This window comes from Camellia sinensis, chromosome 1 (assembly GCF_055761805.1).
Source record: "Camellia sinensis isolate YWXY chromosome 1, ASM5576180v1, whole genome shotgun sequence".
In the NCBI taxonomy this organism is placed as follows: Eukaryota; Viridiplantae; Streptophyta; class Magnoliopsida; order Ericales; family Theaceae; genus Camellia; species Camellia sinensis.
This window is the reverse complement of record NC_138961.1, coordinates 47,510,030-47,574,212: the sequence shown is the minus strand read 5'-3', so window position 1 is coordinate 47,574,212 and position 64,183 is coordinate 47,510,030. Positions and strand designations below refer to the sequence as shown.

The 64,183-nt window shown below is 36.6% G+C and overlaps 3 protein-coding genes, 1 long non-coding RNA gene and 2 other non-coding genes across 7 annotated transcripts; 5 read left to right on the top strand and 1 right to left on the bottom strand.

The window, feature by feature from the left end:
* The first annotated feature begins 9,071 nt into the window (after positions 1-9,071).
* On the top strand, positions 9,072-12,460 carry LOC145794092 (uncharacterized). The gene is made up of 2 exons (XR_014334052.1): positions 9,072-9,840; positions 11,963-12,460. It is a non-coding gene; the product is annotated as an uncharacterized LOC145794092 (long non-coding RNA).
* Positions 12,461-31,999: 19,539 nt separating this feature from the next.
* Positions 32,000-32,072, top strand: TRNAK-CUU (transfer RNA lysine (anticodon CUU)). The gene has a single exon. It is a non-coding gene; the product is annotated as a tRNA-Lys (tRNA).
* Positions 32,073-32,141: 69 nt separating this feature from the next.
* Positions 32,142-32,223, top strand: TRNAS-CGA (transfer RNA serine (anticodon CGA)). The gene has a single exon. It is a non-coding gene; the product is annotated as a tRNA-Ser (tRNA).
* Positions 32,224-40,071: 7,848 nt separating this feature from the next.
* On the top strand, positions 40,072-52,983 carry LOC114307986 (eukaryotic translation initiation factor 2 subunit alpha homolog). 2 transcript variants are annotated; one of them, XM_082876974.1, is made up of 8 exons: positions 40,073-40,554; positions 42,887-42,943; positions 43,033-43,119; positions 43,201-43,347; positions 43,490-43,594; positions 44,792-44,890; positions 45,034-45,202; positions 52,604-52,983. In XM_082876974.1, exons 1-7 carry the CDS (start codon positions 40,171-40,173, stop codon positions 45,187-45,189), a joined length of 1,035 nt encoding a protein of 344 aa, XP_082733100.1. In that variant the 5' UTR covers positions 40,073-40,170; the 3' UTR covers positions 45,190-45,202; positions 52,604-52,983. The 2 variants fall into 2 exon arrangements, with proteins under 2 accessions (XP_028109284.2, XP_082733100.1); XM_028253483.2 differs by lacking the exon at positions 52,604-52,983 and having other exon boundaries at positions 40,072-40,554; positions 45,034-45,439.
* On the bottom strand, positions 45,426-47,639 carry LOC114260004 (protein VAPYRIN-LIKE). The gene is made up of 2 exons (XM_028200036.2): positions 46,511-47,639; positions 45,426-46,032 (listed from the first exon to the last, which is right to left on the bottom strand). Exons 1-2 carry the CDS (start codon positions 47,486-47,488, stop codon positions 45,586-45,588), a joined length of 1,425 nt encoding a protein of 474 aa, XP_028055837.2. The 5' UTR covers positions 47,489-47,639; the 3' UTR covers positions 45,426-45,585.
* A 9,511-nt stretch (positions 52,984-62,494) lies between the features above and the next one.
* Positions 62,495-62,947, top strand: LOC114259994 (uncharacterized). Its single transcript, XM_028200028.2, has 2 exons — positions 62,495-62,821; positions 62,912-62,947. Exons 1-2 carry the CDS (start codon positions 62,495-62,497, stop codon positions 62,945-62,947), a joined length of 363 nt encoding a protein of 120 aa, XP_028055829.2.
* The last annotated feature ends 1,236 nt before the right edge of the window (positions 62,948-64,183 follow it).

The window sequence follows — 64,183 nt, the reverse complement described above, 5'->3', positions numbered from 1 at the left end:
AAATTATGAAACAACCAACATAATTTAGATATCAGAGAAAATCAATCAGGGCATATAAGTTAATGTGTTACAATTGTGGTCAGAGAAATTTGGATGGCAGAGAAAATTGATTACAATGGCAGAAATAGACCAGTGGTAACCAAAGAAGAAAACATAAATTGATAGTGCAAAGAAAATTGATCTTAATCAATCAATGCACAAGGAGGGAAACAAAGCAGTGGTTAGAGAAATTTTGGAATTTCACTAAGATTTCAGTAGCAATAGGAATCTAACCTGCCGAGGTGCAAGAGAGTGGACTGGTGTCTTCTGCAGCTATTTCGTCAAGGTTTGCAGGTTCCACTTGGCACATCTTAGGAAGTCAGTTGTGTTACTGTCTTCCGAGTCAATGATAGTTGCATGTTCACATAGCCAATACTGTGATGAAAATGAAAGTAAATAAAATTTTCTAAACGCACAAATTTGTAAGTATGATAACTGTAAATTTGAATGGATATTATACTTACCAGCAATGCAATGACACACCCCATAACTTTTTATGGAGTTTTGTGCAATGCCATGATAGAATCAATCAATGTTGATGTGATTGCTTCCGGCCAATCATACTGTTTCATTGATTCAAGAGGTTTCACATACTTTATAAAAACCCAACCTATTGAATTCCCACTTGTTGCAAAACATAGGGTGAGACACAAGTACAATGTAACAATGATTGCTACATCTTTGAAGTCAGTTGGTTGCTTGCCTTTCATTGCTTTGACCAAGGCATTTTTAAGAATGGGACCAGTGAGCCTTGTGTCCTTTTGGAATCTTCTCCTGAGGAATGCAGATTTTGGCTTTTTAGAGTATCTTAATGACATGGCTCCTTTACCTCCTTCCAAACCAAAAATCAAGGTCATGTCATTTGTTGTAAAGGTCAGGTTCTTCTTACCAACTATGAATGCTTTTGTTTTTTCATTGTAACATTGGATTATGGCAACTACATCATCATCGGATTTCCTAGATTTCTTTGGATCCATCCTTCCAGTGGTTAGAACTTGGATCAAATACCAAAATGGGGTCTTTTGAAGTTCTAAAAGTTGTTTTGAATTGAATTTAAGTGTTTGAAAAAAAGAGATGACAGATGAGAGGTTGGATCGGAATTGAATGCTGTAGTAAGCTCTCTTTCTATGGAGTTTAACAGGTTTTTTCCCCCTTGAGCTTGAGTCTTTTGAAGTTGGGGTTCTCATCTGGATGCTAGTTGCTTCATCAGCTTGGACTTGTGTGTTTTAGTGAGGAGTTTGTGGTGTTTTGCTGCTGGTTTTTGATTTTAGATGATAAGAAAACTGAGAGAGTTGTTCTTTCTTGCTTGATGTTTCTAGTGTTTTGTTGCTGGTTTTTTATCTTAGTCCATAAGAAGACTAAGAGAGTTTCTGTTTTTTGCTTGGTGTTTCCGGTGTTTCGCTGCTTTTACGTTTTGCCATTTCTAGACAATGATTAAAACATAAAGATGTCAACATTAAATCCCAGAGAAAATTGGACATGTCAGAGAAAATTACATATAAGGGAGAAAATTACAGAAAAGAGAAAATTGGAGATGCCAGAGAAAATCACAGAAAAGGGAAAATTACAGAAAATTGGACATTAAAAATTAAATGTCAGAGAAAATCAACACAGCATCATAAACATGGAAGAGAAATTTTCAATAATTGTTAAAATTACATATAGAAGTAAACATACCAGAGAAAATGAATGATAGAAAAAAGTAAACATGGCAAGCGAAAGAAAATTTCCATTCCACAATTAGCAAGATAAAATAAACAAAATAATGTAAACATACCACTGAGAATTACACCATATTGAAACCAAGAATTGAACAAAATAAACATACCAGAGAAAATTACACATTCTTGAGGAAATTTCCATTCCAGAGAAAATTTCAATTCATAATATTAAAATGCAAGAGAAATTTACATACACAACTAGAGAAAATTAACCATGATAGAGACACTCAAGAGAGGAAAGTGGTGTGATGTAGTCAGAGAAAATTATAAATACCAGAGAAACTTAGACAGGGGCAAGAGAGTAATAGACATTGCAGAGAAAAATACATATTCCAGAGAAATTTACAAAGCAGAGAAATTCATAGACAAAATCACAGAAACATGTTCAAGAATAAGATCAAAATTCAGAGAAATAACTTTTTCTCAAAATACACATGGCAGAGAAAATTCAAAGAAGAAACATTCATTCCAGTCCATAATATTAAAATTCCAGAGAAAATTAAAAATGATAGAGACACACAAGGGAGGAAAGTGATGTGATGTGGCCAGAGAAAATTATAAATACCAGAGAAACTTAGACAGAGGCAAGAGAGTAATAGACATTCCAGAGAAAGATAGACATTCCAATTAAAAATACATATTACAGAGAAATTTACAGAGCAGGGAAATTTATAGACAAAATTACAGAAACATGTTCAAGAATAAGATAAAAACACAGAAAATTATTTTTGTGAAAATAAACATGCCAGAGAAAATTGAAAGAAGAAACATACATCAAGCAAAAATCAGAGAAATTCAAATGCCAGAGAAATTTACCGATAAAATCACACAAACATGTTCAAGAATAAGTTCAAAACACACAGAAATAACTTTTTCCAAATTCAGGTAGCTTTTTATTACGAAATTGAAACCCTAATTTATGGAAGGTTATTATAAAATGATATTAACTGTGTTTTCAGAGAAAATCTAGTTGTATTGTAGAAAAACTGACTAGAGTTAGGATGAAACTTGAATGACGAGCTGACATGGCCCGAGATGAAGATGCGACGTGAAGAAGATGGACTGAGATGATGATGAGCAGTGAAAACAAACCTTTAACCTAGGTCAGAGAAATTTGTGAGGACGGAATGGGAATGATTTTTGGAGAAGATAACGAAGCTCTAATGTCGATGGTGCAGATGATGTTGAAACCCTAATTCTGCTGCTCTCCTGTTCGTGAAGATGCTGGATGTTTGGAATGGAACTTAGACGTTGGAATGAGTTTCGTTTCTGTGTTGATTTTGGCAAGGGTATTTTGGTCCACAAAATAATTAAAAACACGCGCCAAGTTGTTCAGGGACCTAGTGCATCACTATTTTTTTAGGTGTCCTTTATGCTCTAAATTGTTATTATTAGAGACCTTAAAAAAAATTCCTCAAAAGATATATTTTTTATTCTAAAGGTCATTTTATATATAAAATGATATTTTTATAATGCTATAATAAATAGTATTTTTCACAAAAATAAAAAAGTCATGGTCCCTATAATTATCTCCTAATTCCATCTCTATTCGTGAAGGAGTGTTAACACATAGGAACCTGGGCCCTCTACATGCTCTGAATATTAACAAGTACGTTTAATCTAACAGAAAAGGATAGTGTAAAAACCCCAACCCATGTTTTCAGCGAGAAATCCAAAGATTTTACCACTTAACTAACCTTTGTTGGTGAATTTCATGCTAATGAGAGCATCTGTGTTGAAATTGTGTGGATTAGTTTCTTATATAAAAATTAATAAAAGTAGAATTTTAATTTTTTGATTTATTAATTTAGTATGTGAGAGTGTTATAATAAAATATGTTAATATGTAGGAGAAAATTATTTGAAAAAAATTCAAGGGTTTTGCCTTTTGTAATAAAATAATTTTTTTACTTTTTATTTTATCAATTTAAACTTTAATTGTTTGATTTGTTTTCACTCTAAATTATTTGTCTCATTTTCTTAAGTAAAATCAATGAAAACATGATACGTTAGTTATTAAACTCAATAAAAAAAAGGAAAAATTAGTCTAAGGTCCTTCTCTCATTTTTAGTAATGGAAGAGATCCACAATATTATTTTATAATGTCTAAGGTCCTTCAACTCCCACATTCATATATCACAGAGAAATTTGACTCTATGAAATATTATAAAATCGTTACATATATTTTTTTTGTTCTAGGTTTCAATCAATCGCAACCATGGAAAGGGGTGGAGCCATGAGAGTAGCAGCGAAGGTAGTTGGAATCACCATCGTGAACGACGATCTTTGCGGCATCCCGTCGGTATCTCCGGTGGAACATCAAGTCAGCTCAGCCACTCACAGAGCCAATCGTCCTATCTCATCTATCATTACTTCTTCCGAAGAGGTGAATCGGAACATCTTGACAACTTTTCAGAACAATCCAATCGACGCTGCGCCGTAGAGGTTGTGTTGGGAGCTCGACGATTGGGAGTTGAAAGTTCTGTTGAGTGCTTCGAAAGTTAAAATCATAAATATGGCAAATATTTTTTGATTGTATAAATATATATATATATAGAGAGAGAGAGAGAGAGGGGTCGGACTTGGGAAAAAGGAAATTGATGATGTGTACCCTTCTCTCCAGTAGAATCCCACTCTTTTTATTGTGTTTGTGAATTGTGACAATGTGCATATATATGAGTCAACTGATTTCTTGTAAAAAAATGATTTACTGTTATCATTTCAGTAGAATTTAAGAATTTATCCATTGTCAATGACAAACTCATGTACGGAATGGAACATTTTGTCAGGCCTGAAACAAGCAAATAGAAATCTCCTCCAACTTGGTTTGGATTTTGGGAGAACCTCTTTTTTTGATCTCATAACTAGTAAGTTTCTCCCACTCTTCTTATCGAGACTACTTATATTCAATAATTGATATTTGATTCTACAGAATTCAGGTTGTAGAGCTGGTAATAATTGTTGATTTTGCTAAATTCGACTTCATAGAGAAAATTGGTGCAGGGACTTTTCAGAGAAATTTTTAAATTTCTCTGACCTTCCCTAGACTTTCCATTGCAAATTTCTCTGGTCTTCCCTTCTTTCCAAAGAAATTTTTTTCTCTGGCCTTCCGTATATTTCCCACTCTCTATTGGAATTAGGTAAGGATAGATATACCCTGGAAAATTTGTAGATAAGTACAACAAAAATTTATTAAATTCATTCAAAGAAAATGATAGGAATTTCCCAAACAATTGTAGAAATTCTGAATCAACATCAACAATATAGCATATTCAAACAAGATGAAGCACATTACAATTTCTCTGGAGAGAAGGGAAATTTCTCTGGAGAGAATGGAAGGCCAGAGAAATTTACAGTGGGAATTCTAGGGAATGTCAGAGAAATTGGAAAGTCCAGAGAAATTCTTCCCAGAATTTCTCTGGACCAATTTTCTCTTTGAAGTTGAATTTTCTCTAGAAGTCTAGGGAATGACTTCTTCTCTTTCTTGTCTATGCTAAGGTATGGCAAGATCTTACTGTCAACCACCTCATCTTGTTGGACTTGATCTACAAAGAGCACTAGGATTAGCAAATAGAATTTTGATAGCAACCCTTCATGAAAAGATATTTGTAAGAGAACATATAAAATGCACGATGATGCAGAGTTTCCTGAATTGTGTGAATTTTCTCTGAACCATCTGAATTTTCTCTGGATGTCTAAATTTTCTCTGGACTATCTGAATTTTCTCTAGATAAAGAAAATTTCTCTGGATGTCTGGAGAGAATTTCTCTGGAAAGTCTAGAGAAATTCTCTGGACCGAATTTTCTCTGGATTGATGTTGAGGGACCTTAGACATTATGAAAATATTGAGTGTCCTTTATGCTATAAATTCTTAATATCAGGGACCTTAAAAAAAATCCCCCCTTAGGGAAAATTAGTCTAAGGTCCGTCTCCCATTTTTAATAATGGAAGAGATCCACAATATTATTTTATGATGTCTAAGGTCCCTCAATCCCCAACACCCATATATCACAGAGAAATTTGATTCCCTTAAATCAAACTGCCTCCCCCTCTCTTCTTTTCTCTTTGCTCTTCTCTCTCTGACGAACGCTACCTCTATCATCGGAGTTCATAGTCGTCATTTGTACTGGACCGGACCGGATACAGTAATCAAGTATATAACAGATGGTATGCTTCTGAGAGAGATTTTGATTGATGAGAATTTATCTTAGTATTCAGTTACAATGCTTGATGAAGCTCATGAGAGGACAATCCACATTGATGTCCTTTTTGAATTGTTGAAGCAGCTTGTAAAGAGGAGACTTGACCTTCGATTGATTGTCACATCTGTCACATTAGATGCAGAGAAATTTTCAAGTTATTCCTTTAACTGCAATATCTTTACAATTCTTGGAAGAACTTATCCAATGGAGATACTTTACACCAAATAGCCAGAAAGTGACTACCTAGATATATCTCTAATCACTGTTATAGAGATCCACTTGACAGAACCTGAGCGTGATATCATTCTCTTCTTGGCTGGTCAAGAGGAGAGGAGATTGCTCTCTCTCTCTCTCTCTCTCTCACAACTCATACGTATATAAACATCCATATATATAGTATGAAGTTAAACTGTTTGACAAAATGCTTCTTAGAACTCCAAAACACATAACTGTGAGATTTGGTTTGACAAAACTCTTTTTAGAACTGTAAAACATATAGCTATGAGCTTTGAAGCTAACTTGTTTGATAAAATGTTTCTTAGAAAAATAATCATAGAGAAAAACAATTACAATTTTCTCTAGTTTGTTCAAAACAAAGAGAAAATTATGATTGTTTTTTTGTTTCTAGGTAGCCCAAATTTCTCTGGTTTGGTTTGATTTTGAATGACCAATAATAAAGAAGTTTAGATAACCAAGAAATATTTCCTGGTAGGTAACTAGAGAAATTCTTTGATTTTGAATGACCAATAATGGCTATGAGAAATTTGGAGAATCAGAAGCTACTTCTGCAACCATATATCCAAAGAAAAAATATTAGAGAGTGAGAGAGAGTGTAGGCTAAGATGAGACTTGAACTTACTTTGTCCAAAGAAATTAGAGTGGGAAATCCAGAGAAATTTGGCGAGAATTTCTCTGGACAGTGGGAAGTCCAGAGAAATTTGGAGAGAAGTCTAGAGAAATTTGGCGAGAATTTCTCTGGACAGTGGGAAGTCCAGATAAATTTGAAAAGAAGTCCCGAGAAATTTGGAAAGAAGTCTAGAAAAATTTGGAGAGAATTTCTCTGGACAGTGGGAAGTCCAGAGAAATCTGAAAAGAAGTCCAGAGAAATTTGGAGAGAATTTCTCTGGAGATTGAAATTTCTCTGGATCAATGTGTGAGGGACCTTAGACATTATGAAAATATTTGATATCCTTTATGTTATAAACTCTTAATACCAGGGACCTTAAAAAAAATCCCCCCTCTCCCATTTTTAGTAATAGAAGAGATCCACAATATTATTTTATAATGTCTAAGGTCCTTCAACTCCCACATTCATATATCACAGAGAAATTTGACTCTATGAAATATTATAAAATCGTTACATATATTTTTTTGTTCTAGGTTTCGATCAATCGCAACCATGGAAAGGGGTGGAGCCATGAGAGTAGGAGCGAAGGTAGTTGGAATCACTATCGTGAACAACGATCTTTGCAGCGTCCCGTCGATATCTCCGGCGGAACATCAAGTCAGCTCAGCCACTCACAGAGCCAGTCATCCTATCTCATCTATCATTGCTTCTTCCGAAGAGGTGAATCGAAACATCTTGAAAACTTTTCAAAACAATCCAATCGACGCTGCGTCGTAGAGGTTGTGTTAGGAGCTCAACGATTGGGAGTTGAAAGTTCTGTTGAGTGCTTCGAAAGTTAAAATCATAAATATGGCAAATATTTTTTGATTTTATAAATATATATATATATATATAGAGAGAGAGAGAGAGGTCGAACTTGGGAAGAAGGAAATTGATGATGTGTACCCTTCTCTCCAGTAGAATCCCACTCTTTTTATTGTGTTTGTGAATTGTGATAATATGTGTATATATGAGTCAACTGATTTCTTGTAAAAAAATGATTTACTGTTATCATTTCAGTAGAATTTCAGAATTTATCCATTGTCAATGACAAACTCATGTACGGAATGGAACATTTTGTTAGGCCTGAAATAAGCAAATAGAAATCTCCTCCAACTTGGTTTGGATTTTGGGAGAACCTCTTTTTTTGATCTCATAACTACTAAGTTTCTCTCACTCTTCTTATCGAGACTACTTATATTCAATAATTGATATTTGATTCTACAGAATTCGGGTTGTAGAGCTGGTAATAATTGTTGATTTTGCTAAATTCGACTTCATAGAGAAAATTGGTGCAGGGACTTTTCAGAGAAATTTTTAAATTTCTCTGACCTTCCCTAGACTTTCCATTGCAAATTTCTCTGGTCTTCCCTTCTTTCCAAAGAAATTTTTTTCTCTGGCCTTCCGTATATTTCCCACTCTCTATTGGAATTAGGTAAGGATAGATATACCCTGGAAAATTTGTAGATAAGTACAACAAAAATTTATTGAATTCATTCAAAGAAAATGATAGGAATTTCCCAAACAATTGTAGAAATTCTGAATCAACATCAACAATATAGCATATTCAAACAAGATGAAGCACATTACAATTTCTCTGGAGAGAAGGGAAATCTCTCTGGAGAGAATGGAAGGCCAGAGAAATTTACAATGAGAATTCTAGGAAATGTTAGAGAAATTGGAAAGTCCAGAGAAATTCTTCCCAGAATTTCTCTGGACCAATTTTCTCTTTGAAGTTAAATTTTCTCTGGAAGTCTAGGGAATGACTTCTTCTCTTTCTTGTCTATGCTAAGGTATGGCAAGATCTTACTGTCAACCACCTCATCTTGTTGGACTTGATCTACAAAGAGCACTAGGATTAGCAAACAGAATTTTGATAGAAACCCTTCATGAAAAGATATTTGTAAGAGAACATATAAAACACACGATGATGCAGAGTTTCCTGGATTGTGTGAATTTTCTCTGGATGTCTAAATTTTCTCTGGACTATCTGAATTTTCTCTGGATAAAGAGAATTTCTCTGGATGTTTGGAGAGAATTTCTCTGGAAAGTCCAGAGAAATTCTCTGGGCCGAATTTTCTCTGGATTGATGTTGAGAGACCTTAGACATTATGAAAATATTGAATGTCCTTTATGTTATAAATTCTTAATATCAAGGACCTTAAAAAAAATCCCACCCCTAGAATTTGAATTTTTTACTTTTTTATTTTATAACTCTTTTATTACCCTTATCCTTAACCTTTCTCTTTCTCCTAACACCCAAAATCACTCCATGGATGAGGAAACCTAGAGCTTTGTTTCGATCGCTTTTAGCGACGAGGCCCAAATTCGGCCATGAACTTCATCGCCCACATCGTCCGGCTACCACCTTCACGGCCGTTCCGCTGCCGCGACCCCCACACCACTACCGTTGTCGCAATATCTTTCTTAGTCCCTCCACACCAATTGATACAAATTGAAATTGGGTCTGAGAATTTGCAACCAGTTCATCTGGTTCTGCAACTTTCAGATTGTCTGCAAATTGGGTTTTCTTCATCAATTTGAGGTTTTCTCACTTGTTTCAATTTCAATTCTATCTTCTTTCTTTAGGCTTCAAAGCCTTAAATTCTCAATCTTCTTTAGCTTCTGTACTTAAATTTTGTGAGACTCTGCTTTGAACTAATTAATCTGTGGCTCTTTGTTGAAGAAGAAAGGAGGAAGGTTTCCTATTATCATTGCTAGATTAAATTATTTCATTCTTTATTTTGAATTTCATCCCAGAAATGTCTGTGTTTAAGCGAAGGCAGCTTGGCTTATGGATTCGATCTAAAAATAGTGAAATCTCCATCAACTTCAACTAGAACTTCGCATTCATCTTCTCCTTCTTCAATTCTCTATGAGTCATTATCTTTGCCAGTCCCCCCACACCACAGCCCTTGTGATATTAGTGTTTGCAAAAGCTTGATCCAATTGGCCGTTTCAGTTCATGAAGATTCAATTTTTGATTTATTTGAGTAAGTTTCGTTTTGTTATAGTTTGATCTTTCTTATTTTTCTTCTGATAATTGTATTTGTTGTTAGTTGGATAACTTGGATTAGGGAAGTGTATGAGCTAAGCTGAGTTGAGCTGAGCAGAGCAGAGATTCACTGTAAATTTTGTTGGGGCTGTGAAAACTAGAACTCACACAAACACAAGATAAATAGTTTGTTCAGTGATTCGATATATTATTCCTTGACTGAAGCAGTTTTTAAATACATAACAACTTAGCAAAACGTTAGGTAAATAAACAAATTACTAGCTGAGTTATCCCTAAACAGTATGAACAAATAACCTATCCCTACAGAATAAGACAACTAAGACTTATTCAATGTAAATCAAAACAGAACATAATCAAATCCTAACACCCTCTCTTAAACTGAATGTCCTAGGGACATCAGTTTACAGAGAAACTTCAGCAGCCTAATGTCAACGTGCATTCTGCCTTGAACATACTCCAATCAAACTTCGTAGTTTCAAAAACACAATAGGCTTGAGGGGTTTATTCAAAATGTCTACAATCTGATCCTCACTCTTATAGAACACCAACTCTACAACACCATCTTTGCAAAGATCACGCAAGAAGTGATACCTTACATCAATATACTTGCTTCTTCTATGTAAAACTGGATTTTTTGATAGTTTCATGGCAGAAACATTATCATAATAAATTGAAGTTGGACATTGCTGTTGATTGTATAGTACTTCAAGCAACCTTCGCAACCAAATCGCTTGACATGAACTCGACGCTGTGACAATAAACTTAGCTTCAATGATTGGTAATGTCACTATTGGCTATTTTTTAGATAGCCATGAAATAGCCCCAGAACCCATCATAAACACAAATCTGAATGTACTCTTTCTATCATCAAGATTTCCAGTATAATCACTATCTGAAAACCCAATCAAGCATGAGCATTTGCGTTTTTGATATAGAATTCCAAGATCAGCTGTACCTTTCAAATAGCGAAAAATCCTCTTTGCAACCAAGAGATGGCTGTCAGTTGGACTCTCCATGTACCTACTGATTAAACTCACAGCATACATGATATCTGGCCAAGTGGACGTGACATACATAAGACTTCCCATAATTTACTTGTAAAAAGTAGCATTCACCTTCTTGCCTTCTTCATTTTTGGTAAGCTTCAAACCAAGCTCAATTGGAGTGGAGACTGAATTACAAAATCTTTCATTTCAAACCTATCCAAAATCTCTAGGATATATTTATTTTGAGAAATAAAGATCCCAATAGATGATTGCAGAACTTCAATGCCAAGAAAAAAATGCATTAACCCCAAATCTGTCATGTCAAACTTATCCATCATAGATTTCTTAAAATCATTAAACATGGCGCTATCATTACCAGTATAAATAAGATCATCTGTAAGCACACAACTAGCATCTTCATACCATCTCCAAGCTTAGTATAAAGTGTAGGTTCATAAGGACATTTAAGAAAACTTTTTTTTAGCAAAGTAAGCATCTATACGATTATACCAAGCTCTTGGTGCTTGTTTTAGTCCGTATAATGCTTTCTTTACTTGATTTTCATGACTGTACCTCACATATCCAAGCGGTTGAACTCTTCTTCTAAGTCTCCATGCAAAAATGTTGATTTTACATCTAACTAATAAATGGACCATGAGTTTTGGGCAACCATGGATAACACCAGTCGAATGGTGTCGAGCTGTGCAACTGAAGCAAACACCTCGTTATAATCAACACCAAATTCTTGCTTGTATCCCTTTGCGACCAAGGGAGCTTTGTACTTGTCAACTCTGCCATCTTGCTTCAGCTTTGTTTTATAGACCCATTTGACACCAATTGATTTATGTCCTTTTGGAACGTTTAACAACTCCCAAGTGTCATTTTTCTCAATAGAATTTATCTCCTCATCCGTTGTTTTTTGCCACTTTGATTCTTTGATCGAATCTTGAAATGCCACGGGATCACAATCTGCAAACAGAGCCAAATAAGCAATTGCATCATCATCATCAGAGAGTTCATTTCCACTTACATAATCCATCATCCAAGCTGGTTGTTTTTATTGATGCTGATTTTCTGCACTTGATGAATGTAATGGTTATTCTGTATCTGCAGAATTGGAAGAATTAGCAATAAAGGAGCAAAGTGTTTGAAGCAGCTGACCAGTTTCCGTTTCAGCCTCTGTTTCTTCAAGAATTAATGGAAGTTGCTGTTGATCTATTATATCCCAATTCTATACATTTTTCTTATCAAATAAGACATCACGACTGATGATTATCTTCTTTGTAGTAGAATTATACAACTTGTAAGCCTTGGAGGGCTCACTAACTCCCAAAAAGATGCATTTCACTCCTTTGTTATCGAGCTTTTTTCGTTTCTCATCTAGAATATAGGCATAGGCAATATAATCGAAGATTCTAAAATGGTCAACTGTTGGACGGTGCCTAGTCCCTGCTTCTTCTGGTGTCATGTTGATAACAGCAAATGTGGAACTTTTATTCAACACATGGATGTTCCAATTGACTGCTTCTGCCGAAAAACTCTTGGGAATGTCTGTTGTTGTCAACATAGTGTGCACCATATTCAGAATAGTACAGTTTTTCCTCTCGGCCACCCCATTTTGTTGCAGTGTGCAAGTTGCTGTAAGTTATTTTTTGATCCTATGCATCTCACAGAAACTCACAAATTCTTGCGAGTTAAATTCACCGCCATGATCAATACGAAGAGTCTTAATAGTCCTACCAGAGGCCTTTTCAACTAAAGCCGTAAAGTTTTTGAATGCCACAAAGGCTTTTGACTTCTCTTACAAAAAATAAACCCATGTTTTCCTGCTATAGTCATCAATGAACATAATGAAGTACCTTTTCTCACTATTTGAGGTAGGAGTAATTGGCCCACAAATGTCTAAATGAACTAATTGAAGTAACTGCTCAGCTCTCTATGCCTTTCCTTTTGGAAATAAATCACGTTGTTGTTTGCCAACAACAAATTCTTCGTAGAGGCGAGAAGGACAATGAATTTGAAGAAGACCTATCACATATCCTTTTTGTTGTAGGATCTTTAAACCGCCGAAGTATAGGTGTCGGTACCGAAAATGCCACAGCTATGTGGAATCTTGCAATTTATTATAGAAGCACATTTGAACATTGGATTGAATCTGTAATGGGAACATTCTATTAATTGTCATATTGACTGCAACAATTAGTCACTTTCGTAGATGATGAATTTGACAACTGCCTACTTTAAAAATGATTGTATATCCATTCTCTTGCATTTAGCCCAAGCTAATCAGGTTACTCTTCAAGTCTGGAACATATAAAACACTAGACAATGTGTGTACAATATTATTTTCTAGCTATAGTTTAATATTTCCTTTTTCCATAACAGACATGCTAGTAATGTTTCCAAGCTTCATAGTTTTTTGAAAAGTTTTATCCAAATCAAAGAATAAAGACTTGTTACCACACATATGATTACTGCAGTCGGAATCCAAATACCATATGGTTGAGTAAGGTTCTTCTTTGTCAAGAGATGCCATCAAGAGTACTCCAACCTTCACCTCTGAAAAATTAGACTTCTATTCCTTTTTAGAATTTAAATTGGTAGTGCATTCAAAGCTATAATGTCCATATCCATGACAACGGTAGCACTCAATGTTAGACTTGTCAAACCTGGTATTGGGACTGAATGAAGACAGAGCATCCCATCCCCTGTCTCTTCCTTAGCCACGACCTTTGTTTGAATCCCTCTAGGTAGATGATTCTCCATGGGTGGCCATTTTCAAAGCATGCTCCTTAACAACTGGCTCGATCATTCTTTGCCTATGTACAAAGGGTGCGTTTGTTTGGGCGAACTGGATAAGGGGGGATTGTAATCCATCGGACTATCAGTCATGGGATACATTGTCCCGGGACTATTTGGTTGGATTAAATTTATAATTTATAATTTAATTTATAAGACCATAATTTATAATTTATTATTTTTAAATTAACAACACTAAAAAAAATAATTTAATTTAATATGTAAATTTAATTTTTTAACAACACTAAAAAAATTTAATTTATAAGGCCATAATTTATAATTTATTATTTTTAATTAAATTAAATTTATAATTAAAATTTTTTATTTAATATATAATTTTAAATTAACAGCACTAAAAAAAATTATAAATGTTCAAAAGGCTATTTAATCATTTTCTAATTGTTTGCTAAGTAATAGTATGGAGAGTAAAATGGACATTTCACAAAATAATCCCAAGGGATACCAATCCCATAGTTTCTATCCCACCTCCCTCCATGGGATAGGATAGTCCCATATTTGTGGAACTAATAGTCCGGAGCAAAAAAAAATGAAACAAACAATGGACTATTAGTCCGATGAGACTAAAGTCCAATCACACCCCCTAATCCTTCAAAACAAACACACCCAAAGTGTGTGTTTGTTTGGACGGACTGGATAAGTGGGGATTGTAATCCATCGGACTGTTAGTCCCGGGATACATTGTCCCCGGACTATTTGGTTGGACTGGATTTGTATCATATGTTTGTTTAGTCATGGGATTAGATGTCTGGATTGGACTATTTTTAATGAATCCAATGTTTGGTTAGACGGACTGGATAAGGATAAATGTTCAAAAGACTATTTTATCCTTTTAATTTATAATTTTTATTTAATATATAATTTTAAATTTGTAATCTATAATTTATAATTTAACAACACTAAAAAAATTTAATTTATAAGGCCATAATTTTTAATTTATTATTTTCAATTAAATTTTATTTATAATTTATAATTTATATTTTTTATTTAATATATAATTTTAAATTAACGACAATAAAAAAAAAATTTATTTAATATATAAATTAAATTTTCAACAACACTAAAAAAATTTAATTTATAAGGCCATAATTTATAATTTATTATTTTTAAATAAATTTAATTTATTATTTATAATTTTTATTTAATATATAATTTTAAATTAACAACACTAAAAAATAATTTTAGAGAAATATGTAAATTTAATTTTTTAACAATACTAAAAAAAATTAATTTATAAGGCCATAATTTATAATTTATTATTTTTAATTAAATTTAATTTATAATTTATAATTTATTTTTTTTATTTAATATATAATTTTAAATTAACACCACTAAAAAAATAATTTATAAATGTTCAAAAGACTATTTTACCCTTTCTAATTGTTTACTAAGTAATAGCATGGAGGGTAAAATGGACATTTCACCAAATAATCCCATGGGATACCAATCCCATAGTTTCTATCCCACACCCCCCATGGGATAGAATAGTCCCATATTTGTGGGACTAATAGTCCGAGGGACTATTAGTCCGAAGCAAAATTTTGCAAACAAACAATGGACTATTAGTCCGATGGGATTAATAGTCCAATCCCACACCCTTACTTCTCAAAACAAACATGCTCAAAGAGTTTACTTTGTAGCATATCGACAGAGAGTTCATCAACATCATTTGAATCTTTAATTGAGCACACCATATGCTCGAATTTTTGAGTCAAGGATCGAAGAATCTTCTCAACTATAGCGACATCTTCCAGTTTCTCGCCATGAATCCTCATCTTGTTTGCGATAGCCAGCGTCCTTCCAAAATGATCGGTTACGGACTCTCCTGCTTTCATGTGAAGAATTTCAAACTATCGACGAAGAGTTTGAAGTTTTGCATGTATCACCTTTGTCGTGCCTTGATACTTCTTCTTCATAGAATCCCAAACTTTCTTAGAATTATCCTTATGAATGATAGTTTCCAAGATTGCACGATCTATTGTAACAACCCAGATTTTTAATTATTATGTATAATTTATATTAATATTATTTAATCTCAGTTCGGAAAATATATAATTTATTATATATTATTATGCATAATTTTGTAAAATAATATAATTATTAAAAGTTTAGGGATCAAAATATAAATAATAATAATATAGATAATATAAATAATAATAACAATAATAATAATAATGGGTGTGGTACTAAAATAAATAAATAATTTTTCATTGGTATATGATAAAGTATAATTTAATTATGGGTTAATTAGCTTATATAATTATTTATAAAGAATTAGGGTCGAAATGTAATTATAGGAAATTAATTAGATAACTATGGCTCCGTTTGGGAAGAAAAAAGCCAGGCTTTTTTGGCTAAAATAGCCACAAAAAACAAAATAGGCTATTTTAGCCACAAAAAACAAAACATCAAATCCAACCCATAATCATTACAATCCTCTCTCACAAAAAAAGTCCAAAAAGTCAAAAAGTCCTTTCCAAACTAGGCTAAAATAGCCCAGGCTAAAAAAGTCAAAAAGTCAACCCACTTCCCAAACGGAGGCTATAGATTTAAAAGAATTTGAATCCAAATCTGAGGAGGATTTGCCGTGGACACGTGGAGCGAAATGTTTCGGCCTGCCTCCCTATAAATGATGGAGAGGAGAGCAAGATCAAAGAGGAAAGGAAAGGAAAGGAAAGAAGGAAAGAAGAAAAGAAAGAAAAGAAATGAAGAAAAAATAGTGAAAGTTGAGAGAGTTTTTGATAGTGATAAGAAAGAATGAGGTATTAAAATTAAGGTGAGTTATATTATACATTGAGTTACTATAATATATTTTATGCATATTTTGACTTACCATATTTATTTTATACAAGTTATGTTTTATAAACTATTATAAATTATATAAACATTTTAGTTACGTGGATTATTTTCTGAATCCTATTTGTTAAAAGGAAACCCATAGATATGTTTGTTTTATATTTAAAGAATATTTGACTATAACCTTATATACAAATATGTTTTGTATGTACCACTACGGGAGTCTCACGCCTTGGGGGACTTAAATAACCATTGGCCTCTGTTTGACCATTTTGTAGTTCTCTATTGTCATGGATCCATTGACCTCTATTCTGTGCGATGCTAAGTGCTACGCTATTGTAGGAGCCACCTCTAGAATTCGTACGAGTCACCTTTTGAATCCGTACCTCTGTTTTTTGCGGAGCTAAGTGCTACACTATTGTGGGAGCCACCTCTAGAATCCGTACGAGCCACCTCTTGAATCCGTACCTCTGTTCTGACTGTCACTTCTGTAACCTCTGTTCTGTACCGTGGTTATGGTTATATATTTACCTAATATCTGTATTTCAGTTTTTGCCACTTAAATGATTTGTTTACCAATGATTTATTTACCAAACTGAGTTATGTAAATGTTTTGGCCTAACTAACTATCCATGGTTATTTCGTGTCCCTTATACTCTTGGTATAATATTTCTCACTCTACCATGTGCTTATAGTTGTTTACTAATTTTCAGGAAATAATGCAATTCAGAAATAGCATTTGCAAAGTTTTAGGCGCGAGATTGCGGAGTAGACACACACAACACTTTTATGATAATTTTTATATGTAAATATCGGCATTTTTTGTCAATAAATTTTGTAATAAAAATAGAAGTTTCAATGATTATTTTGGTACCCTTACTTAAATATTTCTTCCGCTCGCGTTTATTGATTTGTTTAAGAATTGGCCGGAGGTAACCCCTGTTACTGGCCATCACGATACTTAACCCTTGGGTACGAGGAACGGGTCGTGACAAATGATATCAGAGCAATGGTTTATAAAAAAATATAAAAAATCATCATTGGAGCATAGGACACACGCACATTTAGAAAGTGGGATAGCGGTAGTTAGTACCTAAATATTAATTTTGTTAGTCGATTTAATTATATTATAATTTTATATGATTATATATATTAAATTTTTTTTTGTGTGTACATAATTTGTGAATGCTAATAGATATAATTTATATTTATTGTAGTAAAAAAAGGAAAAGAAACATAGGATATCGGGCTCAAGCACCCACCAAAATTATAATATAATTAAATACATATAATTTTCAGTTCAGTATTCAAAAAAAAAAATTATTTCGACTTTTTAAAAGTGGGTTCAAATTATAAAGATATTAATTTTGAAATTATTTCCCATCAATGAAAAGTTCATCTCAAAATTTTCAATTCTTGCATATAATTCTGTCATTGTGTTCTCATTTTTATTTATTTTATCGTAAACAAAACGAGTGAAAAGTTTTTAAAGTTGCTCCTATTTCTTATTTTGGCTCAAAACAATTTTTGACAACTAGACAGTGAATTATTTTCGGTAAAATTTTTTTTTGAGGTAATATTTTCTATCAGATTAATTATCTAATATATATTTATCAGAGTGCGCAGCGGATAGCTTACATATGACAAATTTCGAGGACGAAATTTTAAAAGGAGGGAAGATTGTAACAACCCAGATTTTTAATTATTCTGTAGAATTTATATTAATATTATTTAATCTTAGTTCGGAAAATATATAATTTATTATATATTATTATGCGTAATTTTGTAAAATAATATTGAGAGGGTGATTTATGATCTGGAGTTGGGCCGAGGTAACGGCCGAGCAGGTTGAGAGCCTAATGGTGCATGGGGCCGAGACGATTGACTATCCGCCATGAAATGGGCTGCCAGAACTTGGGCCGGGCAGAACTTGGGCTGAGTGTGTGTCGCCTCAGGCCGTAAAGAAGCTGCTCGGTTGGACCGAGCTGCTCGATCGGGTGATGGCCGAAGCAAGACAAGCTGTGTGACCGGCGCCCGAAAAGGCATGGACAGCCGAGGTAACTGTTTGACCGGCAGGAAGGCCGACCACAGGAGGTGCCTCGGGCTAGGCTTTGCCGAGATGTCGCCTAGCCCGGTCCTCCTTGGGCTTGGCCAGTGAAGTGCTTGGACATGAAGCACGGTACGGTAATGGACAGAGTAGCTCGGCTGCCGAGCTCCAGCTGTGAAGGCAGGCAGTTGAGATTAGGTGATGTTCAGCAAGGTTTATGCTGACAGATGGGATAGCGGAGCCACGTGTCAAGGGATGACTGAGAGTAGATATGGGGCACAGAGGGTATATAAGCAGGTCTGCGCCCCCCATACGCGACGGATGAACACTTTGTAAGGAAATTCTTACATTCAAACACTCCTCCCTCTCTCTCTCTCTCTCTCTCTATCCTAAGGTATGTGCTAACTTGATCGTCGGAGGGTTTTTCCGGCCACACACCGCCGGGTAGCTCACCGTTATTTGCTCGCAGGTGATCGGACAGAAACGGAGCTCGGAAGAAAGGAGTACGGGCTTGCCAGAATATTTGCTCCCCGTACAATTGGCGCCGTCTGTGGGAATCTTGACAGACAAAACCTTGTCTTCCAGGTTCATCTGATCGCCGTCCATGGCGAACAACGATGAGTTTCCGTTGTCTGCCATAGATGGAGCTACCCCGGAGTTCACCCGAAGGAGAGAAGGCCCTCTCGCCATCCATCCAATGGCGGACTTGGGGACGCCCACCGGAGGACAGTCAGGAGACGCGCGGGATAAGCGCGGAAGAAGTCATGGACATTCACGGAGTCCAGATGGTCATCGGCGGAGGAGAGACTCACACGCCAGGCGACTGGAGAACAAGTTGAGGGACCAAGATGCTGTCATCCGGCGAATGGCGGCGGAGATGGAGGACCTGAAGCGGCATGTCAAAGGGAAGGGTGTAGATGGAGTGGAAGACCACAGTGAGCGCACCCCATCCCGTCGTTCAGGCGGTCAGAGTCAGCGACGTACTCAGTCCATATCTATTACCAGAAGTTACCAAGTTGGTGACTCCGACGCGCATGTAGAAAAGTCTAGCGCGCAAGACAACACCTGCAAACCCTCACGTCCGGCGACGACGTCGAGGTATTCTTACTCCGCTCAGTCAGAGGATTTACGGGCGGTCTTAAAGGAGCGGGCTCGTCGGCGCGAGGCCCAGAGAATACTTGCTTTCCAGCGGCTTTCATACGGGGTTCACGCCAGCGAGGAGGTCGGAATGCCTCCACCCCGCCAAGTAGTGCCACTCTTTGAAGATATGGACTTGGCTAGGCTGAGTGCCACCCCTTTTTCCCTGGATATAGAAACAACACCTCTTCCGGCAGGCTTCCACCAGCCTAAGTTCACACTTTACGACGGAAAAACCGATCCATACATGCATGTGAGCCACTTCCGACAGGTTATGGCCGGACATAGGCGCAATGACGGACTTATGTGCTTAATCTTCCCGTCAAGTTTGGGCGAGCTGGGCTTAAAGTGGTTCGAGAGGTTGCCGGAAGGGAGCATACAAAGGTGGCATCAGTTGGCCGAGACGTTTGTTGCACGCTTCAAAACCAACACAAAGACACCAAAGGAAGTCGATCATTTGCTAAGTGTCAAGATGGAACCGAGCAACACACTGAAGGTATACAACTCAAAGTACTGGGAAACCTTCAACGAGATCTTGGACTGCCCGGTCAACCTTGCAATCACGCAATACAAGCGCGGTCTCCCGGTCGGACATAGACTGCGGGATTCGCTTACCATGCACCAGCCGACCTCCATGGGCCAGCTCATGCAGCGCATCAATGAGCATATCCGAGTAGAGGATGACGCGTCAGCATCTACCGTGAAGGCCACTCAGGTCGCAACAGATAAGAAGACGGCAGGCAAAGTACACGCAGTTGGGCAAGAGTCCAGCCACTCAAGTGACCGAGCAGAGGAATCGGACCGTGGTTCGAATCGTAAAAACCGGGGTAGAGGACGTCGGAATGACCGGGATGATTACCCCCGAGATGACGTAGCGGACGCAAACAGAAGGATGAGGGCGAGGACGGGCATAACCACGGTCTTCAAGATTCCAATCTATCGCATACTTAGTGAAATCCGAGACGAGGAGTATGTCCGGTTTCCTGCTAAGTTGGGCGATGGACAAAAGGGCTACAATCCACGGTATCGTTGCACATTCCACCGGGAGAGAGGCCACCGGACTGAGGATTGTTTGCCTTTGAGGCAACACTTAGAAGAGCTGGTTGCGGCCGGGCATCTCGACCTTTACATTGATGGCGGCGTGAAGCCGAATCAGGCTCCGGTCGATCCCAGGGGACAGGATGACCGAGACGCACCACCACAGGGAGTTATTAATGTCATCCACGGCATTGTGGAACCGGAGCGTGTTTGCGAACTCCGGGGTATGATAAAAAAGGCAGAGCATATGAGGGAAGTTTTGTCGGTACAGCCTGCCATCAAAAGGGGGAAGACTGAAGAAAAAGACATGATTAGTTTCACCTCAAGGGATCTGGAGCGTATCCAGACGCCGCACAACGATGCCCTAGTAGTAACATTACGTGTCAAGGACTTCGATGTTAAGCGGATCTTGATCGATCAGGGAAGCTCGGTCGAGATCATGTACTATGATGCGTTCAAGCAGCTTAAACTCCGGGAGACAGACCTTGCTCCGGCAACTTCGCCACTGGTTGGATTCAACTCGCAACCAGAGTGGCCTTTGGGAAAGATTATCCTACCGGTCAAAGCGGGATCCGTGGTCAAACAAGTTGAGTTTTGGGTGCTACAAGTGCCTTCTACGTACAACCTTATCCTTGGAAGGGGATGGCTACACGCCATGCAAGCTGTAGCATCGACTTACCACCAGGTGATGAGATTCCCCTCAGCTATGGGGGCAATCGAGGAGATTTGGGGCGATCAGGTCATGTCCAAGCAGTGCTTCGTGGCGGTCAACGGAAGCCGGGCTACCAAAGGATTCGTTCAAATGATTGAGGGACCGGAGGACCAGGGTGTCTTGGATGATGTGGGCACCAAGGCCGAAGATAAGGCTGTTGAAGAATTGGATGAGGTGCGGATTGATACAGAGCAGCCGGACAAGTTCTTCTTGCTCGGTTCAAGTCTCACGGCCATAGAGAGGACCGAGATGATTGAGTTTTTGATGGCGAATATCGAAGTCTTCGCATGGTCGCCTTACGACATGCCTGGCCTCGACCCAAGTTTTATCTGCCATCACCTCAATGTCTTCCCCGGAGCAAAGCCAGTCATCCAGCGAACAAGGAGATCGGCGCTGCATCACGCCGAGGTAGTTGCAGAGGAGGTAAAGAACCTGCTTGAGGCACGAGCAATTCAGGAAGTGCACTATCCTCGGTGGATTTCCAACACAGTAGTGGTGCCTAAGAAGAATGGAAAGTGGCGAGTTTGTGTCGACTATAAGACAGTCAACCGAGCTTGTCCCAAAGACAGCTTCCCTTTGCCGCGCATTGACCAGCTAGTGGACTTGACGGCTGGACACAATAGGCTCAGTTTCTTGGATGCGTACCGCGGCTATCACCAGATCGCCATGCATGGGCCTGACCGAGAGATCACCTCTTTCACGACTCCAAGGGGACTCTTCTGCTACCGAGTCATGCCTTTTGGTTTGAAGAATGCCGGGGCAACCTTTCAGAGGATGGTGACCAAAATGTTTGCTCCTTTGCTTGGCCGAACAATGGAGGCTTACATCGATGATATGGTGGTAAAGAGCCGACATGAGGCAAACCATTTGTCCGACTTAGCCGAGATGTTTGCCATTCTGAAGAAACACAAGCTGCGCTTGAATGCGTCAAAGTGCGCCTTTGGCGTGGGATCCGGAAATTTTTTGGGGTTCCTAGTCACGAACCGAGGCATCGAAGCAGACCCTACTCAGATCGGAGCCGTGCAGGAGTTGAAACAGCCCAGCTCGGCTAAGGACGTGCAGCATCTAGCCGGGATGGCTGCCGCGCTTAATCGGTTTATAAGTCGGTCATCAGATCGTTGCCGCCCTTTCTTTCAAGCATTGAAGTCAAAGTTCTCGTGGGACGCAGAGTGTGACCGAGCTTTGGCCGAGCTCAAAGAATATCTGTCTACTCCGCCACTATTGGTTACACCAATGCCAGGAGAGGGACTCTACCTTTACCTTGCCGTCTCCCAGCACGCGGTCAGTTCGGTGTTAGTCCGCGCTGAAGGAATCAAGCACTTCCTAATTTTTTATGTCAGCAAGACCTTGCTGCCGGCTGAGACGAGATATTTGCCGTTGGAAAAGTTTGCATTGGCATTGATGATGGTTTCAAGGAAGTTGGTGCATTATTTTCACGCCCATATCATCATCGTACTGACCGAGTTTCCCCTGAAGGCCTTGTTTGAACGGGCGGACTTTTCAGGCCGAATTCTTAAGTGGGCGGTCGAGTTGGGACAATTTGATGTGAAGTTCCAGCCGCGCACCGCTATCAAAGCCCAGACCTTGGCAGATTTCGTCGCCGAGTTCTCACCTGGCACTCATCCGGTTTGCCCGGTTGATATTACCGTGGCAGATGATGAGATGCACGCAAGACCGTCCGAGATACAACTAGTTGGTGGAAGTAGCGACGCGGAGTTTGCACGCACCAGTGAAGCACCCTCAGTTTGCACGGTTATACCACCCGGTGATGCGATGACGGAGTTGTGTATTACCAACCCATCCACTCTGTCCGGTCCCGCATCACCAAGGGGGAAAGAAATTGAACCACACCACTCAGAACCTGATGATTCGCCTACGGACTTGAGCATTACAGATCAACTCGCTAAGTCCGGTGCCGAATCATCAAGGGGGGTAGGAATGGATCCACACAGCTCAGAACCTGCGGCCGGCTTCACACCGTAACCTGATGATTCGCCTACGGACTTGAGCATTATAGAACAACTTGCTGAGTCCGGTGCCGAATCACCAAGGGGCACTGAATTGGAACCTGTCAACACAGAACTTGAAACCGCCCAGCCGATCAATTGTGATCCTGTTGCCCTTTACAACTCTCAGGACCCATCCGACTGCTAGAAGCTTTTTGTAGGGGAAATGTGGAAACTTTTTGTTGATGGAGCGTCCAACCGTCATGGTGCCGGCCTAGGTATCGTTCTTATCTCCCCGGACAGCCTAACCATTGAACATTCTATCACGCTTGGCTTCCCAGTGTCTAACAACGAGGCTGAGTACGAGGCACTTGTCGCCGGGCTCAAGAGCGCAATCCAAATTAAGGCCGCCGAGCTCCTGGTATACAGTGATTCCCAGCTTGTGGTTAACCAAGTCTCTGGGATTTACGAAGCAAAGGACGACAGGATGGCGAAGTACCAAGCTCTAGTCAGGGAACATATCAAGCAGTTTGAGGCCATCAGAGTCCAACAGATTGGCCGGGAAAAAAACAGCCGAGCTGATGAACTGGCCGGCCTCGCTTCCATGGTAGATCGTGCGTCTCCAAACCCCCTGTTAATTAACTTTCTTCCGCGGCCAAGCATTGAAGACGCCGGGCAGACGGATGTACTCTGCGCCGCGCTAGGTCCTTCCTGGATGGACTTCTTGATCTTGTTCCTAGGAGACCGGACTCTTCCAACTGACAAGAAAGAAGCACACAAAATCCGGGTGAAGTCAGCGCGGTTTTGGCTCTCTCCATCTGGCTCGTTGTATAAGAAGTCCTTCACTGGTCCTTATCTAAAGTGCGTGCACCCGAATAGTGTGGAGGCCTTCTTGTACGAAATTCACAAAGGCATTTGTGGCAGCCACATAGGGGGTAGGTCTTTGGCCTACCGAGCTATTTCGCAGGGATACTGGTGGCCGTGCATGCAGGCCGACGCACAAAAGTACGTCCACAAGTGCGAAAAATGCCAGAAATTCGCCCATCAGATCCATCAGCCTGCTAGGGAACTTCTTCCCCTTACCAGTCCTTGGCCCTTCGCCATGTGGGGGCTAGATATAGTGGGGCCACTGCCAACAGCACCGGGCAACCGGAAATTCTTTATTGCGGCCACAGATTACTTCACGAAATGGGTTGAAGCTGAGCCCTTGGCAACCATCAAAGAGAAAGACGTGAAGCGGTTTGTCTGGCAGAACGTGGTCACACGGTTTGGCTTCCCCAAGATTTTGATCTCTGACAACGGCACCCAGTTTGACGGTCGCCTATTCAGAGGATTTTGTGAAGATTTGAAGATAGAATTCTACAACTCCACCCCGGCTTACCCGCAGTCCAATGGTCAAGCCGAGGCATTGAACAAGACTATACTGGATGGGTTGAAGAAACGGCTGGAGAAGGCAAAGGGAAAATGGGCTGAGGAATTGCCCAGCGTCCTTTGGGCATACCGAACAACCCCGCGGCGATCTACCGGGGAAACTCCATTTGCTTTGGCTTACGGCATGGAGGCGGTCATACCTTTGGAAGTTGGAATGCCCACCCTTAGAAGCGAGAGTTTTGAGCCCGAGCTGAATGCCGAGGCTATTGCCTTGGAGCTGGACCTAGTGGAAGAGCGTCGGGAGAAGGCCCTCATCCATGTGGCCGCCTACCAACAAGAGCTCTCAAAGAAGTATAACAAGACGGTGCACCCCAGACCGTTCAAAGTTGGTGATTGGGTTTTGAGGAAGATTATGGGCAACACCCTGGTGCCAGGAGAAGGCAAACTAGGGGCAAATTGGGAAAGACCCTACAAGATCACCGGTCTGGCGGGCAAGGGGGCTTACCACTTGGAGGATTTAGAGGGAAGAGCAATACCCCGGCCATGGAATGCGGCCAACTTGAAACTGTATTATTTTTAAGCTTTTGCTTTCTTTTCTTGTGCAAAGAAATTTTTTGGCTTGCACCACAGCATGTAATTCTTTTTGTCAATTTATAGAAGTAATTTTGCTTTAGCACTTGGACTGTTGTTTTAATGTTAAGGACCGAGATAATGTACTCCGGTTGGAAGAGTTGGTGTCTTGTCCAACTTCGGATTCCCAACCAAGATGATGTACTCCGGTTGGAAGAGTTGGTGTTTTGTCCAACTTCGCATTCCCAACCGAGATGATGTACTCCGGTTGGAAGAGTTGGTGTCTTGTCCAACTTCGCATTCCCAACCGAGATGATGTACTCCGGTTGGAAGAGTTGGTGTTTTGTCCAACTTCGGATTCCCAACCAAGATGATGTACTCCGGTTGGAAGAGTTGATGTTTTGTCCAACTTCGGATTCCTAACCGAGATGATGTACTCCGGCTGGAAGAGTTGGTGTTTCGGCCAACTTTGGATTCCCAACCGAGATGATCTAATCCGCTTGGAAGTGTTGATGATTTGTTCAACTTTGTTATTACCAACCGGGCTGGTTATTTCGTTTTATAAATTTGTTTTGTTCCGCTTAAGTACTTCAACCGAGTTATGAATTCTGGTTGACGAGGTGTTCTGTTCAAACAATGATTTATACCGAGATATTTTGCTGAAGATGGAATTGATGACTACCGTGCAAACACTTGGCAAAATTTGAATTTTTCATTGACAAGAAAATCAATACAAAAGGTGGGGACAGAGCCCGGTTACATCAGAAGTGTTGAAAGCAAAAATACAAAAAAGAAAAAAGAAAACTAAACTAGGGGGGAGAGATTGGTGAACTCGTCCTCGCCAGCATCAAGGTTGATGGTTGGACTTGCGTCTTGGGCACCGGGCTCAGCATTGCCGGGCTGCTCTTGCACCTCGGCCTCTTCTGCCTCAGAATCTGTCTCACCGTCTCCATCTTCAAGTCCTTCCTCAGCCTCAGCTTGCAAAGCGCTGAAAACGTCGTTTGCATAAGGCACGAGGTAGACCGGTAGCGAAGCTGGAGGAGGGTTGGCAAATACGTCGGTGTCAGAGCCCTGGCCGAGGTGTTCGCAGGCGGACTTCCAACCGGCCTTGAAGTAGATGTCTTGTGTTGCAAAGACTTGCTTTTTGTAGCTCTGCTCGGCCTCGTTAAAACCGGCATTGTTGGCAGCCCGGCAAGCTTTCTTCTTCGACTTTTTCAGAGTGTCCACCTCGGTTTGGAGCTCATCCCGTTTTTTCTCGGCCGCATCCAGCTGGCCGAGCAGTCTGTTATTATCGGAGTTGGCCATCTCAAGGGAAGACTTAGCCCGGCCGAGCTCGGCTTGAAGGCTCTCGACCTGGCTGGCTGTGTCGTTGGCCTTTTGCCTAAGTCTGTGGATGCGCTCAAAAACCAGGTGTTGTTTTTGAATGGCCTGCAAAAAGCAAAGTTGATTAGCAAAAGGAACCGGGCAAACACTTGTGAAATTTTCAGAGGAACATCGACTTACCCTGGCCATGGACTTCACTGAGGATTTTACCAGCCGAGTGTCAGGGACGTGGTCGCTGCCGACCACGTCGCCCAGTAGAAGAAATGCTTTGGAGAGATCGAAGGCGAGCAAATGTTCTTTGTCGGCCTTGATCGAAGCCGTCGCCGGGATGTCTTGTCCCCGGTGCTTCAGCTGTGGACGCCAGGCTGGCACGGGAACAGGAGTTTCAGATGGATGTTGGGTTGTCAGCTCGGCGACGAGCTCGGCAGAGGGATCTGCCCGTGGTCTTTTTCCAGCCCGGCGCGCTTCTCTGCCAGACTGCCCGGCGGCTGGAGAAGCAAGGGCTACCACGGCTGCACTTGATTGACCACCAGCCGGGGAGCGAGTGACAACGCTCGGTATCTCGGCTGAGGTTGCGGTGAGAAGGTTTTTTATGCGGCTTCTCTTAGCCATTTCCTGTTCTTCTATCAAACGGATCAAGGGGACGTCTGGAAGGGTAGGATCTGGAGGTGGCGAAGGAGCTCGGAGGAAATCAGTTACTCTACTCCGGCGCGGAACAGAATACCTGTAGGTCGGGGTGTAGCCGAGTAAATCGTTGCAATCTCGGTGTGAATACCGAAGCACGGTCCGAATTGCCTCAACGTTGGGAAATTGATAGTTGGCTTGCAAGGCTTGGATTGCTACAAAAGTAACAGGAAAACCGGTTAGTTGCAGAGTAAAGAGTTAGCCTGACCGAGCAAGTTTGAGTGGCTTACATGAAGAACCGAAGTCCTTGTTTATAAACCAGCCCGGCACCTCGGCTGTTTCGTAATTGCCCGACACCCAGAAAAAATTGTCGTCGTGAAGATCTTTATCCGGGGTGCCGGTTAAAATTTTTTCCTTGCCCGGCCTTATCTTCAAGTAATAAGCTAGGCCGTCCCCGGTGTGGCCCATTGTGTATTGCCTCAATATCTCGGCTAGACCTAAGTTGATGCCTAGCCGATTGTTCAATTCGTGAACGCCGTTGATTATTCTATAAGTATTGGTGGACACTTGTGTGGGTGCCAGCCCGGTGCGGCGGAGGAACTCGGTTATAAGTGGGTTGAGCGGGAAACGGAGGCCCCCCTCGACAATTGAGAGCACGGTAAAGGGGCATTGGTCTAGTCTGCCCCAAGGTGTTGTCTCCTCTTCTGCCAGCTCGAGATGGACGTCGGCCGGGATGCCGTACTCCTCTCTGAAAGCGGCTAACGCGGCCGGAGTATCCACTAGGAAGCGAAATTTCCCCATTTGTGGCCGGCTTAGTATCACGGCTGAGGGGTTTGGCACTGTAATTGGTTGCTGCTCGGTCCTGAGAGCCTCAGGAATGACAGTTGTCCCCTTGGACTCTACAGGAAAAGGATGGCAAGTGTAAGCGTGAGCGCGGTCGCGCAAGAGGAGCTGGATTTTAGCTCGGTCATTAAGAGTGCCAAACCACCTCGATTATCTATTCTAACTAAGGAGCCCGGTCGCCCAAGCAGACTAGATGTTAGCCCGGTTGAGCGACCAATCCCCTTTATTATCTCGGTTTTTGCTGGGGTTGGGACGAACTTGTTATTTGCTCGGTTAGGCTGGTTTTTTGGATCAAAAGAGGACCAGGAGCCCGGTTCGCCCCAGTTCTTCAGTGTTCTTCATGAAGATGAAGAACACCAAGAACAGTGGGACGTTTGGGACGGATTCTATGGCCTATGCCCTAAGAGCTACGTTAATGTGTATAATATGAAAGAAAATAGCAACTCGAGGGATTGAAGATCTTACCTGTGAAGGGCTGGAGCTGTTCTTCCAAGCACGAAGAATGGCAGTCGTGTATGAGAGGAAATGGCTTGAGCTCTGAATCGTCAGGTAGAAAAGAGGCAGTAGGAAGAAATGGCATAAGGGGGGTCTTGTATATGTAAGCACGAGAGGCCGCCCAAATTCAAATTCTGGCAAAAACGGCGAGTTGGCTGCTCGATGACCAATGGCGGCCCGCTACGTGTCCCTATTTATGGCAACGTCAGGACTGAAGCGACGGGTTGAAGAGTCGAGGAGCCAACCGAGCTACTTCTGAAGAAGAGGACGTCAGCCGTGGCGTACAACCGGTCAAGTTTGCAGTTATGGTAACTAGCCCGGCCGCCCATTGGCATCTTAGAGACCGAAGAAATGTTATCTCGGTCGAAGTGAGTAATCCCAGTCACGCTTCCGCGGACGGAATTAAGGGGCAATTGAGAGGGTGATTTATGATCTAGAGTTGGGCCGAGGTAACGGCCGAGCAGGTTGAGAGCCCAACGGTGCATGGGGCCGAGACGATTGACTATCCGCCAAGAAATGGGCTGCCAGAACTTGGATCGGGCAGAACTTGGGCCGAGTGTGTGTCGCCTCAGGCCGTAAAGAAGCTGCTCGGTTGGACCGAGCTGCTCGATCGGGTGATGGCCGAAGCAAGACAAGCTGAGTGACCGGCGCCCGGAAAGGCGTGGACAGCCGAGGTAACTGTTTGACCGGCAAGAAGGCCGGCCACAGGAGGTGCCTCGGGCTAGGCTTTGCCGAGATGTCGCCTAGCCCGGTCCTCCTTGGGCTTGGCCAGTGAAGTGCTTGGACATGAAGCACGGCACGGTAATGGACAGAGTAGCTCGTCTGCCGAGCTCCAGCTGTGAAGGCAGGCAGTTGAGATTAGGTGATGTTCAGCAAGGTTTATGCTGACAGATGGGATAGCGGAGCCACGTGTCAGGGGATGACTGGGAGTAGATATGGGGCACAGAGGGTATATAAGCAGGTCTGCGCCCCCCATACGCGACGGATGAACACTTTGTAAGGAAATTCTTACATTCAAACACTCCTCTCTCTCTCTCTCTCTCTCTATCCTAAGGTGTGTGCTAACTTGATCGTCGGAGGGTTTTTCCGGCCACACACCGCCGGGTAGCTCACCGTTATTTGCTCGCAGGTGATCGGACAGAAACGGAGCTCGGAAGAAAGGAGTACGGGCTTGCCGGAATATTTGCTCCCCGTACAAATATAATTATTAAAAATTTAGGGGTCAAAATATAAATAATAATAATATAGATAATATAAATAATAATAATAATGGGTATGGTATTAAAATAAATAAATAATTTTTCATTGATATATGATAAAGTATAATTTAATTATGGATTAATTAGCTTATATAATTATTTATAAAGAATTAGGGTCGAAATGTAATTATAAGAAATTAATTAGATAACTATATGTACACGTGGAGGGAAATGTTTCGGCCTGCCTTCCTATAAACGGAGAGGAGAGCAAGATCAAAGAGGAAAAGAAAGAAAAGAAGGAAAGAAGAAAAGAAAGGAAGAAAAAATAGTGAAAGTTCGGAGAGTTTTTGATAGTGAAAAGAAAGAATGAGGTATTAAAGTTATAATAAGTTATATTATATCTGGAGTTACTATAATATATTTTACTTATATTTTGATTTACCATATTTATTTTATACAAGTAATGTTTTATAAACTATTATAAATTATATAAACATTTTAGTTACGTGGATTATTTTCTGAACCCTATTTGTTAAAAGAAAATCCATGGATATGTTTGTTTTATATTTAAAGAATATTTGACTATGACCTTATATACAAATATATTTTGTAAGTACCACCACAGGAGTCCCACACCTTGGGGGACTTAAATAACTATTGGTCTCTATTTGACCACTTTGTGGTCCTCTGTTTGTCATGGATCCATTGACCTCTGTTCTGTGCGGAGCAAAATGCTGTGCGGAGCTAAGTGCTATACTATTGTGGGAGCCACCTCTAGAATTCGTGCGAGTCACCTCTTGAATCCGTACCTCTGTTCTGTGCGGAGTTGCTACACTATTGTATGAGCCACCTCTAGAATCCGTACGAGCCACCTCTTGAATCCGTACCTCTGTTCTGACTGTCACTTCTGTAATCTCTGTTCTGTTATGTTCTATACCGTGATTATGGTTATATATTTACATAATATCTGTATTTCAGTTTCTGTCACTTAAATGATTTGTTTACCAATGATTTATTTACCAAACTGAGTTATGTAAATGTTTTGGCCTAAGTAACTATCCATGGTTATTTCATGTCCCTTATACTCTTGGTATAATATTTCTCACTCTACCATGTGCTTATAGTTGTTTACTAATTTTCAGGAAATAATGCAATTCAGAAATAGCCTTTGCAAAGTCTTAGACGCGGGACTACGGAGTAGACACACACAGCACTTTTATGATAATTTTTATATGTAAATATCGGCCTTTTTGGTCAATAAATTTTGTAATAAAAATAGAAACTCCAATGATTATTTTGGTACCCTTACTTAAATATTCATTTCGCTCGGGTTTATTGATTTGTTTAAGAATTGGTCGGAGGTAACCCCTGTTACTGGCCATCACGATACTTAACCCTTGGATACGAGGAGCGGGTCATGACATCTATGGCCTAAAACAAATAGTTTTTGGCCTTGAGATCCTTCAGTTTTTGTTTGTTTAGGCTCTTTTGTTGTGCTTCTGTTAACATAACTCTGCTTGCATACGCAACAATACCAGTCTCCACAACGGGCCAATACTCCTTGGATCTTAGAAAATTCTCCATTATCATGCTTCAATGATCATAATGACCATCAAAACGTGGAATGGCTAGTTACACATAGTTGTTGTCTGATGTCATCGATGCTTGTTATGGCAAGTAAGAAAACTGTTGTTTCTTTTTACCTAATCACACCTAACTCTGATACCATAATGTGAAAATCAGAACTCACACAAACACAAGAGAAATAGTTTGTTAAGTGATTCGATATATTATTCCTTGACTAAAACAGTCTTTAAATACACTTAACAACCTAGCAGAAAGTTAGGTAAATAAACAAACTACTAACTGAGTTATCCCTAAATAATAAGAGTAAATAACCTATCCCTACAGAATAGGACAACTAAGGTGTAAACCAAAATAGAACATAATCAAATCCTAACAGGGGCAAACTTGAATTGGAGGTGATGGTGGTAGTTGTTAGGGTTTTCAAGGTTTTGGGTGTAAGGAGGAGAAAGGTTAGGAATGAAGGTAATAAAGGAATTATAAATATTTTAAAATAAATTAAATTTTAAGAGTATAAGGAGTTAAATTGATGATGTAAGTAAAGTTTTCTTATTTTTTTCATAAAAAATCAAAAAATAGTCAAAAAGTCATTTCCTAAATAGCCTATCTATGACTGTTAAACATATATCACAACATTTTAAGCAACGTGCCCGTCTAGCTCAGTTGGTAGAGCGCAAGGCTCTTAACCTTGTGGTCGTGGGTTCGAGCCCCACGGTGGGCGTACAAACTAAATTTTTAAGTGGCTTTTACAATCAAATTAATATTAAATCTTGGACGATTGTTACATACTGTCGATATGTCCGAGTGGTTAAGGAGACAGACTCGAAATCTGTTGGGCTTTGCCTGCGCAGGTTCGAATCCTGCTGTCGACGACTCACTATCTCCTTTTATAAGCACTTTTGGTTTTTTGTGGCATCTTATTTGGTCCAATCTTTTTTTGTGTCATTTTAGTTTCGTGTATAATTCTAATTGGTTTGATTTTGACCCTAAATAAAATTTAGGATTTTGTTTCGATTTGTTTTCAATTTGATCAAATTAATTACAAATAAACCACATGTGTCATAATTTCATAGACAAAATTATAAATTTGAACAAAATTTATGATTTTTTTCAATTTAGTTAAATTGATTACAAATAAGTGACATGTGTCATAATTTTAAAATTATAAATTTGGTGCAAATAAATGACATTTGTCATAATTTTAGAGATAAAATTATAAACTTGTTTAACTTCAACCAACTCTTTTAATCCAAAATAAAATTTACGATTTTGTCTCAATTTGAATCAATTGATTATAATTGTTATAATTTTTTTAATAAAAAAATAGATAAATAAGCGACATGTGTTTTTTGTGTCATCTTATTTGGTCCAATCTTTTTTTGTGTCATTTTAGTTTCGTGTATAATTCTAATTGGTTTAATTTTGACCCTAAATAAAATTTAGGATATTTAAGATTTTGTTTCGATTTGTTTTCAATTTGATCAAATTAATTACAAATAAACCACATGTGCCATAATTTCATAGACAAAATTATAAATTTGAACAAAATTTACGATTTTTTTCAATTTAGTTGAATTGATTACAAATAAGCGACGTGTGTCATAAAATTTACAATTTTGTCTCAATTTGAATCAATTGATTATAATTGTTATAATTTTTTTTAATAAAAAAATAGATAAATAAGTGACATGTGTTATAATTTTAGAGACAAAATTATAAATTTATTCAAATTAACGAAAATTTAGCTAAAATCCCATAGGCTCAACATGATAGGGTGTGTTTGTTTAGACGGACTGTATAAGAGGGAATTGTAATCCACCGAAATGTTGGTTCTAGGATACATTGTATTTAGACTATTTGGTTAGACTGAATTTATATCCTATGTGTGTTTAATTATGGGATTAAATGTCTAGATTAGACTATTCTATTTGAATCTTATGTTGCTATGGGATATTATGGAGAATGATAAATGCTCAAAAGACTATTTTGTCCTTTTGAATTATTTATTTACTAAATGATAGGAATATTAAATCTGAATTATAAATTTTATTTTATTTTTTTACTAAAACTTTTAAAAAATTAAATAAATATAATATTAATAAAAATTACATAAATTTATTTTAATTTGTAGTTGAGATTTTTAAATTTTATTTTACTTTACCAAGTATAATTAATACCATATTATTAAAATAAATAATTTAATAAAGTATAAATAATTTAATAAATAAATTTTATTTTTAAAAAGATATTAAATAGTAGAGGATCAAAATTGTAATTTCATTACATAATCCCATGGGATGAGTTATCCCATGATTTGTGCCCCACCCCCTCCCATGGGATACAACAGTCTAACAAATTTGAGATTAATAGTTCGGTGCAAAAATTTCTAATTAAACAATGAACTATTAGTCCTATCCCATGGGCCAATCCTTCCAAACAAATACCACCTTAGTGTGTAAAAGATAGTTCAAAATGTTATACTTCCTAAATCCCCTAAACAAGAAACGTGTTATTCATGAACTACATATTTATATATATATATATATATATATAAATATATTTTCTTTTTCTAGACAATCTTATCTTGAATATATATATATATATACATATATATCAGATGTTTGAATGAAATTAACTGGCGGTTGAGGTTGAAATTTTGTTCAGTGATCATTGTTGGCCATCGTTCAATGATCAAATCTGGACCATAAGGAACAAATTTATCTTTGAGAATACTATTCCAAACTAATTGACCATCGCTGAAAGCATCAAAGTGAAGGCTATTGTTCAGACCAAATTCAAAGTTCAAGGTATCACTATTCAGTTGATGATTTCCTCCACCATTTGTAGCAGATTGGGGATATCTAACATCTTCCCAGCAATGTTTTTTTACGATTTTTCTTAGGCCCTGTTTGATTCCAAGATATAAAGGGTGGGGTTGGATATTATATATTGTGGGATCCATATATCCCATGTTTGTAATTTTTGTTTAAAGAGAATATCTATCTATCTATCTATACTATATATATAATCAAATGTAGTGGTTTTGTCAAAAATCTGTAAATATTCATTCCTAAATTCTCATAATTTTAAAATTATCTCTTTCCTACGTGGTAACCCTTTTTTATTGTCTTTCGTGTTTTCTATTTTCCTCCATTTTCTATTTGTTTGATTAATTAAAATGAAAATTAATTTCATGGCTTATAGATAAATATTTGAATTTCAAAATTCCTCCATATAGATAAACATATAAAAACTGACAAATAATTTATGAAAATTAATTTCATGGTATACAGATAAAGATAAAAATTAAATACTTAATTTCATAACTTATAGATAATTTAAAATTTCTTCCCATAAATAAGCATATAAAAATTGATAAATAATTTATAAAAATTAATTTCATGGCCTACTGATAAAAATAAAGGTTAAAAAATTGATTTAAAAAAAATTACTCATGTTTTTTGCCCTTCACTTTGTACTTTAATTAATTTCATTATAAATAAACATATAAAAAAATCATAAATAATTTATGGAAATTTATTTCATGACATTTAGATAAAGATAAAATTTTTAAAAATTATTTGAAAAATAATAATTTCATGACTTATAGATAAATAAACATATAAGAATTGATAAATAATTTATAAAAATTAATTCCATGGTCTACAGATAAAGATTAACTAATTGATTTACAAAAAAAAAAATTAAAATAATAAAATTTAGATAAATATATGATTTGTTAATCCATATCTATCAAAAACATACCTATCTAAATCTTTATTTTGGTTTACTTATATTTTTTTCTCCTTTTATCACATATTATCTTGTTTTTATTTTGAATTTTTTATCTTGTGAAATACTCTTATCTATAACTTCTTATCTCCTCTTAACCTAATCCTCATAATTTTTATTTTTTGTTATTATCTACCAAGTGATAAAGATATATATAAAAAAAGAATGGTTGGCTATGAATAAGAAGAGTATTAATAATTAAATAATGAAAGCTGTATGGGAGAAGACAATACAAAAATCTCACAAAATTATTTTCCGTCACTATATTTATCCAAGGTAATAATTTGATATTCTTTCTTTTAATTTTTAAAAATAGTTTACATTAGATCATTGCTATGTGTTTTTTCTTTATCTTTCTTTTTATTTTTTTTTATAAGATTGTCATTTGTTATAGTATTTTTTCAATCTCATCTCTAAATTTTCTCTTTGAAATTTCTATTTTTTTAATAATAAAGTTTAGAATTAATTTCTTATCAAATTTGTTTTCTTGGTGCTTATTTTATTGAAAGGTTGAGACAAGTAAAACTTTCATATGATATATGAAATTAATGAATATAATACAAAGATGGTAGAGAAATACTACATATTTGTTGATATCTCTATTTTATTATTAGTTGATTTATTAGATTATATTATCAATTTAGAGCCCATATGATTTAATTCAATGTCCATGACTTTAGTTATATTCGACCATTTTGTTGTTGAGTAACCTATATAATTTTTTTTTTTGGTATATAATGATTAGAGCTATCATTTGTTATATTTCTTCAAATACAATTCAAATAATTTGTCATCATTTTTTTTATAAATAAAATGGATTAAACTATTTTCTTATATAATTTTTATAATCCTATGAAATTCTTATTGAAAAATCTAGAAATCCCCTAGATGTTGATTTGTGATTATGTATCAATTTTAAGCAGAATATAACAATCCCAATCAAACAATCAAACAATCAAGACAAAGAGACACAGCGATTTAACGTGGAAAAAAATCACAATTGGACACCTCCAACTGTGATCAAAAAACCACGGGCAACAGCCACAAGAACAATCCACTAAGAAGAATTAAAGGAATTACACAGGTATACTCTCAATTACCTAGCGAATCCACAACGCCTAATTGAACCAACCTCTATGTGCCTCTTCCAACCCCATCTTCACCACGGAATTGTCTTTCTGATGAGCCACTCCGGATTCCACCAAAGCTTCAGGCTCGAATTCTTCAGAATCCACAACTGAAGAATAACTCTCTCTTTTGTGTATAACAAACAAACCTTTGATGTACTCTCTTTAGATCATGAGTTGAATACTCAATAAAAATATCAAAGAAAACTCCCAAAGTATCCCCAGATATAAACCCTAGAAACCAAAAAGAAGATCTGGAGAAGTTCTCCTAAAATCTGACCCAACACGCGAATTTATAGAATCTGTCCCGCGATCTCCGCTCGAGCTCAACACAGCCCGCTCGAGCGGACTGACCAAAAACTGCGTGCGAACAAATTGAGATGCGCTCGAGCGTAGGAGCATCCGCTCGAGCGTAAAATCACACCTTCCAGTATTTTTACAGGCGACTGCAGAGATGCTGAGAGCTTCCAATCCCCGCTCGAGCGTCACTTTCCCCGCTCGAGCGGGAAGGCCAAAAATGGAAAAACTGGAAAAAAAAATAACATGATCGGACAGGAAACTTTGAATAGTGGCAATCTTGAAAGCTTTATCATCACAAACTTCTCTGAAATGCTTGATTCGGGTTGGATTCGCATCTAACAACTCATAGCCTCACTGAAATAAAAAAGCGAATAAAATTACAACTCAAAGGAGTTTTGTCAAACGGGATTGCCAAGAAATAAAACCTAACACTTATCTTGATTTTTTTTTAAAAAATGTTGTAGAAACTATGCAAGTATTATTCAAGTTATGAAGAATGATTACTTACAAATTGTAATTAAAAGTTGAGATTTATTCATAATTTGGTCCCACAATAATAATATAAATCATTGATTTAAAATAAGTAAATTTATGATAACTTATACAATTTATTTCTTTTAATGCTTTGTTTTTGTTTTTGTTTTTGTTTTTGTTTTGTTTTGTTTTGTTTTGTTTTGTTTTTTTTTTTTTGCATGACACTATAGTCTGATACAAATTATTTATGTTAGCAAGTGATTGTAATACTATTATCCTAACAATCTTTATAATTAACAATTTTTTATGCATATCAAATTTTTATTGTGAAATTTTGTAGATTAATTATTGTTAACATCAACCAAGATGGCCTAACATCATGGCTTGCTGCTATTAAAATATAATTCAAGATTAGAATAATTTACATATCACACAAATGTATATAGTTTATTTTTCCGTGCATCGCACGGGTTACCGCTAGTAATATACTATGGGATTGTATATCCCCCAAAATTGGAGGATATAAAATACCATCATTCCCCCATTATATATATACCCTAGGTTTGGATATGATTTAAAAAGTCTAATTTACCCTATTGTCTATCTAATATAATATAATTCAATATAATTTTTGAATTTAATATAATATAATTATTGAATTTAATATAATATAAATTAATATAAATTTTGAATTTAATATAAATATATATTATGAAATTTAATATAATATAATTTAATATAAATTTTTAATTTAATATAATATAATATTATTGAATTTAATTTAATATAATTTTTGAATTTAATATAATATAATTTTTTTTATCATTATGAGGTTGACATTAATATAATATAATTTCTTTTTTGTTTGGAAAAATTATTGAATTTAATAGGAATCTTTAATTTGTTCCAATAAAAAATCGTATGGATTTTTAATTTGTCTATTTGCATTATTTTTGAATTTTGAATTTGTTTATTTGCATTAGTTCCAATATGGGTATTTAAAATATATTATGAGGGCAATCTTGAAAATTACTTGTTTATATTCCACAACATATTTTGTAAAACAAACATGTATAATATATATCCAGTCTTATATATAAAGTCAACAAAGATGAATTGAGAGATATATTATCTAATACATATATCCTATTCATTATATATTCTGACTAAGTCTCGCATCATATTATATCCTCCATTTTATATCTAGTGAAACAAACAGAGCCTTAGTTTGCTATGATTTTTGTTTTTTTTTTTCTCCATTCTACCTGGTGATTTGAATTGTTATTTATTGATTGTTATTGATTTGTTTGTAAATTTGTAGTGAAAAAACTCGTAACGTTTTAGTCAGTTCATACGCTGTTTTTTTGTTACTGATGATTTGTTCAAGAATACAGTAAAGTTTTACTATGGTAGTCAATAACATTTTACTGTGAATTAGAGTAAAATGTTAATGTGAATTAGAATAATATTTTTGTCGTTAATAGAATAAAATGTTATTTTGATGTTAATTTTTTTTTTAAAAAGAATTTCTAGTCAACTTAGATTTTGTTTAATAGATTCTGATGAAAGGATTTTTAAAATATTAATTTTATTAAAAATCGACATTTAGATAAAAAGTTATATCATTTTAAAGTTTAAAATATTAAACTGCTCACTGAGAATATTTTGGTAATAATAGTGTGTGTTGAACTTTTTAATAATTTTTTTTTGTATTTGTCCTTCATGTATTAAAATTTTATTATAAAGGAGTTTTGAACAAAGGAATAAGCTCTCCTCCATATTTCGTATCTCCATACTTCTTTTATATATATTTTTTGTAAGTTTTAATCTGAATCCCATATTGATAATCCAATCCATTTATCTCGTAAGCCCCACAATAAGGTCATCCATACAAAAAATCAATTTCATCAGAAAATTATTAATACAAAAATTAATCACATTTTGTTTTATAAAATGAATGGTAAATATAATTAAATTTAAACCATCTATTTTATAATTAAAAAAAATACGATTTGTTCGTATATTTATAATTGTCCGATAAAACTAATTTTTGGTATGGATGACCTTTATTGCGAGGCTTACAAGATAGACGGTTCAGATCATCAGTGTTGATTCAAATTAAAACTTACAAGAAGAATATAGAGAGATAAGGAAAGATGAGGTATGGAGGGAAACTTATCCCTTGACGAAATTTCCATTCAATTAAGTGAGTTAATTTTAACAAATTCAATGATCATTTTATGTTAAAAAACTAACAAACGACTTTATCAACTAGACTAAATTGATAACAATCTAAAATTTAAGGTTAAAATTGAAAAACTAACAAACAATTTTATCAATTAGATTAAATTGATACAAAGCTTAAAATTTAAATGTCAAAACTGAATCAATTAAAACGTACGAATCAAAAAATACAAGGGACAAAATGTAAAAACTACTAGTTTAATTTACATTTTTTTTAAAGAAAAAATTACAATTCATATTATTTTCAAAAAAATAATTACAAAATTATTTTTAAAACTTATAAATTTAATTATTAATATTCAAACAATTTTCCCTTGATTTGTAATTTTTTTATTTTTATTTTATGAAGTACACAATTTTTTCTTTTTTTAAGGAAAAACAACATGTCAGTGTAAAGGCTGAATTTTTTTTTATTTTATTTATAAAATTTATAAATTTTAATTATTAAAATTATAATTTTTTTCATATATATGTAATTATTTTTAAACAATACATCAGAATAGTAATTTTTCTTTTCTTTTTTATTTTATTTTTAGGGCAAATTACATATACACCCCTCCAGGTTTGGTTAAATTACAGATACCCCTGAGGTTTCGGAAATTACATCCCGCCCCCTGAGATTTGTATTTTCATAACAATTTACCTCTTGAGGTTTATATTTCATAACAAATTACCCCCTAATTTCTTCTGCAAATATAGTATTCAGGGGAAATTCGTAATTTCTCAAACCCCAGGGGTATCTGTAATTTTGTCAAACCTGGAGGGGTGTATATGTAATTTGCCCTTATTTTTAAAACTCTCTTCTTCTCTTTCTCCCCACACGACGATCGCCAATAGAAACCCTAGAACACAGACCAATCTGTGCCGGCGGCGAAGGCACCAATGGCGACGAACATGCCAAACTTAGAGTGTCGAATGTACGAAACTCGGTACCCGGAGGTGGACATGGCGGTGATGATTCAGGTCAAGAACATCGCCGACATGGGGGCCTACGTCTCACTTCTCGAGTACAACAACATTGAAGGCATGATCCTCTTCTCCGAGCTCTCTCGCCGCCGCATTCGCAGCGTCAGCAGCCTCATCAAGGTCGGCCGCATCGAGCCCGTCATGGTCCTCCGCGTCGACAAAGACAAAGGCTACATCGATCTCAGCAAGAGGAGAGTCTCCGAAGAGGAAATTCAGACCTGTGAAGAGAGGTACAACAAGAGCAAGCTCGTTCATTCGATTATGCGTCATGTCGCCGAGACTATGATTCTCGATCTCGAGGTAATTCAAGTGTCATTGTTGTTTGTAGTTTTGATTTGATGTTTTTATTGCTCTAAAGCTTGAGTTTCGAACCGTTATGATACGAGGGTTTGGTAATTTGTGGAATATAGGAATTAATGTTTACGAATAGTTTCTTGTGTTTATTATATGATTATCTGGTTTGTGTTTCAATTTGTTTAGAATTAATTTCATGATTTCCTAGAATTTGGAAGTTTGGGCTTTAATGTTTTTAAGTTTTGGTTTGATGTGTTCTTAGCAAACTATGGAGAAATGACTGAAATATTTAATGATAGCATCAAATGATGGCCCAAATCTGTCTTTCAATTGTTGACTTTGAAGGACAAGCTGCCAATCACTTAATGGAACTCAACTTAAGAAAGCAAATGATTGGGTATTTTTCTTGGTGCCAACCTAGTTGGGATCGGGTTGTTTTACTTTGACGCTCTCTGCACATCGTCCCCTTTTCATATGTTATGTATGTTTTCTTTATCAATAAAGTTCCTTCTCTTTTGCTGATCAAAAAAAAAAAAAAACTTTAGTCAACAGGGGCTCAGGCATACGTTTGACCTAGAAGGCTAGAACCTCTATTTTACCTGCAAAGCAATGGTGCCTATGACATTGTTTGTAAAATAATAATACAAGAATATCTTAAGGCTGTGTTTGCAAAGGGAAAGCGAAAATGTGAATGAAATATAAGCTGGATGTTTTCTCCCTTTTCTTTTCCAAATTTATATCCAAATCCATGATTTAAACACAGAGGAAGGGAGCATAAGTTCCTGCCTTCACTCGTTTCCATTTAAAATGAGATTTGAAGTTCATTTCAGCATTTACAGTGCATTTGGATATGAATGATGGGAGAGGAAGGAAATAAAAGGACAAGGGATAGTACTGTTTTAGAGGGAAATATAGTACTGTTTTCTTTTTAGATGATAAATATAGGAGGGAAATAAACAGATTTAGAGGGAAAAAGAGAAATTCCTCCTCACTTTACGCCCACTCTGCTTTCTTCCCATATGTCAGAAGAACGGATTTTGGACAGAAAGGAAGGGGAGTGAGTGACTTTTGGTTTTACGCACTCTCTTTTATACCAATTGATTTCTTGTATTACTGTTTCTAATTGCATGCTAACGTTTTCTCTCCTTTTTGTTGTTCTTCTCTTTCCCAAACAAGATGAGGATTAAGAGCTACTACCCACACTTTACCCCCCTTATGTTTTGTCTTTTTTTTCTCTCTCCTTTTTTTAAATAAAATCGTCTTGAAGTTTTTTTCTTTTGTATCCCATTTTCCCAAACTCTCTCTTGAGAACAATTTTCAACTCGAGAAATAACTCATGTTTTCCCCTGTAGAATATTATGGGAAGATGTGAATGGTTTTGGGAATGGAGAAGCTAATGTTGTTTTATGATTATTGGTTCTTCAGGAGTCAGTTTGAGTTTTTTTAAACTTGGAGTTGGTGTATAATGTGCTTGTCACATAGAAATAGAGGATTGGCAACTTGTTTGCAGGAGTTATTTTGTTGAGCTGAAATTATTTGGCTCATATTAACTAATAAACTATATTTTCTATTATGAGCAATTTTCTGTGTTGTAGAAAAATATGGGCCTGAGGCCCAATTTCTGTCCAAAGACGTCTTGATAACGTCTGTGCTAAAATAATTTCGAAAACACTCTTTCTTACTCCGTACTTGGCTTGTCCCTCTAGGCGTGCATGCAAATGGCACAAAGTGAAATCTTAGCATGTTATTGACCTTGAAGCTTGTACTGCAACATTTTGAACAATTTAATTTAATTTGAGTCTTTTTTTTTTTTTTAAATATTGGGATGAGTGCGCGATGTTTGGTTGGTAATTTTCTGACTCCTTGAGTGTGATTAAGTACAATGGCTTGATCATCTTGAATTTGATAGAGCATATACATTGTTCTCATAGTTGCAACTGTTTCCTAGCCTGTGACTTTGTTTTAATGACCTTAATGTTTCCCTTCATCTATTTATGTTCCCTGAATGCCTACTTTTCATACATTTGCATTTGTTTGGGGCTTCAAATTTGAGGCCAATTTCATTTACGTTTAATTAAAAACAGGGATATCTTTCTCATGCCTTTCTTTATTTCACCATCCAGTTTTTTTAAATAATATATTGCTTGTGCCAAACACGTTTTAAATTGTTGTATGCTGAAGATCCATATTTCTTTCTGTCTAGCCTCCCTCTTGTGAAGAAGCTTGGCTAGTTCTAACCAAAATATCTGCTGAATGTATCAATGTACTGCTGTGCTGATTATTTGGTCTTCTCTCTCCACACGTATGGCCACTTCTAAAAGCAAATTATATTTGACAGGATTTGTACATTCATGTTGGCTGGCCTTTGTACCGAAAATATGGTCATGCTTTTGAGGTAGGATTGTCCACTTCTTTTTGAAAATAGTATTTTCTCTTTAACTAGCAATAAGGTACCTATGCTTGTATATTTTTCCCCTGGTGTAGGCATTCAAGTTAATTGTTAATGATCCTGATTCAGTTCTTAATTCCCTCACCCGTGAAGTTAAAGAAACTGGCCCTGATGGAAAGGAGGTAATCATTGTCTACTTAAAGTCTCTGGGCATCATTCTTTCTATTGGTCACAAGGCTACTCACTATCCCCTCATTCTATAGGTGACTAAAGTGGTTCCTGCTATGTCAGAGGAAGTTAACGATGCGTTAATAAAAAACATTAGGAGAAGAATGACTCCACAGCCATTGAAGATTCGGGCTGATATTGAAATGAAATGTTTCCAGTTTGATGGTGTTCTTCACATTAAGGTCTTGCTTCCCTCCTCCTTTGCCTCTATCATCTGTTCTCTGATTGGCTTATTCTTCAAAGAATCATGATCATATTGTGGAAGGTGTTGTTTGTTGCCATTGCGAACTTGTTTTTAACTTATCTCCATTTCTGACTCTGCAGGAAGCCATGCGGAAAGCTGAAGCGGCTGGCAATAAAGATTGCCCAGTGAAAATTAAACTTGTTGCTCCTCCATCATATGTTCTTAATACCCAGACACTTGACAAGGTAACAAAATCTTATTCAATCAATAGTTGCCTGGATTCTGTGTATGCCTGTGCATTAGTTGGGCCATTTATTCATATCTGATTTTACGTTACCATCTCTTGGGGCATTTATTCATATTTGATTAACCATTGCCATGAGGATGTACAACTTACTCTCTTGTCTGACTGCTTCTCTTCTGGATGCTAGCCTTATGTTCCAATATCTTAGGTGTGAATGAAATGTCAATTGTCTACGTTGTATACATTCCTTGTTGTCTCTTTGTTTAGAGTTAATGTGAGAGGTACTTCTTTTTCAAAAGTATTTAATGCTATTTGTGGGATGCTTGGCTAAAATATAAAGGCTTTTATCTCATATGGACCCGGGATAAGTGGCAATTGTAGACACTTTTTGATGTGTTAATTTCTTGTCTGTAATGTATTGTTGCCAACTTGCCACAATAGTCAAGTCTTTTTTTGCAATCAGGAACCATGGGTTATTTAATATCTACTTCCTAGCCCTGTAAGTAAGAACAATGCAAGCCCTGCCCTACTGGCCCACTTTTGTATCTAGGAAAATAGTGCCAAATATGTATATATTTATGGTTATAGTTTAATGTGATTTTGGAAAAATTTTGGCGAACTTTTTCCTTGGGAAGATTTACATTAATGGATATTTCTCCATTGCCAAAATTCACAGCACAATATATTCCATTGTTTCAATAGGAGTCATTCTGTGTTAGCAATATCTTTAGCTACTCAGCTAATCAATTTCTTTGATTCCTTAGTATTCCACTTTCCTGTTCTGTTTTCTGTGTCATTTAAGTGCCTGCATAGATGTGTCTGTGTGACAATTGTGGTCTACCCTTGTGCACACGTGCATCAGTTCATGACTCCCTACAATAGGGAGTCACTGTAGCAAATATTAGTTTAGGGTATGGTATAAGGGAGCTGATGGAGTGATATAAAGGAGCTCCAACCCCTTAAATAGGTAAGGGAATGATTTAGGGGGAGAGATGGGGATGCTCTTATTTCTCTATCGCATTTCATTTGAAATTAATCTTGTTACACGAATTCTTTAAAGTTATTCCGCAATTAGTCTTTGCCAGCTCCATGAAGTGACACTACTGATTATCCTCAGGCAACAACCTCCTAGGTTTTACATGCAACTGGGAAGTTGGTAATGTTCTCAAGGAAATTTTGTTATTTTATTTTGGTACAGGAACAAGGCATAGCAATACTTAATAAAGCAATTCAAGCATGCTCTGAAGAAATAGAGCGTCACAAGGGAAAACTTACTGTAAAGGAGGCAGCTAGAGCAGTAAGCATCAATTTCATTTTATTCAACATTAATCTTGATTTGCAAGGGCCTGATCACTTTGTTTCCATTTTAGTCACAAATCTCCCTCTCTCTCTCTCTCTCTCTCTCTCTCTCTCTCATACGGTGATGGTGCGTTGATTCAGGTGAGTGAACGGGAGGATAAACTACTTGCTGAACACATGGCTAAGCTAGGTCGTGAAAATGAAGAGGTGAGTGGCGATGAAGGCAGTGAAGAGGAGGAAGATATCGGAATGGGAGATATTGACTTGGAGAACTCTGGCACTGGGATAACAGATTGAGAATGCAACTTAGGTGATGACTGAGATTTTTTTTATTTTATTTTTTAAAAATCTTATACTGTTACCTTTACTTTTCAACTCGCGAGTGTCTGAACTGATGTAGAAAACCTGTGTCAAAAGTAACTGCGTTGGTCATTTTTGATTTGGCCTATGTTGGCCAGTGTTCTCTTTTTTGCCAATATGATGTTAATTCATTTGCATTACTGTTCAACTTTTTCTTCCAACAGATAATGCAATTTTGTTGAAACAATTTTTTGGTTATACTTCTCAAAATATAGAGCATTATAATCCCCCCAACATCTATATTCATCTGTTCATTACGAATGTACATACTAAATCAGGCGATGAAATCACGGTCAATAACATCCTATAGTAAATGGATTATAATTTATATGCCTATAGGATTGATGACAAAGATGAAGATGATGTAGAAGGATGAGAAGAAGAGGCTCCTCTCTCACGAAGCAGCTGCAACACATGATCATACTCCAGTGCTCGAGCCATGTAAAGAGGGGTTGCGCCGTTCTTGCTCTTGGCATTGACATTCGCACCCCGGTTGATCAACACTTCAACTGTCTCCACGTGGCCACCTTCCACTGCTAAATGAAGCGGTGTGTGTCCTTCGTTGTCTTCTTGTTCCAAATCCGACCCAAACTCAACGAGCATCATCACCGCATCCTTGTGTCCTTTGATTGCTGCGACATGTAGAGCTGTCAAACCGTATTGGTCGCAGAAGTTGACACTCGCATCTCTATCTAGTAGTGACTCGAGGTGCTTTAGGTCGCCACGCCTAGCCGCGTTTAGCACTGCTTCGCCCTGTTCTAGTATCTCAACCACTTCCTTCTGCATTGTTTATGCATTCATTCTATCAGAGAAAGGTGGATTACATAATAAAAATTAATATAATTATAATTTATAAGGAGAATAGTATCTACATTGTGAAATAAAAATGTAAAACAAAAACGAAAAAGTAATGATGTATAAAATTGTTCCAAATATGTATACAACATAATTAAATAACATTCTTAGAATGGTTGTACTCTGTTTTATGCTAGGACATCTCATGGTCATGTGTCTTACAGAATAATTAATGGGAAAATTTCATTTTAGTGCAAATCAAAAAATATATTTACATGATAATTTTTTTTGTTTTTTTGGTGGATAATGATAAACTTCAGAATATTAAAACAAACTTTACAAATTTTTCTATGTATCTGAAAATATTTTTTATATTAACTTTTTAAACCAATAAACTATTTTTAAGCAAACACTCAAAAATTAGTTGGGTTGGATCGACAGTTGTACTGGATGGTCTACTTACATGTCCCTTTTCCCTCGCAACATCAAGAGCTGAACGGCCATGATCCAATGAGCTGATGGTGGGGTCCGCACCAAACTCAATCAACATCTCCACCATCCTACGGTCCCCATTCGCCGCCGCTCTATACAACGCTGTCCGACCGTCCTTACTCCTCGCGTTCACCTCCGCCCCTGCACCCACCAACACCCTACCACACCTCTCGTTCCCCTTACTAGCCGCCAATATCAACGGCGTCCGACCCTCCTTATCCCTACAATCCAACGGTCCCCCTTCTTCCCTCACTCTCCTCACCAACCCCGAAATCTCCTCCGTCCGATTCATCGCCGCCGCCACGTGTAACTCCGCCCAACCCTTCGATACCCACCTCGACTCGCCGACGTCATCAAACCTCTCTCTCGCCTTCAACCCGGCTTCAACTAACAAGTTCACCATCTCCTCTGAGCAGTCCAACACGGTCGCGACTCGGAGGAGCGACTCGGCGTCCCGAATCGGCAACTCGGGAACGAGGTTTCTCTGCCGCTTGATTATGTTCCTAACGGAGTCAAAGTCTCCGCTGGAGACAGCGTGGCGGAGGAGGAAGGGTCCAACGAAGGCAACTTTAAGCTTGAGGTCTTGAATAGTGGAGTCGCGAGTCATTGAGTTGAACCAGGAGTTGATGAAGTCGGGGTGAGTTGACTCGGAGAGTTCAGGGGCGAGTGCGGTCTTGACGAGGAAGCGATCGGAGGGAGAGCGAGGGAAGGTTGGGGGGAGTTGGGATTGGGGTTTGAGGACGATTTGGAAGGTGGAGTAGGATAAGGGTGGGATGAGTCCACTCGGTGGGTTAACCAGGAATTTGTGTGGGGAAGATGTTTGGACCTTGAAGGCTATGGGGGTTGTAGGACTGAGTGACCTGAGGCGAACATTGGCTCGGCATTTGCAGCCTAAAACGAAGTCTATTCGAACCTCTTGGTCGGACACTTCCACCAATCTCTCCTCCATCGATGAGAGAGAGAGAGAGAGAGAGAGAGAAAAGGGCAATCAGAGCTCCATTAGAGAAGAAAGATAACAGAGAGAGGGGAGAGAGAAGACGACATGAAAAATGGAAAGTGACTGTCATGCGCATCACGGACTCACTTTGACGTGTATTTTGATGTTTTGAATTTTAATCAAAACATATTTATATATAAAAAATATATAAGAATGAAATTAAATGTAAATATGATTTAATAAAAAAAATTATCAATATTTATTCAACTTAATTTCGTATAAATATGTTTTATTTTATATTTTTTAAAAATTAAACTATTTAAATTATAAAAAAAATAATAATTTATAAATATAATTTTTAAAATTTATTTGAAATATATATTGTCCATGTGATTTATGAAATAACATCCCTCTTTAAAAATTTTAAATTCATAACAAATAGTTTTTATTGTTAATAAATTATCAAATCTGTTAATAGTTTTTAATATTATTAAAATTTTATTTTAATTAATAATTTAATTAATTTTATTATTATATAAAAAAATAGTTAAATAAATTTTTTTGATAAGAAGACATTTTTAAAATTTCAAATTACACAAAAAATTCATATTTTAAACAAATATTCATAATTTATCAAAAAAAAAAAAAAAAAAAAACTCGGAATGAATTCCCAGGTCCTATTTTTGTTTTGAATGAAAATCCCCATGTCCCATGATACGTAACGTACATGCTATGGCGAATGGTGGGGCCGACGAACACGTGAATATGTGGGGACACTGAAAATGGTGGGAGGGTAATCATATGGTCGAGGGAAGAAGAGAGAGCGTACGGTGGGCCTCGTTTTCTCTCGGTGGAAAATTAACAAAAATATTAGCGATTTCAAAATTTTTATTAAAATTTCTATTAAATATCTCATATGATGTGAGGCTTACATAAGATTCAGATGGTGTGATCACATATGTTAAACATTTGATAAAAATTTTAATAAAAATTTTGAAATTTTTATCACTACTCAAAAATTAATCGTTACCCTTGGGGCATGTTTAGAAATTTTCAAAATGATTTTTAAATTTTATTATTTAGTTTTTTGATATTTTCAAAACCTTCCTTGTTTTTTTTTTCGAAAGCTTGAAATAAGGTTGGAGACTTTGTCTCACATCGGAAAGAGAGGAAAATATGGAACACTTAATAAAGTGTTACATGAAATATTCCTTTAAATATGAAATTGTGGGATGGATGCTAGTGTACATGCACTCACATCGTAAGGATGGTGCTTCACACCATCTGCACACGCGCTCGTGGCGCAGGTTGTGTGGCGTTTGATGGCACACTTTGGACTTAGTACAGACGTAACAGTGATGTAGCGTCCAACTCGATCGAACTGTTGAGTGTTTAATCTACAGCGGTTTGATCATAGCCATTGATTGAAGATGCACGCGATCGTACTGATGAGATGACACCCTGATCGTGATCAGGTATGATCAATCAAAGCATCTATTCGATGAGAGAATGATCTACATCATAGATCGTCAATCCAATGATCAGATCTGAACAAATGCGATCAAGAGACATGACCATTTGATCAGATGCATCAAGGCCTATAAATAGGCTGTGAGATCAGACATTTCAACCATCCAAAAAATTCAGAAAGTATTCTTGTAATTCTCTCTCTCTCTCTCTCTCTCTCTCTTTTTCTCCCTCTTGATTTAGAATTTTCAATCAAGAGTTTCTTAAGCAAGTTTTTACTTTTCTTAAGCAAGTTTTTGCTTTTCTTATTAGTAATCAAATTCTGCAGACTTGATCTTTAATTATATCATGTGTCTTGGTTTCCTTAATTATATCAAGAGTATTCTGATCTACTGTCGTCAGTGCAAATGCTTATAGACTTGATCTTTAGATCAGGCTTTATTGTATCCTGAAGGTGAATTTGTTATAACCCCCTGCACACCTTTTGGTGGGTGCAAATATTATCTTTAGGAAAACGACTAAGTAACGCGACTTGAAATACCAATTTTTGTTCTACGTAAATAAGATCATCGCCAAATTTTGAAGACTTAAAGACCACTAATTGAAGAATTCAAGACGAATTGTTCCAACAGGACACCACATCAGAAGTGCTAGATGGTGTCCCAACTCAGTACCTGCAAGTCACAAGTCCGGATCGTCGGTCGCCCTTTCCTGTGACCCGTCCTGCGGCTCTCTCAAAATGACGTCGTTTTGGGAGAAATTTCAATTAAAAAAAAAAAAAAGATTGAACAGAGGCAAACCAGAGGGAGAAAAAGGAAAGAGGAAGAAGTAGGAAGCTCAGTCCGAACAAGGCGTCATTGAGTTCCAAACAGAGATTCAGATGCTATCGAAGGTCAGACATCGCCATTTGGTGTCGTTGATTGGTTATTGTGATGAGAACTCAGAAATGATCTTGGTTTATGAATGGATATATATATATATATATATATCAAAGCAAACAAATATATAAATGATTTTACTAAAAAAAAAAAATTGAAATCACAGATATAGGTTGCATGAATATGTTTCATCAGATTGGTTTTGATCCATAGCAGGCAATCATCAGATTAACACAGAAAAAATATATATATATATATATATAAATCAAAACAAACAAATATACAAACAATTTTACCAAAAAAAAAAAAAAAATTGAAATCATAGATGTAGGTTTAATATGTTTCATCAGATCTGTTTCGATCCATAGCAAACAAACACAGATCTCTTTCATCAGATTAATATAGAAATGATATATATTGTGTGTGTCAATTTCCGACCACACTGCCAATCAAGCACTCAGCTGGAGAACACCGGCAGAATAGGTTAAGCCCGAACATCCTGCAACAGAAAGAAGAGATTCCAGCGATGGCTCGTCCACCTAGGGGCACTCCGACGATCAAGTCAGTAAAATATCTCTCAAAGATAACCAATAGTGCTTAACTCACTAGACAGAGCATAAAAGACATATCTTAGACCCATGAGGGTGCCTCTCTTTTATAGCCAACACAATCCTAGTCCCAATAGAAGCCTAGCTCTAATGGACTTAGAATTACTGCTAATCTTGGATTCCCAGTAGGATTAGGATAAACTCTCTAAAAGTCTTATCTTTACCCAAACTGAAGTCTTCTCTCATTCTAGGATTCTTATCCCTTATCCGCTTATCTCGGATTCCGGTATTCTCACCGATAACCTCAGCCTAGCCGACATGATCTCGGCGTCATGACCAGGACACGTAGCACCTCGGCTGGCACCTCGGTGACACCTCGGTCACGTGTTGTCATTCAAAAATTATGTCCCCATAAATGCCCCATAGGTTCTATTATCTCGGCATCCTGAGGTAATGGAACCTATATCATTCATTCCTTTAATTATGACGCTGGTTTAACTTCAACTTGTAAATTTTTAAAATTTGAACAAGTGTTAAACATAATATCAGGTTAACTTCAACTTGTAAATTTTTAAAATTTCAACAAGTGTTAAACATGACATCGGTTTAAATTCAACTTGTAAATTTTTAAAATTTCAACAAGTGTTAAACATGACATCGGTTTAACTTCAACTTGTAAATTTTAAAATTTCAACAAGTGTTAAATATGACCTCGGTTTAATTTCAACTTGTAAATTTTTAAAATTTCAACAAGTGTTAAATATGATCGCGGTTTAATTTCAACTTGTAAATTTTTAAAATTTCAACAAGTGTTAAACATGACCCCGGTTTAACTTCAACTTGTAAATTTTTAAAATTTCAACAAGTGTTAAACATGACCTCGGTTTAAAATTTTAACAAGTGTTAAACCAACCTTAGCTTGTAAATTCCAACTCCCAAGCATCATTCTTCAGCCCTCTTTGATTCTCCATGCTCGACCTCCCGTGAAGGCCGGTGAGAATGCCCTTTTGCCCTGTCGTGCTGAGGGACTGTAAGAACTATGTTCTGCCCCCCTTTCTAGGCATCTTTCTTGGCCGCTGGAATCGACGTATCTTGTAACGGGAATGGTGGCTGCATGACGTTGTTCTGCATCAGGAAATTGATGACCGTTTGTAGGTCCGCCAATTTGTTCGCTATTTCCTTCACCTCGTCGTCCCTTCGCAGGCATCTTTCTTTCCACACCTAGAGGTCGTCCTCGCTATAATACCTGCTCTGGTCAGATTTCTTTGTTACGTCGCCCTTCTGGTCGACGTCCTTCTCTCCCTGATTCTTATCACGAGTCTCTTTGTTTTAGTTTTCTTCTTCGACGTCAAGGTTAATAGGTTTTCCACTCTCAGTAGGAGTGTCGTCCCAAACCTTCTCTTTCTGTCCGTTGTTGACCATCTATTCTCCTGTCTTTCCCACAGACGGCGCCAAATTGTGTGTGTCAATTTCCGACCACACTACCAATCAAGCACTCAGCAGGAGAACATTGGCAGAATAGGTTAAGCCCGAACAACTTGCAACAGAAAGAAGAGATTTTGGCGGTGGCTCGTCCACCCGGGGGCATTCCGACGATCAAGTCAGTAAAATATCTCTCAAAGATAACCAATAGTGCTTAACTCACTAGACAGAGCATAAAAGACATACTTTAAACCCATGAGGGTGCCTCTCTTTTATAACCAACACAATCCTAGTCCCAATAGAAGCCTAGCTCTAATGGACTTAGGATTACTGCTAATCTTGGATTCCCAGTAGGATTAAGATAAACTCTCTAAGAGTCTTATCTTTACTCAAACTGAAATCTTCTCTCATTCTAGGATTCTTATCCTTTATCCGCTTATCTTGGATTCCGGTATTCTCACCGATAACCTCGGCCTAGCCGAGATGATCTCGGCGTCATGACCAGAACACGTGACACTTCGGTGATACCTCGGTCACGTGTTATCATTCAAAAATTATGTCCCCCATATATATATATATATATATATATATTTATAAATCAAAACAAGCAAAGTTTTTGAAATCAAAACAAACAAAATTTTTGATCAAATTTATATAACAAACAAAAGATATATATATATATATATTTATATATCTGTTTCATCAGATTAACGTAGCAGGACAGGCTCGCCTTTGTTGTCTTTTCCTCCATCTCTGGTTTGCCTTTGTTCAAAATTTTTTTTTTAATTAAAATTTCTCCCAAAACGCTGCAGGACGGGCTGCACGAAAAGACAACCGACGATCCGAACTCTGCAAGTCACACAGTTTGTCAGCGAGGCTGCCACATAGACAAAGCACCACACAGGGCTTCAAGAGTCCTAACCAATGTTATTAATCTACGTATCATTTTAGAAGAAAATTGACATTTACATAGTTTAATTCTGTTTTGTTTAAAGTATTGACTAATATTGGATAGTGTCGGATACTGGACGGAAAATATAATATTGGGTAAATAGCATAATGGCCATTTTTTTTTTGGTAATAGTTTGTAATATTAAAATAGTAAAAACTTGTACTTTATAATCTTAATTTGTCTTATTTAGTACACATAATACACTTTTAAATCTTTTTTACATATAAATTTGTAATTCACGATATGTATTTTTAAATTATTTGTTATTAAACAATATTTTTAATACATATATAATATTTTTGTAATAAATTCAAAACAGTATCCGGTAATATACTAATACCAATAGGTACCACACTAATGGAAAAAATAATACCTAATTCGGTACGTACGGTATTTACAACTTTGGTCCTAACCGGTGTTGTAATGCTCTAACTTCTGGACCGTTAATAAATCAATTCAACCTCGAATTTAAAATTCTAACTAATTAATAACATCAAAAATACAAATTGACTCCAAAATAATTACACAAATGTCCATAATTTATAACTTATACAAATCTCCCAAAAACAATTTATAGTGGTGGGCTCAAAAATCTCCAACTCGGTAATACTTTAAATCCTTCAACTCCAATCGCCACTAGATTTGCTCCACACCTGAAAAATAAATTAATTCGAGAAGTATACAATACAACAGGAATAACAAGGCTCGTACAGAGAATAAATCAACAGAGATCCAACAATTACACAACCGATTAGATTCGATAATCAAGCAATTTATCAAATTGCACAAATAAGTCAACTCGACAAATGATAATTTATTCAAGACCAAATACCCAGTCCTACTCGGTACATAACCAGTGACCGGCCTCACCCACCTCACCCAAGCACAACCGCTTATCCTGGCTATTGGTCCAAGCTATTGGCAATGTCTACTCGATCCATGTACGGAGCATTTCCACGTCATTTAGCCAGACAAATCAACACTAACTACACAAAATAACTTAATGAAATTTATCAAATGACTAGAGTAATCAAATAAATCAACAACGAATAATTCCACAGAATTTACCAAACGATCAGAATAATCAAGAGGAGTACAAGTTTACGGTAATTAACATAAACTCTTTGCAAAGAGATTTAGATAAACATATTGTGTACCACTCGAATTGCCTCAAATCAATCTCCTTCGTCGCCAATACTCAAATCTCGATATTTCTCCATGGATCTCCAAAGTCTAAGGAATAAGGTATGTAAGGTTTCACAAAATCTACAACTTTCCTCCTTTACGAAAATGCTTACTCTTATTCTATACACTCTTAATCTAAACTCCAAATTTCTATAATTTAAGAGAGAACAATATGAGAGAGATAGAGTTATAGATGGACCAAGAAGAAGAATGATAGAAATGGTTGAGAGGTGAACTCAATTTATAGGCAAGGATACTTGGGACAAAAGAAAAGGAACAATAATGAAATAAAGTTTACTTGGTGGGCAAGAAAATGGTATATTTGGAGAAAAAGAAAATAATTTTCCTTGGAGACAAAGTAACTTGGAGAGAAAGGAAGATTAAAGAAATTAAAAATAAAAGATTACTTGGTAAACAAGAAAATGATGAAAAAAGTAATAGAATAAAATTTACTTGGTTCCCAAGAATAATGAAAAAATATTAGAAAACAAAGGAGATGAATAATAATGAGGTGGAGAGAAAAAGAGATAAAATAAATAGAGAAAAATAAGTTAGATTCTCATCTAAGAATCTCACCACCAAACTACCACCAATACTTCTCACTAAAATATTAATACCTCAAAAATACGGGATTTCACGGGTGTTAACGTGCAACTCAAACAAATTTAAAATATATATTTTTTATTATTTTAATTTGTAGTTTGCTGCTCCAAATCTTATCTTAAAATTCAAAATTTTTGATTTCAAACGTAACTATATATAAGGACACATTTCTCTCTCTTCCTCATTCAATCTCTCTATGTGTGTGTGTCTCTCTCCCTCTCTAAACATTTCTTCGCATTTACATAGCAACAAAAGCCGTCGCTGGCACCGTTGATCACCGGAACTATTCACTACTGTCATCATTATCACCAGAGTTAGGTGGTATCTAGAGTAGTGTGGTTGGTTGGGTTAAGGTTTTGGCCATTTCGGTCATTTAATCAAGGAACAAAATTGTATAAATATTTTTTTTTAAATGAGGTATTCAACCTAATTTTTGAAGTGTATTTAGAGTAATCTGGATAATTATGGTGAGGGAGAGATGATATTGCCGCAAAAGGGTAGTTGAGAGGCTTAATTGAAAGCTATGGTTGGTGTAAATGAAAATTGTGTTCGTTGCAAATATTTTCCCTCCTCCGTTTCTCTAGTAATCTGACTACACTCTTCTACAATGCCAGCCCTATTTTTCTATCTGTTCAATCACCACTTCTATCCCTTCTTTACTATACAAGCTCCTCTTATTTCCTTTATTCACTAATGTTCTTTTCTTGATTCACACACTTACTTTTTAAAAAACACTAGACCCACCACACTCTTCTCCAACCCAAGTCGATGTCCTTCATGAAAGATAAACTGAACAATGGTAATGATCGATTAGCCCGTGAGGATGTTTATCGCGCAAGACAAAATAGCCAATCCGAAAGCAAATGGAATGTTTATATATGTATACTGTTTTCTGGGTTTTGATTGAAGTAAAATATAAGAACTACATCTCCAACTATTTATAAGTGCTTTGATAACCTTTGCCAAGAGTTATCATGATGTATGGGAATAGATACAATGCTATGTAGCATTGTGTCTCTTTGTGTTTAAATTCAAACACCAAATTACTTGAGAAGGTTTATTACACTGCAAATGAGAAAAGTTTCAGTGAAGTGAGTCACACTAATTTATAGTGTGGTCACTTTTTATTCCATCACTTCATGGTTGATATAATCATAATCTAAATTTAAGTTACTTAGTAATGTAACCATTTATTGATCTATATTTTACACGACCAAATTATTTTATGAAAAAAATAAAATACAATTATAGTTTGTTTCTTTTATATACAATTGGTTTCACCTATTCAAATTATTTTGAAATAAAATAAAATAAAATTATGGCATGATTGGTTGTGGTTTAATTTCTATTTGTCTATTTAGAAAGCTTTTTATAAAACAACACATTTTTTAAAACATAAAAGAAAATATATTTGAAAATTTGAAAATTTTCTCCTCACAAAAGAAATTATAAATATTTTCATTATTTTGTTCGTAAATATCTCCTATCGTAACCATATCGTATGAGAAGAATCAAAGTATTCAAAATATCAAAAGAAGACCTTAAATAGAAAAATTCACGACAAGTTATACGAGGATAAGCAAATTATTCAGGACGCCAAAAAACATGTTCACTTTATAATGTAGTGGGGTCTTTTGGGAACACACCAAAAAAGTTAATTTTTTGATTTTTTAACTTTTTTTAGTTAAAAAAATCAAATTTTTTATCCAAAATAACTCAATTTTTTGTCAAAAAAAATAACAAAAAAAAGTCAAAAAGCTAAAAAATTAACTTTTTACTTCCCAAAACACCACAGTATAGATAGTGAGTATAACATATTTATAAAAAAGTCTAATTAATTAGATATTAATAGCCTTTTTTATCAAAATATATTTGTAGTAAAAAAAGTACATATATAATATTAAACAGAATATAAATGTGATTTGATGAAAAATTTATTGTTATTTGATCAATTTAATTTTTTATAAATATATTCTATTTAATATTTTTAAAAAATTAAACGATTCAAATAGTTTTAAAAAAAAAAAACTCAAAATTAATCCCAACCCATGTCCTGTTAGGGATGGCAATTTAAACCCGGCCCGATGGGGACCCGACCCCCCGATCCCGAATAACACGGTTTTTCTCCGAAAATTATCCCCATAGGGCCGGGGACGGTATTAAAATTTAAATCCCCGATAATTTTCGGGCCGGGGACGGGGATAAGTTTTCCGGCCCCGGACCCGCCCCGGCCCCGGCCCCGGCCCCTGTCCCCGTTTCCCCGATAGGAAATTACAGATATAACCCCCCTATATATATATATGTTCCTATTGAAGATGTAAACACTACGTCTACCACAGATATAACCCTCGCCTCCTCTCTCTCTCTCTCTCTGTCAAACCCTCGTCTCCCTCCGATGTACCTCCATCCGATCTCCATCCCTCCTTCCGACCTCACTGCCTCACCCCGACCTCCATCCTTGTCTCCGTCCGATCTGCCTCACGCCGATCTCTCTCCCTCCCTCTGATCTCACGCCGATTTCTCTCCCTCCTTCCGATCTGCCTCACGACGATCTCTCTCCCTCCATTCCGTCTGAGCTCAGATCGCCGTCGTCGTCTCTCCGATCTGCCTTGCTTCTGTCGCCTCTCCAATCTGCCTCGCTTCTGCCGCCTCATTCAACCATCTGAGCCTCTAATGAAGATCTGAAAAAGATTTGTTAGATTTTTTTATTTTTTATTTTTATTTTTTTACATTTGATGAATTTAGGGATAAAATGATATATTTAGATCATTTTTTACAATTATTTTTTATTTTTATTTTTATTTTTTATATTTTTATAAATATAGGGATAAAATGATCTATTTAGATCTGTTGATAATTGTTGTTGTTGTTGATGAGTCTGTGCGCAGATCTGTTGTTGTTGGATGTTTATGATGTTCTTGTTGTTGTTTTTTTTTTATTTTTTAATTTTAGCCGGGGAATTATCGGGGTCGGGGAAACCCGATCCCCGTTGGGGGACGGGGGCGGGGGTGATGATATGCTCCCCGTCGGAGATCGGGACCGGGGACGGGGAAAGTTCTACCATCGGGGATCGGGGACGGGGAGTGTGATCCCCGGCCCCGCCCCGCCCCGTTGCCATTCCTATGTCCTGTGTAACGTGTATGCTATGGCGAATGGTGGGGGGCCGAGGATCACGTGGATAATCATATGGTGGGGGAAGAATACAGAGAGTACGGTGGGCCTCGTGTTTGGTAGCTTTGGTTGATGCTGCGGGAACAGAATGTCCTGCGATTTATAATGACAATGTTGTGGTGATTTTATTTGTAATTAAATAATAATTTCGTGAATTAAAATTTTAAAATTTTAATTTTTATTATATTATAATATAAATTTTGTTAATAATAATAGTAATAATAATAATAAATTTATAATACATATTAAATTTTAAATAAAATATTAAATTTTTTTCATGGTATTTATCTTGAGCTTTCTTTATTTTCTTTTTTAAGTTTCAATTATTTTATCTTCATTTTCTTTTTCACTTCAAAATTTCAATTTATCTCTCCAAAATTTGCCATTATTCTCAACATCATTGTTTCCAATTTGGAGATACTTTTTATTTTATTTTAATTTTATTTTTCATGAATGCAAAGCTGCATATATACTTATATAATTATGTTGAACACAATAACCAATGATTAGCAGTTCCTAATGCTATATTTGATTGAGAGATTTAGGAAGAGATTTGAAAAGAAATAGGAAAAAGATGTATGAAAGTAGGTGAAATATAAATATATTTTATTTATATTTTACTTTTTTTTCTTTTTCATTTTTAAATCACTCAACTAAGGCCAAGTTTGGCATCTCCTCAAAAAATTACTTAAAAAATTAAAAAATATCACTATTCACAAAAAAAAATATTAAAAAATTACTTTTCCACACATCCATACAACTTAGCAAATTTTCAAAGCTCGCACTGTGCGGCGTTTGTCCCAAAAATTGTACAGTTTGAGTGCAATTTTCACACACAGCTGTTTGGCCCATGGGGGGCCATCACAGGTCGCGTTTTGATAATCTGAACCGTTCAATGTGTACAACTCGTCGAGTACTATATGTCTATAAAAAATCACATTGATCGGATATCAATAACTATACAATCAATTCAATTTTGTATAAAAAAAAATAGATGGTGTTATAATTAATGATTGAAAAAAAACAAATCTGATCAGATAGCTATTAATATTCGATCAACGTGATTTTTTATAAGCATATAGTACTCGACGAGTTCTACACATTGAACGGTTCAGATTATCAAAATGAGACCCGTGATGGCCCCCACGGACCGAACAAAACCGTCCAATGCAATGCTCGAAAAGTAGCCAATAATTTCTTACCATTCAATCGGCTTGCAGATTGTACAGCTGTCGTACACACATCTCCAATACACATTTTTCCATAATAAGTCAAAAAATTAATCCAAACATCCATATTTTTTTTCTTAATTTTTTAGTCCAAAATAACAAAAAATATATTTATTTAGGACACCTCAAACAACTCCTAATAAAACGTAGCGAAAGCTCCCTTAGCCGCAATGTGCGCAAGATTAACAGTGCGCCTATCAACCTTGCTAGTACACACATGGTCCACAACCTTACAAATATTACATATGTCCTGCAAAACATTTTTGATAGTGCTAATCCTCTGCCATACCCCACTGAACATAGGAAACCAAAACCATACACCTTATACTGCTTAACTGGCACCATTCCAAAGCCTCTAGGTATGCTCTAGTTTTAGCTTTTATGGCCGGCTCTGCCATGAATGAGACAGACTAAACCATTGCACCGCTGTTAAGGTCAATTGATATACTCTTTATCAATTGCTTAATCTTGAGAGTACTCTCAAAATGAAGTAATTTAATATTTTTTATTTGTTTATTATTTGAGTCTACCGTAAGGTAATTTAAAAAACAATATACATATATAAAATGATAAAGTGTATTAAAAAATTAAATGTAGTCAATGATTTTTTAGATTCAAATAAAATCCCCCGCAAAATTGTAACACAAGAGTAGGAGTGGCTTTGGGCCCAAATGCCACCGATTCAGCCCAATCTCACCTCATATGTTTGGATGTTTTGTTCATAGTATTAGACTGAAATATATTTGTACATTCTATTTTTTTTAGAATTTAAAATATTTTTAGTATTTAAGTTTTGCTAATATTTAAATTTAATAATGAACAAAAAGGTTTAAAGAATTTAATAGTTCTTGAAAAATCCAAATATATAATTTTTGAAGCGGGTACATGTGCAATTTGTAATTGAATCTAATAATCATATCATTTACAGTAATTTAAATAGTTGAAGATAATTGAAATATTTTATAACAATTGTCTTATTTTGGGCCATTTTTGAGGGGAAAAAAATGACATCAACACCAATTGCAAATTTTGATGGGTGTGATTTTAAATTTGTAAAATATAAATTTTAATTTTTAAATTAAAAGTGTATATATTATGTAGTCTTATTTACCAAAACAGAAGTATTGGTTCAATTCCCAACTCCTCGCTATATAATTTTGATCATTTTATGCAGTATAGCAAATAAATAGATAACTAGTAGCAAAAAAAAAAAGTTATATGTGTGGAAATTATATAGCTGTTTACGCTTATTTCGAAAATAAAAATTATAAGACACAAAAGCAAACCCGTTCAAACTGTCCGACTTGAGCTGACCCGACTTTCAAAGTCTAACACGGTCAGCTGCGGTTCTCCATCGTTTAATTCCACGATTTCACGGTCGGAAATGGATTTAAGTGGCGCACATCCGACTAACCTGATCCGACTGAATAAATATTGGTATATTTTACTTTTTTATTATTTTGATCTTACAATAAAGATTCGGATCCCCTTTGAAGGTCACCCCCATGACTCTCTTAGATTTTGATTGGTCAATTTTTTTCTTCTTCTCTCCCAATCCCCAACCCCCACATGTGTGTGTGGTGGTGGGAGTTGGAGTTTTAAGGGGTCTCAATCATAACCCCTGATCTTATTTTTGTTTCACTGCCCACGATTATATTCTCTCTCTCTCTCATTTCATTCTAGGTGTTGATTTTCCAGAACAATGTAATCTCTCTCTCTTTTAGGTTTGTTGATTTTCCATAACCATTAACAGCTACCTACCCCTCTCTCTCTCTCTCTCTCTCTCTCTCTCTCTCTCTCTCTCTCTCTCTCTCTCTCTCTCTGTGTTTATTGTAAGTCTCCATTTTCCATAACTATATACACTCTCCATAATTATTTATTGTCTCTCATAAATCCTAAGAACTTCAAAAAAAAACGAAGAGACCTTCTGTCTCTCTTCATTCTTAGATCTGGTGGTCTCTTTCTTTTTTTTTCTCTCTCTTCCCTTCCATCTTCAATGTGGTGATGGTGATGATGCTTGATGGTGGTTGCGGCTTCCATGAGCGGCAGCAGCAGCGCTGATGAGTGAGGATGATGATGATGGGTCTCTCCCGTATTTTCTCTCATTTTCTCTCTTGCATGTTTGCTTTCTTATATATATATATAGATGTATATAAATATATGAGTTTTCTTTGATCTGTATATATAGATTAGATCTTTATATAAGTTTTAGGCTCTGTTTGTTTGTATTTTCAAATTAACTTTCAACACGTGAACTTGTGCTTCACGTTTGGATAGGACATTCAAAATGTAATTCCGCGTGTTAATTTAAATTACAGTTTGAAAACCTGTTTGGCAGCTTGTACCTCTACTTTCAATGTTTCTTCCTTCTTCCTCTTTTGATCTGAAAAGCTTCCATGTCCTTCTATGTCTTTCTCCATCATCTCTGAAATTTTCACGTGAACCTCATCTCTGTATCAAACATCACTACTTCAAATTCATCAGTACTTCAGATTCATCACGGGTGGGCTTCACAGAGAAGACTCATTTTATAAATAATGAATCCACCCAACCCGCTCTGTACTGGTATCATCTTTCACAAATCGACTGACTTACGATTTGTGCGTTGCGGAAGATTCTTATTACGGGCAACCAAAAAACGATGAGTGCGAGGTGAAATAACTCACAAATTTATTTACATATTTTGTTATAGAGAAATGATTTGAAAAATTCATCCCTAATTTCATTTTTTTTTTCAGGTCAAATTTATCAAATCTACTGTCGAATTCGACGAGCAAAGAGTGGCACATTCAGTCAGTATATACATTCCATCACCGGCGATAACTATTCAACTCCCACTAATCTGGTAAATAATTCCTTCATCTATTATGTGCAAATTATTTTAGACGAGTGGAAATCAGTTCTCAAATCGTTTGTGAGAAAGGTAGCCGACAATTTTTTTTAGTTTCAGATGTTTTGTGATTTTTCTGAACTGTTTCAATCTTTAATCTAGTAAATAAATCTTCATCTGTTATGTACAAATGATTTAAGAGAAGTGGAAATCAGTTCCGAAATGATTTCTGAGAATTTGTAGACGAGTATTTTTCATTTCAGATATGTTTGTATTTGAAATTTTGAACTGTTTGAACCTTTGCACCAAGAGAACTGAACGAAAGGTACCTGGGACACCCGGCCGGTCGTTCCCCGGGTCATCCGGCCGGTCGACCTACCCACTCCCATTCCTGCTCCTCATTTATTTCTTCTTACTTCTTCTTTTACTGATTTTTTAAAAATATTTCTTCCTTACTTCTTCTTTTACTGATTTTTTTGTACTATTTAAAGACAACATTGCCTGTTTTTTTTTTATTATTTGTGCTTATATTTCTGCTATTTAAATTTAACTAACCTGTTACGTATTTTTTCCCTTCAAATAAAAGCATATGCTTTTTTTTCCTTATCTGTGTTCTCTTCCAAACCATTTTGCTCTGTTATTCTTGTATATCCACCCCAAACTAGTTTAAAATGCTCTGTTATTCTTGTATATCCACCCGAGACTAGTTTAAATATAATTTGTATGTATATAGATGGATGAAAATAATTCTGATGACAATCAAGAGACAAAAATGTGGACGCCTAGAATTGAAACGAAATTAATAAATATGTTGAGAGATGAGGTTAGAAACAATCAAATAACGGGTCGTACTACTTCGTGGACAATTAGGCATTGGAATCATTATGCAAATCAGTTGCACAACTTGTATGGATTTCAGTATACAGGAAAACAGGTGCGCCAAAAATATCAGCGATTGAAAGCTGATTACCAGACATTTAAGCGACTTCAGGCACAGACTGGTCTGGGATGGGATCCCATTATAGGCACTGTTGTTGCACCTGATGAATTTTGGGATAAAGTTTTTCATTAATCTGTACTACTTTGGAATATTATTTTTAACATTTCATGATACATACAGTGCTTAATTCATTTTTTGTACTTGTTGTAGGCTAGCAGAAATGTGAAGAAGTTTAGGACAAAATGACTTGAATATTTTCAAGAAATGACAGAAATTGTTGAAAATTGTTGTGCCACAGGGGCGTTGTCTCGTGCATCCACACAAGGTGCCCTTGACTCAGAAGAAGAAGATGGCGTGTCAAATAAATTTTGGAACCCTAATGTTGGTGGGAGTAATGCTGGTGGGAGTAATGCTGCTGAGGCCATTCCTGTTGACTTATTCAGGGATGAGTACATAGATCCAACAAAGGGAAAAAGTCACAAGAGGGGCCCTACAACCAGCCAGACTGATAGTGGTCGTTCTAAAAAGTCACGGTCAAGTGGGTTTGATGATGCGTGCGCAACTTTCACATCCTATGTACAAGCAAAAACAGGACATTCACGTACACGAGAAAATGAGACAGAGGCTGTAAGTGCAGGTGGTGATGATTATTCCCTTGATGCATGTCAAGATGCATTGTTAGACCTTGGAGACATACCACCGTTGCAGTACGTTAGGGCACTGACACTGTTCAAGGATAAGGAATGGCGAAGGTTTTTTATGCGCACTCCTACCCATTTGCGCCTAGCCATGATCCTCGCTTTGCAGTGAACTGAGAAGTTCTGTTTTGCTTGTGTTAGCAAATCTCCTTGGCTGAACTGTTTGATGATTTGTTTATTCCTGATTTGGTTTTTATTCTGTTTTTTTTCATTCCATGATATCCTCTTTCCGTTTCTATCTTCGTATGTTTTTTTTTTTTTTGGTTGAACTTTTAAGTATTTTCTGTTATATTCAAATTATGTTATGTTATTACAATATCACCACGTATTAAATAAATTTTCTTCTCCTATGAATTTTACTATACGCTGATAAATGACTACGGTCGACTATTCATGTACTAATTTTTTAATTATGTTTCACCAATAATGTTAACTGTTACAGCATGAATAACATATTTTTATAATTATGCTTTTACTGTGATGTAGACAAAACCATATGTCATCCGACAGAGAAAACAATACAATGGAGATCTCATCAGATGATGATGAAGTTATTGATGATTTTATAGATTTTTTGATGATTGTTTTCATGCATGGCCATATCAACGCGGCAAGTAGTCGCCGACCGCACCGAACGTGTCCATTCAAAGGTGATGATTACATCTTCGGCCTATTAAATGGCCATCCAGAAACAATGATGAACGTTATGCGAATGGATGCACAAACATTCATTTTATTGAAAGACACTTTACTCCATAATGGCTTTATCGATACTGAACATATG

Coding starts and splice junctions, on each gene's coding strand:
- LOC114307986 (XM_082876974.1), top strand. CDS start 40,171: ATGGCGACGAACATGCCAAACTTAGAGTGTCGAATGTACGAAACTCGG. Junction 40,555..42,886: donor CTATGATTCTCGATCTCGAG/GTAATTCAAGTG, acceptor TATATTTGACAG/GATTTGTACATTCATGTTGG. Junction 43,348..43,489: donor ATGGTGTTCTTCACATTAAG/GTCTTGCTTCCC, acceptor CTGACTCTGCAG/GAAGCCATGCGGAAAGCTGA.
- LOC114259994 (XM_028200028.2), top strand. CDS start 62,495: ATGGATGAAAATAATTCTGATGACAATCAAGAGACAAAAATGTGGACG. Junction 62,822..62,911: donor CTGATGAATTTTGGGATAAA/GTTTTTCATTAA, acceptor TACTTGTTGTAG/GCTAGCAGAAATGTGAAGAA.
- LOC114260004 (XM_028200036.2), bottom strand. CDS start 47,488: ATGGAGGAGAGATTGGTGGAAGTGTCCGACCAAGAGGTTCGAATAGAC. Junction 46,033..46,510: donor TTGCGAGGGAAAAGGGACAT/GTAAGTAGACCA, acceptor TAAACAATGCAG/AAGGAAGTGGTTGAGATACT.